General features: G+C 35.2%; 1 long non-coding RNA gene across 1 annotated transcript; it reads right to left on the reverse strand.

The window, feature by feature from the left end:
- Window positions 1–1,088: 1,088 nt before the first annotated feature.
- Window positions 1,089–42,325, reverse strand: LOC114677709 (uncharacterized). Its single transcript, XR_003729141.2, has 4 exons — window positions 42,113–42,325; window positions 16,890–17,011; window positions 15,826–16,005; window positions 1,089–1,284 (listed from the first exon to the last, which is right to left on the reverse strand). It is a non-coding gene; the product is annotated as an uncharacterized LOC114677709 (long non-coding RNA).
- Between the last annotated feature and the right edge of the window lie 29,764 nt (window positions 42,326–72,089).

Here is a 72,089-nt window from a genome sequence, read left to right on the forward strand (position 1 = left end):
GATTCTCCTGTCTCAGCCTTCCGAGTAGCTGAGATTACAGGCATGTGCCACCACGCCCGGCTAATTCTTATATTTTTAGTAAAGACGGGGTTTCACCATGTTGGCCAGGCTGATCTTGAACTCCTGACCTCAAGTGATCCTCCCTCCTTGGCCTCTCAAAGTGCTGGGATTACAGGCATGAGGCACCGTGCCCAGCCAGAAAACACATTCTTATAATGGTTTCAAATGCATCAGAGCAACCAAATAATTTACTTCTTTTTCCCAGGTGTTGAGTGTCATTCTTATACTATTTGTTATTTAAAAAATATTTCCAGTGATTCTGCAAGAAATGTGAAAAATAGGGATAGGGGTTTCTGAAAATAATAAAAAGGAGATACTTTATACTGGATCTGTCTTTGAATAAATGATATATTAAGGATTGGGAAATAGAAACATTAGTATTCAGGTATCATAGTAAACTCAGAGAGAAGTTTGACTAAATGAATAATAAGCATATGGAACATGTCACCAAGGAGACCAATTAAAAGTGTGATAAATCAAAAGTTCTGCCATCATTTCGAGTGCAATAGAAGTAAAGAGAGTAAGACAAGAGAACACAACTAGATGCTTGCTTTATTGACAAAGTTAAGCCATTATTTCTTTTCTTTATATAAAATATTCCAATTGATCTCTCTATTGGTGTAAAATGTTTAACAGCAACCTCACCTTTACATACATAATTTTTAAAATTAGCACTTTTCCTATCAGAATTCTATTTTAAAATACTAATTTTTGTATCTTTATTGTGTCATTATCTTTGCCAGTCATTTTGCTGACTATAAAAATTCTGAATTTTCTTAAACTTTGAAGATATATATCTTCTTTTTTGGTATTATTGTAATAGATGAATATGCAACCAATTCTATTTACTGGGATAATCTTTCACACGTGGTAGCTACAAGCATCTTTCTTCACTTCCTGTATATCTTCACCATTTCCTCAGATACTATTTAAATAACCAAAAATGCAATATTTGTAATTAAGGCATCCTTGACCTTTCTCTTAAAATGAAAACTTCTCCAGAGATATAATGTATACATAACCAGCTGTATCTTGTAATAAGATTTATTATATTACTTTCCAACAAGACTTAACAGAGAAACTAAAACCTGGGCCACGTTAACTTTTGATTAGTCAGAGGGAGCTGATATTGCAGAGTGCAGAGTTTTGCTCATCTCTAAAGATGTACAATCTCTGGGCAGGCAGAGAACTAGAAAGAAAGGATATAGGCCTCTGGAAACAGAACTGCATGGAAGAAAGATTAGGGATATCAGAATGGTTATGAAGAAAAATTTTTTAAAAAACTGATTTCATAATGCAAACTCTACATTTGGACTAGTCAATGTGTTTTACTATTTTAGTTTTATATATCATTAAATGTTTATAAATTTCTGTGAAAATAAACATGCAAATTAGCTCATCAAAATTTCGACTGTATGATTTTATTATTGATATTTTTAAAACACTTAGTAACAAACCACAAAATGGAACTGATATCTGCTCAATCACTCTACTAATAATGACTGAACATTGACTTTGCTCAGTGAACTGTGCTTGCACATAATTCGCAATACAGTAGCGAGTATGAATAATACTTCTTTAGTACTCTACAATGGATTATTACAGATACTTTCATACGTAGTCTAGTCTGATCTTATGGTGCTAAATGTTTTGATCTAGCTTTCAGTACTGAAGATAAATTTATTCATAAGATGGCAATTTAAAAGGAAAGAGAAGAAATACTGCATCGAAATGTTTTCAAGGAAATTGCATTTTAAAAACTATAAATGTACTTCATTTAGAAAGGATTTGTAACACATATACTTTGAAGAATTATGTGTCTACATGTTTTCTATTTTTCTTAATCTCTGAATGAAAAAAATTATGAAGTGATATATTTGAGTATTATGTTTCTTTGAAAAGGAATGATAGCTCATTGAAATGTTTTCTAAGTCATTTCATAGTTTCATATAAAATGTCAGCAGTGGATAAAATCTTTGAGTTCCTGCTAAGGTAAATTATTTTGCATTATGCTTAGTTTTCTATTTAACTCCATATAAAATTGAAACTGGATTCTTCTAGAAAATAATTGTAATGCTAAGATGTTATCAAAGTGCACAACAGATTGCATCACACTATAAATTATATTTTTAAAATTAGTATTTTCTGTTAATGTTATGACTAAAATACATCACAAACACAACAGTGAAAGATAGCCAGTTTGCTAAATATTGGAATACAAGCTTCTTTTGGTATATTTGTATATAAACCGTGCCTAAAATAGTCCCAATCACTTAATAAAGGTACTTAATAAATCTTTGTTAATTTAGAGGGAGAGAGAAGTTAGAACATTTACTATTTACATTTACCTATAGTGCCTTCGCCCTTCCTCTCAGTACCCTTCATCTCCTGGTTCATGCATCTTTCTCCAATTACTACTAAGGGGATCAGAGCTACTACAGAGTTTCTGGGATACATTTGAACCTGCACTGGCTTATGCTGGAAATCGTCAATGCCATACTTAAAATACTCATACTGCTTACAAAATGTTCTAGTTACATATTATTCTGCAATACCACCCTCAACTGTATGCTATATTGATAATTACCTAATGAGAATATAGATAACCTTCTATTTGATAATTAAGAATGGTCATTTCACAAGATATTTCTTTATAACCACAAAACAAGCAAACGATTAAAAAAAAAAAAGTCTCTTTTCCTACACTTAAGATGTCCAGGAAACCCAAGGAAAAATAAACTCTGTATTTTTATGTATTTTAAGAACTTAATGTTTTAATTTCTCATCAGGACATTTGACCCTGCCTATTAGTCTCTTTTCTCAATTTTTCTTTTATACTTCATTACCCTCTTCAAATCCCCATCTCTGGTGAACATTCTGCTAATTATTGAATGATAATTTACAATTCATGAATTTTCTCAAATTTTTATTCTCATAGAGAAATATGTGTTCTCCTTTTCAACTACACTCTCAGAAACAATAAAAAGCATAATAATACTCTTTACTGATCTGTTAATATATTCAAAGAATTGTGCTAAAAAGAGTCATTATCAATAATTATGTTACTTAATATCAGATAGATACTCACATTGGCATCTTTTTAAAAAAATAATGAAACTGAAGTTTCAAATGGTTAGGTAATATTGCAGAGGTTAATTAATATCCGCGTAGTTAATATGTAGCGAACAAGAATTTGCACCATCATCATTGGAGATCTCTCTGTTACCTAAATTGAAAGGGAATAAATATTATTTCTTTCCATCAGATTTAATTCTCAGCCTGTGCTATAGACACTTCCTCCATAATTATCCATTGGAGAAATAAATAGAAGAGAGTTAGAAGAGAATGTGGTCAATTGTTTTATTTCTTAATTTCTCAGCTTCTTTCATTATCTCTACTAATGGCCCTTGCTCTATTACACTTTATTTTTTAGTTATATTTAAGCTGTTTTTGTCTTCCACTATTTCATGCACACCCTTTACCTCCAAGTTACATATTTATATAGTTAACTTTATTTCCCTCTAGACTTAAACCTTTTTTGTGGGCAGACTCTTACCATTTCTTTTTTAATTTTATCTCCTGTGTCTTGAGTATCTGCTACAATTGATATAGTTGATCAATTGTATCATAGTTGATACTCAATAAATAGGTGTTTAATGAATACATCTCAGTGTCTCTGTCATAATCATTAAGAATTGTCTTCTTCAGGTTTTTTGGAAACTACATGGTAACTCTTTTGTTTCTTCATTCAACTGGTAAAGGCTAGTGACACCCAGAGTTTTTTCCTTAGTCATCTATCTTCACTCTATCATCTTCCTTTGGAAAATTTGTTCCATATTCAACACTGAATTTCTACTTGTAATATGCTAGTTATTTCTGATGAATCTCTCTTCTGCTCAGGCCTCTATTTTCTGCATTTGTCTTATATATTCAACTTCCATTTATACGTGAGTGTCCCATATGCATCAGGTATAAAATTAAGCTTCTCTTCCCCCATAACATACTTGTCCTATATTCACTGCTGGTGAAAGACACCAGTGATTACCTACTTTCTTAAGCTAGAAGCCTGTGAGTTATATAAAATAGATGTACTTTCTTGTTCACATATAACTTCTCTACACCAAAATGTAACAGACTTCCCCTTGCTTGCCATCACTGCTACCACTGTATTAACTTAGTACTTTATCTTTTCTTTCATGTATTAATAATTTTAACTAATATTCTCTATTTTTCTCAATGCATTATGTATGAATTTTCAAAAGTACAGTCCTGATTCTGCAATACTCTTATTTAAAATCCTTTGTGTTTTCCTTATTTTCAAAACAAAAATCCAAACTACTCTACATGTTATGTACAAAACATGCTTCATAAGATATACAAGTTTTTTACTTTATTCATAGTGAAATAAATATATAAACTATGTTAACCAAATCGAACAGTTTTTTTATGCATGTGTGCAGTTGAATGCTATCATAGCAATGAAAAATATGGGTTATTTCTTTTTCTCTCAATTGATATATTTATTCAACTCAGAAATTTTATGTAACTGTGAATTTCCTCATTTTTCTATTCTGTTAGTCAAAAACAGCACATCTAAAGTTGCAAATGAACTCTTCAATTTCAGAAATATTGTGAATATCATTTGGACCACAGCCTCTGTTCTGATTATTCTGTTAGAATTCCTTATCTGGATACATGGTTTTTAACTATATTTTCTATGTACATAAAAAATAGCCAGTGTCCTGCAGATAGAAAGTTTAAAGTCAGTTTTTAACCTGATGTTAAATTGATTTACCATCATTATTAGAAGTACATGGAGATAAAGAAATTAACAATCACATTCATTTTTGCTATGATGTTTTCTGTTCCTTTTTCCCCCAAATAGCAATGTTGTTGAGTAATTCGTTTAAGGATATCAAGATTTTTAAACGCTGTAAGTTTTATTTTTCTAACCTGGTTGTTTTAAGATTAGCTATATATAATTTATTCCTTGAATTTAGGGCACAAGTGTTCACTTTTCAGACTGTAGCAGCACAGTTTTTATTTCTGGCTTGCAATTTTGATATTAAACTTCATACTTCTAAAAATGATAAATAAATACCACACTTTAATGAAAAACCTGTCTTCAATGAAACTCTAGTTTCTAGTCTCCTGGTTAGTCAACCAGAAAAAAATAAAAACAACTTTTGCAAATGTTCTTTGCTCTAAAATACTTGACATTTTCTATTCCTATTCTTCTCTATTTTTTGTGTGTTGTTCTTCCTGCAATTTTTTGCATATTTTTTCTGGCAATTATTTGCAACTCTGGATTATTTTGATTCAAGATTTAATTTAGCTGGCATTTGTTGAAATTCTGCCAAGTAACATGTTGGTCATAAAGGGTAAGCACATGAGATAAGCACAGACTCTAGACTTCACTATTCACACACAAAAAATTGAGAAAGTCAGCATTTATTGAGCTCGTACTATTAGATAATACGCCTCTGATATTTATGACAGACATAACCTCTCACGTTGAAATGACTACCCTTAAGAGGTGTTATCACCTATTATTTATGAATAGGAAGAGCTCTAAACATTAGATGTGAGTCTTAAACAGTTGGGCCAAGATTTAAATGTACCACGATGTAATAGTATGCACACTATGTCTACTACAACATGGTGCTTCAAAAATTATTATTTTTTAGTATCAATACATGTTCAATCTTATAAATTTGTTTAATGTAAATTTTAGCTTTAGTTTCAATTGAGTATCACCAGACTCTGGATATTTTCAAGTATGTCTTCCTAATATGACCCAAACATGGCCTCTGTTGTTTTTTAAATACCTTTGACATAAAGTAAATTGAAGAATTTGTCTTTCTTGACATCAATACATCATACTCTGGATTGATGTAGCTTTACATTGTGTTTGAAAGATAGTATTAATACTCTTTGTCTCTTCTGAGAGTTTTGTGGGATTTCTTTTTAAACAAAATTGCTTTGATTATTCCAGGCCCTTTGTATTTTCACATGAATGTTAAAATCAGTTAGTTAATCCCTACTAAAACTTTTGTGGAAATTTCCATTGGAATCGTATTGAACCTATATACTAATTTAGGGAGAATTGACATTTCAATGATTAATATGTCTTCTGACTCATGAATATGGTAATCTCTCTCTGTCTATGTTTCCTTAATTATTTCAGCAATTTTTTTGTAGTTTCCAGCATATGTATATTTCACAATTTTTTTTTCAGATTTATCTCTATGTGTTTACCACTTGTTGATGCTATTGTAAATGGTATTTTTAAATTTTAGTTTCTTATTTTCATTGCTAATATATAGAAATGTAATAGATTATTTATATTTATGTGTTTCCTTTCATATATGCATTACTATTGTTCTATTAGATTTTAAGTAGATTCCAGCAAACATTTTAAAAAGACAATTATGCCTTGTGTGGATTAAAATAGTTTAATTCTTCCTTTCCAATTTGGACAATTTTTGTTTCATTTTTCTTTTTTATTGCACTGTTTAAGCCTCCAGTAAAATGTTTAACAGAAATGATTAGAGTAGACCTCCTTGTTTTGTTCCTGATTTAGGCAGAAAGCATCCAGTCTTCTACCATTAAATATGATGAGATATATAGATTTTCATAGATGGTACTTATCAGGTTGAGGAAGCTCCTTCCTATGCCTAGTTGTCTGAAAACTTTTATTAGGAATTCTAGATTTTGTCAAATGACTTTTTCCATAGCTATTGAGATGACGTTTTTCTAAATAATTTAATATGGTGAACTACAATGCATTTTTTGCATTCCTAAGTAAAACCCACTTTGTCACCATGTATTATTCATTTTGCATATTATTGTATTCTGATTGTTTTTGTTTTAGCTTTTTGCAACTTTCATCAGGCAGTATTTTGGTATGTAATTTTCTTGAAGTGTTTCTGTCTAGGTTTTTGTGTCAGGTTAATTCCTCACACATGATTCACTTGGAAAGTATTCCTTTCCACTTTTCTGGAAGAGTTTGTTTAGAATTTGTATTATTTTTCTCTCGAATATATTGTAGAAATCACTGGTGATGTAATTTGGACATAGAATTTTATTTGTTGGAAGGTTTGTTCCTACAAATGTAATTCCTTTATATATAGGACTCTACAATTTATTTCTTCTTGGGTAAGCTTTGGTAGTTGATGTCTTTCAAAAAACTGGTACATTTCATATAAATTGTTAAATATATCTGTATAAAGGTGTTCATAACATTCTCCTAATATTCTTTTAGTATCTAAAGAAACTGTACTAATATCACTTTTCCTAATAAATCTTTAATTAGGTTAAAGGTTTAAACCTTTAATCTGGTTAAAGGTTAAAATCAACTTCATTAATTATGCTAAAAAAAACTATTGATTTTGATTTTGACCTTTCTTCTTTTTTATTATAGGAATTCAGTGCTATAAAGTTTTTACCACTGTGGTATAAATTTTTCCTATATACTGCTTTTGCAATATATAATGTGTCTTTTCAAATGTCATCTTTTCCTTTTCATTTAGGTCAAAATACTTGTAATTTTCTTTCAGATTTCTCACTGGCTCATCAGTTATTTAGAAGTGATTGTTTATTTTGAAACTACTTAGGGGTTTCTCAGAAATCTTTCTGTCTTTAATATCAAATTTTATTCCATTGTGGCCAGAAAATGTACTTAGTAGACTTGAATCATTTTGGATTTATTAAAAGTTGTTAGTTATTATAGCTGATTTGTTAAAAGTTGCTAGCATATGATCAATCTTTGTAAAACTATTACATGCAGAAACTCTTCCCAAAAAATGACAAAGTATGAATACTTCCCAAATAATTCCCTGTATTCAACATCAGAAGAATGTGTATTCTGATTTTATTGGGTAGACTACTCTATACATTAAATTCAATCAAGTAAGTTGACCTAATTTCAATTAATATATATTGTTCAAGTCAACTACTGTATACCTGGGATGATTTTCTGACTATTCAATCAACTCTTATATAGAAAGTGGTATTAAAGTCTCCAGCTATCATCATTAATTTATCTATCTTGTCTTAAAATCCTATTAGACTTTATGTATTCTTAAGTTCTGTTATTTTGAAACCATTTTTAAATACATAAACATCTAAACTTTTAATACTTTATGCTTTTATTATTATGAGATGGACCACTTTACCCCTAGCCATATTCTTTGCTCTGAACTCTAATATTTAAAAAGAATCTTTAGCTTTCTTTTGATAGTATGACAGTCTTAGCATGGTATACATTTTTAAAATATTTATATCTTTACATTTAAAGTATTTTTCTTAAAGGTGGTATTTATTTTTTTTATGCTACTCTTCTCTTTTAATTTTTCTATTTGTACATTTTGACTTTTTAGATCATTTACATAAAATGTGACTATGGAAATTTTTAGGTTTAAAACTATCAGTTTGCTGTATACTTTGTATCTCCCACTTATTATTTATTCTATTTCTTTTGATTATTTTCTATTTCTCTGCCTTTTGGATTTATTTAATTTTGTGATTCCATTTTACCTTCTTTGTCAACATATTAGCTACAACTCTTTATTTTGATAGAATACATTTTTAACTTATTACTCTTTATCTTCAAATGATGTTATATTACCTCACTTATACTATAAGAACGGCAAATAATGGACTTCCCTTTTATCCCCAGCTGGGACTTGTTTGTTATTGTTACATCTACTTGATACACTTCACTTTCAATTTTGTTGCTATTATCTATATTTAAGTAGTCAACTATATTTTAAATGAATTTAAATAAAAATAGATGTATATTTTTTTCTCCACATATTCACATTTACATTTCCAGTACGTTCTTTTATTTGTACGGCTGATGAATTTGAAGTTTTCTGTAAGCATATTAAGAGTTACAGGTCACATACAGTCTCTGTTTTAGATTCTCTCTCTTTTTTTTCTTTATCATCCTTTAAAAGTATAAAAAGCAGGCTATCTCATGGCTATACAAAAAGAGGGTGCTAGGCAGATTGTGATACATGGTTTGCCAATCCCTGGCATAGATCTGTGTTTATATCAAGTATCACTTTTTCTTCTGCCTGAAAAATATAGCTTAACATTTAGATGGTGAGAGAATGCCAGTGATTAATTATTTCAATTTTTCATTGCCTTAAACTGTATTTATTATTCCCTTTTTAAACTCACTTTTCTTTTTTTTAATTTTTGAAGGATATTTTCATGGGCTATACAATTCTGGGTTGACAGTTTCTTTTTCTGCAGCACTCTAGATCTTTAAATATTTGTATCTACTCTCTTCTTGTTTGCATTGTTTCAAATGAGACAGCTGATGTAATCTTCATTTGTTTCCTCTGTACATAACATGTTTCTTTCCTTTGGATTTTTTAAAAGATTTTCTCTCATCACTAGTTTTGAAATATTTGATTATTATGTGTTTTGGTATAGTAGTCTTTCATTGGGATTTACTGAGCTTCTCAGATCATCAGGTATGTACCTTTCACCAAATTTGAAAGCTTTAGCCATTACTATGTCAGTTTTCTTTTGGACTCCTCTTTTTTAGGGACTCCAATTACAGGTTTATTAGGTAACTTGAAGTTGTACCACAGCTCACAGATGCTGTTCATTTTCTTCTCCTCGTTAATGTCTATGTGAAATTATAGATGATTTGTATTGCTATGCCTTCAAGTTTATTATTTTTTCAATTTCTACATAGTCATTAACCTATCAAGTTATTTTTCAAATTTGACATTGTAGTTTTTTCTTTAATAGTTCCATTTGAGTCTTTTTAAACGTTTTCTCTCTCTTTTTAAATGCATGGAAAACAGTTTTGTTAGTTTTTCTCCTCTCCTCATTATAGGTCACATTTTTCTGTTTCTTTGCATGCCTGCTAATTTTTTCATTGGATTCAAACATTTGAATTTTACTTTTTTTTTTTTTTTTTTTGAGACGGAGTCTCGCTCTGTCGCCTGGGCTGGAGTGCAGTGGCCGGATCTCAGCTCACTGCAAGCTCCGCCTCCCGGGTTCACACCATTCTCCTGCCTCAGCCTCCCAAGTAGCTGGGACTACAGGCGCCCGCTACCTCGCCCGGCTAGTTTTTTGTATTTTTTAGTAGAGACGGGGTTTCACCATGTTAGCCAGGATGATCTCGATCTCCTGACCTCGTGATCCGCCCGTCTCGGCCTCCCAAAGTGCTGGGATTACACGCTTGAGCCACCGCGCCCGTCCTGAATTTTACTTTTATGGAGGATGGAAATTTTTATGTTTCTATAAATATTATTTATTTATTTATTTTTGAGACGGTGTCTCGCTCTGTTGCCCAGGCTGGAGTGCAGTGGCAAGATCTTGGCTCACTGCAAGCTCCGCTTCCCGGGTTCACGCCATTCTCCTGCCTCAGCCTCCTGAGTAGCTGGGACTGCAGGCACCGGCCACCACGCCCGGCTAATTTTTTGTATTTTTAGTGGAGACGGGGTTTCACCGTGTTAGCCAGGATTGTCTCGATCTCCTGACCTCGTGATCTGCCCGTCTCGGCCTCCCGAAGTGCTGGGATTACAGGCGTGAGCCACCGCGCTGGGCCTATAAATATTCTTAAGCTTTGTTTTGTGATGAAGTTAACTACTTGGAAAGAGTTTTACCCCTTTTTGTCTTGCTTTTGAAGTTTGCTGGGTGGTTCTGGAGCAGTCCTCATTCTAGGGCTAATTGTTCTCCACTGCTGAAGCATTACTTTTCTGTATACTTTACCCAATGCCCTGTCAATTATGTTATTTTCCATCCTGTTTAGTGGGAACAGACACTACTCCACAAACTCTATGAGTGCTAGATATTCTTCTTCTAATCTTTCATGCTCTTCTCCTGGCCTTGGGTAGTTTCCTCCTACATATTGCTAGTCAAGACTCATGGAATATTTAAGGGTGATCCTCTATAGATCCCCAGAATTCTATTTCTGGATATCTCTTTAGTCTATGGTATGCTGTCCTAAAAATTCTAGTGTCTTTGTCATTCCTCAACCCTTAGCTTCATCTCTTTAACTCAAGGATTCCATAGTCTCCATCTGGTTCTCTCTCTATATACCAAGATCTGGAAACTCTCTCAAGGCAATACACTGGAGTAATTCTAGGACTTGCCTCATTATTTCTCATCTTTCAGAATCACTGTTATCTATTGCCTGATAATAACTCTCTCGGGTCACCATTTTATATATTTGGTTAGTTTTTATTTATTCCTATAGGAGGGTAAACCTGATCCTTGTTAATCCATCTGGTCAAAAGCATAAGTGGCCTTCAGCTGTTTTTAATCTATTCTACAATATGGTCAGAACTGAATTAAATATGACTATAGGGACCTGGAATTAAAGTAAATAGACAAGTAACATTTTAATTTTTTCTTGATATCTATTTTAGCTATAGATTTACACCAATTTGGACTTTATTTCTAAAGTTAAAGTGTTCTAATTGTAATTTGCTTTAAGTAGGGTAATCATGTTGTACATGATAAGTTTCAATTAGCCTAATTATTTATTTGAATTCCTTCCAAAGGCTCAAGACCATTTCCTAGTAGTCTTGAGCCTTTGGAAGGAATTAAAATAAATAATCTGGCTTTGAGTTTCCTAGATCTTACAGACTAAGTTCTCCCTTCCTGATTTTTGGGTCAAAACACTTTGCATTTTAACTGACCACTTTGTAATAAAAAATAAATACAACTAATTATTTGCAGGTCTCTTTTTCTATTTCCCTATGGCTCCAGTATAGTAAGTTTAAGGGACTTGGAGCCTGATCAGAGAAAAAGATATAATCGCCAAGTGGCAGAAACACACAATGAGCTTTATTTGGGTAACAGTTTAACAAGTTTGCATGCTTGGGAAGACCATTATAGCCTACGACCATCCAGAGGCTATGACACAGAAGGAGAAGAAGGCAAAGGAACTCCCACGGGATATGGTACTAGTTAGGGGGATTATGTGTCTGGGGGACATCAGTCAGCAACACAGCAGGGGGTCTCTGGGTCGGAGAGCACCAAAGGGCAGCAGCAGCTGAGGCTCCTTCTTAGCTACAGTGTTTATTTTATCAGTGGCTTATGGATGTTAAATGCAGTTTTGCATGATACACATAGAAGATAGCCTAAGTTGCTGTTTATAATCTGCTTTTTGGAGCTATGTGTAAAACCACAAACAGCTTTGGGTTTGATGCTGGAGGCCTTCTGAGCTAATTGGCCCCAGCTTACTATGAAGAAGTAAACAGCAGAGGGTCAATAACACAGAGGGTATCCTTATCTTATGTATATCACAACACATTCCTTGGTCTCGTATTGTTTTACAATCTAATTCTTGCATTTAGAGCCAGTGATGAAATATCTTTAAGATTCAGACTCTTAAAAGGATGTGAACTAGTATTTTAGAGGGAATTTGCAGCTTGTCTGACCATGTACTAAGGAAAAGCAAAGCAAACATCTCAGAAAAGACTTTAATTTGCTCAATCTCTTTGGGCAGTACAGTGCTATTATGGCCCCTTTGCTGCATGTTCCTGTCTATCCACATACTGCAAGATGTTTAACTGGAGTACAGACTCCTCATTTGGTAGCCAGTAAAAAATCTAGGACTATGGAATTATCTAACATAATGACCGCTAATGTATGGTAAGATTCAGTCAAGGGTTCTAGTCCTTGGGTCATTTAATTTGTGTGGCTAACACCTTACACATGGATAACCATATTTCTTTAATTGTGTTTGGTACGTTGTACATATGCTATTCTTATTGTCCCAGAAATGTGTGACCCTAAAGTGGTTAGTACTTTGAAGACTATTAGGAAAACTCGTTTGCAGCATTGGAGAGTTGTGGCTAGTGTGGTTTATAGAGGCAAGAACTTTGGAAGGAGGAGGCATGGTGGGCTTCCACTGCCGAGTAAAAAGGTAATGGAATTTTGATCCAAATCCAAGTGCAGGAAATAACGTCCAGGGTCTGATGAGGGAAAGCCATTTGATTGCCTTACAGGCCCACAAGACTTCCTCTATTCTGTGTCTCTATGAAGGGAAGTTTTTATAGTTTGGTGCAATTGCAGACAGTGTTGGTAAAGGTTAGGGTAAAATAAGCATGTATGGTATGAGCACTTGGGTCTACTAAATCGGTTATGGGCTCAATTTATCATTGTCCAGATATTTGCATGATATCAGTCTCTGTACATTATTGTTGGATGCGGAGAGTTATTGGAATAGGCTCATTATGATCAATGAAGTTTGCAGGGGAACTTGGACAGGGGAGAGTATTATTCTATGTTACTTAAAATCAGATTGGCAGAAGCAACCCCAGCATGTGGTTAAATATGCCATAGTACATGTTTCTGAGTCAATGACTATGTGCTCGTTTGGTTTGGTGGACAATTGCATGTCCCTCTTTGTTCAGATTGGTATATACCGGCGCTTGAATTGCCTGCCAACTGCCATTAGTAAATGTCATAAGCTATAAGCATGGGAGAAGCCTTGCAGGTGCTCTTGGTTATTTGAACAATCAACATTACACGTTAATATTTCCTGGTATTTTCACTTACTCTACTATTTTACAGGAACATGTATCATAAAAGAAATATGGGCCTTAAAACAGGGCCTATTGAGAGAACTTGGATGACAATGGCCTTCCAAGTGGTTAAAAATACTCACCACAGACCTAGTAATATTAAGTTCACAGTTTTATGGCATAAGTACATCATATTTAAATTCACAGCCAATAAGGAGACCACCTGGAGAGACATTGATATCTCTGCTGGTATATACACCCACAATAGACACAACCACAGTTGCTAGTTTGCACAGAAAAATGCAAACCAATTTGCATGGGAGCCCTGGCAGTACTGCCGACACCAAAGGAATATCACCGGATAATTTCATCTTTTTCTTGTCTCTTGTAGAAAATTCAACATGTAGAAATTCAACATGATGTAGAAATAATTGCCCCCCACCCCAGACCAGATAATATCATTTGGTTGATACCAAGGGTAAAATCTGATCTCCTGCTTCTTGCTGAAGATGACCTCCAACTTTAACCTCTACTATGTTGTTCTTCCTTCTTATGTGAAAAGTTCTTACCTTTGCTAGTGGTAACTACACATCCACTGCAGAATCATGTTAGTCTTGGTAATTTATACCCTATCACTGACAAGATATGACTGAAAACAGCATGCAATCTGTACACCAGGAAAATAACATGAGTCAGTATGGGGATAATGGAACCACACTGTTGACTATTTGGGTAGGTCAGTCCTAGTAACATCACCATGAACATTAACATTTAGGCTAGCACTCCTCCTCCTATTCTACCTCCAGTAGCAACACTCATTCCAGCTAAACCAGAGTCTTAGATATCACTTGTGACTCAATGACACCTTCTAAGTCCTATCAGCCAACTTCTACTTCAAATCAACAAAATAAAACACACTTTATTAACTAGTGCTAGCAAACAAACAGAACAGTGAATCACTGTCTATCAAGTCTTATTTATGGAATGTCCAGAAATTGTGTTCACACAATATTACAATAAAAATGCTCACACGTGCTACAATCAAAATGCTATAATTCATAGCCAATACCAACAAACACTACAGCATTAAAGCAATAACATTATAGCTTTTACTAATCCCTGCGATAGCAATAAAAGTAACCCTTGCCAAAAATATACACCCCTTGCTATGTACTAAATATTTGTGACCCCTCTAAAATTTACATGTTGAAATGTTAACCCCCACTGTGATGGTATTGGGAAATGGCACCTACAGTAGGTGATTACATTAAAAGGCCAGAACCTTCACAGACAGGATTAGTTTCCTTATAAAGAGAAGTCAGAGAGCTCTCTTGCCCCTTTTGCCCCATGAGGACACCATGAGAAGTTGACAATTTGCAACCTGGAAGAGGACCCTCACCAGAATCCGGCAATACTAGCATCCTGATCTCAGACTTCCTAACCTTTAGAACTGTGAGAGATAGATTTCTGTTGCTTATAAGCAGTGCATGGATTTTTTTTTTTTATAGCAGCTGTAGCTGACTAAGACACCTTTACAACTCTTCGTCTCTTTTCCTGCGAGTTGTGTGCCACATAAGGACTTTTGATAAATGACAGACCACATATTCGATGGTGGTACCATAAGATTAAAATAATATTTTTTATTGTACCTTTTCTATGTTTACGTGTGCTTAGATAAACAAATACACATGACTAATTACTGAAATTTACATTAGAGTTGAATATATCAAAGTCATTGCCCTGATTCTTCACTTTCAGGCACACAGAGTTTAATTATGGACTTACCTGCATTTCAAATACTTGGTTTCAACAAGATAGAGAACTAAGAAATAATTAAGAGAAAATGATAAAGTATCATTCTACTGAGGAAAATGTTAAGAACCATAATATATCTGAGTAAAAATAATAATAATCTGAAATTCAAATTAAAAGATCAAAAGTTACTTAGAAGGTTGCAGTGCCATACAAGGCATTGAGCGATGTTACATAGCAAACTGTGAATGAGATAATAATAGACAGCCAAATGGACAATTATTCCCTATGCTGCATATCAAAATGCATTGTGCTGCCAACTAGTAAGATCATGATCTCCATATATTAAAAATAAAAGCAGCATATGAGATACACTTGCTCTTAGTGGACTGTAAGGTATGGAATATCTAAGACACTGGTGAGTAAAAGCTAATATCACTTTTCTGGGTATCAGTGATATGCGGTTGGAACTCTGGGGAAGGGGTAAGGTGATAAACGTTAAGCTATTTACCTTCAAAATTCTATGAACTGATGACAATTGTGCTTCAAATCTCCTTTTCTGAGAAATTCTTCTTTGCTTCTTACTTTTTTCTGCATAGAGTCCCTGCTGCCTGATCATTTCCACTTTGCTTTTTCGAAAACACCAGTCCATGTTGTTCTAAGGAACAATTGAAGTTCTACCTTCTTTTGCCTGTAGAGATATTGATTATTCCTAAATTATGATTGTAGCTTTATTCCCATTTATATCTCCATTCTGTGAAAGGGTCACGTGTGCAAAGTGGCCCCCAAACACCATAGGAACCTAGAAACCAAAGAATGAGGCAGACATATCCAGTTTGTCAGTTAAAGATGTTTTAATGTGGGAACTTAGAGACAGAAGTGGGGCCTTGGGAGGCCACAAGGCAGGTAGATCTCTACACTGTCACTTCCGAGACGTATATTCCACAGGGAATATATTCCCTATGCTTATTCCATAGGCTTATATGCCATAGGGAAAAAAGGTACAGTGCTTCAGCAAGACGATTACAGACAACTCTCCAGAACTGGCAAGAATGTTATGCGTATCACAGCCTATAATTCGTGCAATAGCATCAAGACTGACATTTCTTACACTAAAGTCCTTAAAGTGTAAGAATTATAAGGATGGTAAATAAAGTAAGAATCAGGAGGCATTCATGGGACCAGAGTTAATCAGAAATCAACATGGCAGATCAAGATGGAGTCACTTTTATCTCCACAATCTCTTTAGCTTCAAGAATACGTAATATTTATGGGAAAATCATACACACTATTTAGAATCTGGAAAAAATGTTTAGTCCTGCTAAATCACTTACTACCTTTTTGAATTGGTGAAATCGTTTAACCTATGACACTTAGAATTTTTTGTCTATAAAAACAGAGATAATAAAGGCTTGCTTGTAAGATTATTACGTGTCTTGAATAAAGTTTCTGTGAAAATTACCAGGAACACTTTTAGTGTTAATTTTTCTCCTCTTTCACTTCTTAAAAAATAGTAACTTATGCTTGTATTAAAATATCGCATAAACCCCATAAATATAAATGCCTAATACATACCCATTTTTTAAAAATAACTTAGTGAAAATAAATTCAATGAATGAGGAAAAATAAGGACTTGCATCTGGCTTTTTCTTCTATGTAATCTTCATGCCGTTGAAGTGAAAGTATTTTCACATTGTCTGAAATACAATTTGATTAATTAAAGCAATATTTTTATACTGCAGATCATGATCTCTAAAATTAATGATATTAATTTTTTTTTATTTCACAGCTAATATTTACCATTATGCTAGTGATAAGATTGGATGCACAATGTTTTATTACTTGGCTCAGAACCAAAATTAGAGACAAAATCATGTGCATGGCTTCTTATGTGAATCATCTTGGCACGAAATTAACATCAATATGAGATGAAAGGCTGATGCAATTCCACAGACCATTGAATCAACAAGCTCTTTATTATTGAACCATCCTCAGTGATTCTACTGTGAATGATATGAAAAGTATCACAAAATTATTCCTAACTTCAAGTTCCTTTTCTTTTTGAAATAACAACTATTTATCTTGCAAAAACTGACTCATTTTTGCCATTTATCAAAAATATTAACAGTAGAAAAATAGTAACTGATTAATTTTTAAACCAAAGATAAAATAAGTATTAAGTGAAACTTACAAAGTCTGTTTCTGTTAAAGGATTTACACTACTATGTGATGGTAATTGAGAGTCAAACATGAATTCCCTGTTTATATTAGGAATCAGCATCATGTCAGACATAGAAATTTGGTATCATTATTTTATTTTTATGATCAAGTATTATTCTGATTCAACACCTTACCTTTAATTTGCAAGTTGATTGTTAACCTAAACTAAGAAACCTGTAAATGATCTCTTTCTATTTTATTTCATTGGGATAAAATTTATCTATAAAGAGCCATCAAGGAAAAAAAAAATTGAAACACTGTGTTCATAAAACAAGCAGTTTGCCCACACACATGACCTTTCAGGTATGCATCTTGGTCAGGTCTTTTCAAAATGGATCTAACACAGCTTGAGTTTATTGTAGTCGACTGCGGCTTAACTCTCCTTGCACTGATTCCTCACTCCTAGGCTATCAGAAGACCTCCCGTTATCTTCTAAATTTTGATTCTTTTGAACGAGTCAGACACCAGATTTTTACCTTCCAAAATCTGAGGGATACATATCAACACTGTTAAATATCTCTCACTCTCCTGGGATTTTATAATGGCACCAATCCTCCCATGGTCCTGGGTTTGGCATGTGGGAATTATCGTCCTTTTCCCCTCTCCAATGGCTGGGAGTAGAAAACACCATCATATTCTCTGTTACACAAATGTCTGTTTTCAAAGAACTCCTGACTTTAATCAAACCCTATCATGGCCCTCCAGCTTTCTCCCATACATAGGCTGGAAGTAGGGGATGGATTGGAGAGTCTAGAACATATTGTTGGCCACTTTTTAGAGTCTTAGCAGGATGCACCAGCATCACTCTTTTGAATGTGTGACTGTTTAACATCCATTATCATCAATACAGGGACATCAATTAAAACTCTAAGACAACAGGAAAAGTAAATTTAACTTAACTTTTTCCAAAATTCTATTACATTCTCACATTTTATCTACATAAGTATTTTTTGTTTTACAAGACAATACAATAGGGAAGTTAAATAATTCACCTAATAGCTCTCATCTAGAAGGAAGATTTTAAGAAATTCTAATGCAAATCTCTAAACTCCACTACTTTCCAAAAGATGGAATCTTCGTAAGCACATAGTTTATTGGCATAGTTAAGCTGAGGACCCTCCTCAAGTTTAGGGCAATAAGCCTGATTTCCAGTTGTAGTTACTGGAGAAAATGGGGCCATTACTGTACTATTAGGCCCATTAATGATTGGTCCTTGCAGAGAAAGAAGCTGAGTCCACAAGGTGAAGGACTTCTGGCCTTGTATTAATTGGGTAAAGTAAAGCAGTACCAATAATGCAGTACCTTATTGGGGGTGGGGAAGAAGCAGTTTGTTATTCTCACAGCATTTTAAGCAAGTGAATTATATTTCATGTGGTTTTTCAGAAATAGGAATACTTCACAGATTTTAACTTTCCCATTTCCTTGAGTATTACCATTGTCAAGGACAAAGATAGGCTGATATATGCACATTCCCCCTTAAAAGAAAAGAGTTTGGGAAAGCCTATTATCATTTGAAGGCAGGCTTTACCAAGGAAGTGGGACACTTCCACCAATTCCGTGGGTGAGCACTTACTATGGTTTAAACGTGTGTGTCTCCCTTCCAAATTCATATGCTCAAATCCTAACCTTTAAATGATAATGTTAGGAGATGGGACTTTTACAAAAATAACTGAATTATGAAAAAGAGCCCCAATGACTGGGATTTGTGTCCTTATAAAAGAGACTGTGGAGAACCAACTAGCCCCTTCCACCATGTAAGGAAACAGTAAAAAGACACCCTCTGTAAGGATCAGGACCCTCACCAGACACTGAATCTGCCAACACATTATGTTATACTTCCCAGCCTCCAGAACTGAGGAATATATACATGTTGTTTATAAGATACCCAGGTTATGGTATTTTGTTATAGCAGCCAAAATGGACTAAGTGAGAACTTAATAATGGGTTTACATTTAATGGAGAAAGAGGTGTATAATAGGGTATATCTGAGTAGTCAAGTACTTGACTACAATACTTGTATTATGGAAGAAGAGGAGACAAGTTATTTTGGGAAAGCAGTATTTGGCACTGACCTACACTAAGACCCAATTGCAAATGAACAAAACTAAGGAGATAGGCAGAAAATACAATAAAGTATGGAGAAAAGATACAACACACAAAGGCAATGGGTGTCCATAACGTAAAATACGGACAACAATGTTAGAACTAGAGAGGAGATGATATTTATAACACACATAATAGGCTTAAATATTTGAAAGCAAGGATAAATAAGGTTGGGTAAGTAGGAAAGATCCACCCTCAAGAGGTGTTGGAGGGCTTCAAGAAGAGGACATATGGAATCTGTGTGGTTTAGTGAAAAAAAAGAAAATCTAAAATAAAATTTGAACAAAGAATATGGAGAAGTGGATTCCAGCAATAGCATCATTTTTGTTGATAACATAGGTAAGTCAGTCTTTCCAAACCTCAATTTCCCCATCTATAAAATGAATATACTATATTCCAATATTATGAAGACTCTTCTCAGCTATAATGTTTTCAGCTATATAAAAAAGAATCTACATAGAAAAGGATATGTTTTGTTTGGAATAACAAGCTAGGACCATTATTTTAGGAAGTTTGGTTGTATAATAAAGCATTTGTCAAGGCAGAGAAAATAACAAAGTTGACACTAAAATTCTGTTCGCATTAAAGATAGACATAAAAAATTCTATAGTAGAATGATCAGAGCAAGATTTGAAAGGAATAACAAACTTCTGGAGCTGTGCTTCTTAATATGGAAGTCATTAGCAACATGGTGATTTTATAAAAATTGAAGAGCTTTATTGAAGTATAATTGACATCTAATAAATTTTATATGTTTTAAAGCATAAAATTTTGATGAATTTTGACACCACAATCAAGATAATGAATGTATGCATCACCAGCCCCCACCAAAATTTTCCTTCTGTTGCTTTATAAACCCTTCCTTCTACCCCTCATCATTACCTTCCATTCCCAAGCAAGTACTGAACTGTTTTCTGTCACTAAAGGTAAATTTGCATTATTTAGAATTTTATATAAATGAATCATATAATTTTTTCTTTACAAAATGTAGCAGTTTTTACTTGATACAACTATTTTGAGATTCATCTATGTTTTTGTGCATGTCAGTAGACCATTCCTTTATATGATTGAGCCACACTCCATCATATGAATGTACCATAGTTTGTTGAATGTATCATGTTTGTCCATCCACCTCTTGATGGACTTTTGTTTTTTCTTTCTTTCATTTTTTGGCTATTATAATGGACACAGCTATAAACATCTATGTACAAGTCTTATTTTTAAATCTGTTTTGTGTAAAAACTCAGTTGTATACTTGCTGGATTATACGGTAAGCAAATGTTTGGCTTCTTTAGAAACTACTAGGCATTTTTAAGTGGTGATATCATTTTTCAGTCTCAACACCAAAATATAGAACTTCCAGTTAATCCATACCTTTGTCAACACATGATATGTAAATCTGTTTAATTTCAGCCATTCTGATAGGTTTGTAGTGGTATCTCATTGTAATTTTAATTTTTTTCCCTCATAAATACTGATATTGAGCATCTTTCCCCGTTCTTGCTAGCCATCAGTTTATCTTCCTTAAAATGTCACCTTTATTGCAGCAATATTCACAATAGCAAAGACTTGGAACTAACCCAAATGTCCATCAGTGACAGACTGGATTAAGAAAATGTGGCACATATACACCATGGAATACTATGCAGCCATAAAAAAGGATGAGTTCGTGTCCTTTGTAGGGACATGGATGCAGCTGGAGACCATCATTCTCAGCAAACTATTGCAAGAACAGAAAACCAAACACCGCATGTTCTCACTCATAGATGGGAATTGAACAATGAGATCACTGAAACATGGGAAGGGGAATATAACATCGGGGCCTATTATGGTGAGGGGGGAGGGGGGAGGGATGGCATTGGGAGTTATAACTGATGTAAATGACGAGTTGATGGGTGCTGACGAGTTGATGGGTGCAGCACACCAACATGGCACATGTATACATATGTAACAACCTGCATGTTGTGCACATGCACCCTAGAACTTAAAGTATTAAAAAAAAAAAGTGTCTACCCAAATATTTTGCACACTTTAAAGTGGATTGTGTGTTCCATTGTTATGGGATTTTGAGGTTTTGTGAAATATTCTACATTTAAGCCTTTGCAGATGTGTAATTTGCACATCGGTTTTCCTGGTTTGCAGCCTCTTTTTCCATCCTCTTAAAACTGACTAAATAAGTCAAATTTGTAAATATGTTACCTTGTAGATCGTGGTTTTATTATCACATCTAAGAAATCACTGGCTAATTCAAAACCACAGAAGTTTTCTCTTATGTTTTTGTCTAGAGATTTTATAACCTTAAGTTTTACATTTAGGTCTACAATCCATTTTTATTTATTTTTTGCTCTTGGTGCTTGGTAATAGATCAAAAGTATACTTTTACATATGAATATGCAATTGTTCCAGTTCCATTTATTGAAAAGACTACCCTTTCGCCACTAAATTGCCTTTGTAACTTTGCCATAAATCAGTTGAGCATATATGTGTGGATTGGTTTCTCTACTCTTTGTTCTATTCCATTGACTTATTTGTCTGCCTTAATTACTATAGCTTTATGATAAGTGTTGAATTCACATAGTATAAGTCCTCCAATTTTACATCTGCATATAAATTTTAGAACCAGCTTCCCACATTTTTCAAAAACATAAACAAACACAACACTTACTACCAGGAGCTTTGGCATCTAAACAATATTGAATCTTATAATCTATGAACACAGTGTCTCTCTCCATTTATTTACATCTTTTTAATATTCTCAGCAATATTTTATACTTTTAATTATACAGGTCTTGCACATATTTTGTATTATTTATCACTAAATGTTTTATATTTTTGATACTACTCTATGGAGACATTGTAAATGGGTGTTTTCTAAGCAGAATGTGTACAGCAGTACTAAACAAGTAAAATGTACATGATACAACTTTTCTTCAATTTAGTCTTCTCAAGGATCTCTTCCATTTGTTACAAACGTATTTTTAAAAATATTAAAAGAATTTCTTGTAATAATTGCCAAAATAACTTGTCATTATTTTCAAGCCACCTGGGAGTTATGATTTACGTAAGAATGGCTCTAAAGACATCAATCCATTGTTCAGTGTTAGTGAAATTCTTTCACATCATGGCATAAGAGAAAGTAATCACGTTTGGATGGCATGCTACCATACAGGAGCAGACTTGGGAAGATTTATGGGATTGCAGAAAATAGATTCATTACATTTCTACTACATAATTGAAATAAAATAAAGTGGAAAATATTAGAAAATACATTAAATATTGAATTCCCATGACATTTCCAAATAAGAGCTTCTGTTTTCAAGGTAGTTTACAGCATTATTATTATTATTATTTTTTTTTTTGAGACAGCGTCTCACTCTGTTTTCAGGCTGGAGTGCAGTGGTGTGATCTCTGCTACTGCAACTTCCACCTTCCAGTTCAAGTGATTCTCCTGCCTCAACCTCCCGAGTAGCTAGGACTACAGGCACATGCCACCATGCCCAGCTAATGTTTGTATTTTTAGTAGAGATGGGGTCTCACCATGTTGGCCAGGATGGTCTCAATCTCTTGACCTTGTGATCCACCTGCCTCAGCCTCCCAAAGTGCTGGCATTACAGGAGTGAGCCACTGCGCCCGGCCTACAACACAGTATTTTATATCTAATAGCACTCTAGATATTTGCATCACAGTTGATGAATTATCTATAAATAATTATCTGCCTTTGTGTTAAGTTTCATTTTTTATGTGTACCTACTTCTGTATATTAACTATTAAAGAAATTTGATAGCTAGAGTACTAGAGCCATAAAGAGGGGAAGATTTCTGTAGCACTGAATCTATAAGTAGTTCTCTTTGTGTGGAAAATCAGAGGTGTATAAAATATAGCCAACTACAAAAAGGAAACATGAGCAATGACAGAGACCTATAGCAGATATATTTCAGAAGACCTCATCAGGGTACATTAACTGAGAAAGAACTATATTTTTAGCCACAGTAGTTTGGTTGCCTTAAACAAAAAAGAAAAAGAGCATGAGCAATATAAAGACAGCATGCAAATGACAGAATGCTCAAAAAAATGCACACTACTCAATGACCATTTTGTGAGGGCTTCTCTTTTTCTGACTTTCATTTGGGGTATAAAATATTTGTCTACTATTTTCAAGTACATTTGTCCAATTTAGCTAACTCTCCTCAAAGTGTTTGACTCAGTAATGAAACTAAGAGCTTATATAATAAAATTAAAAAGCAAGAGATTTATTAAAATGACTAAATTTATAGTGGAATAAACTATGTATATTTAAATAATGAGTTTATAAATTGTATTCAGGAAATGTCAGTGTACTTTTGTGTAAAATTTGTTGGTTCACTGGCGTTTTCTTTATTATTTTATGACAAACTATATCTCAACCAGCGGTATATATTTCATTTCTTCCTCCTGTTTTTATTTTTTAATAGGCTTTATTTTTTAGAGAAGTTTTAGGTTTATAGAAAAATTGAAGGAAGGAACAGAGACGTCCTCGTATACCTTCTACCACGGTATGTGCATAGCTCCTTAATCAACATCCTCCGCCAAAGAGGTACATTTGGTAGAATAGATAAACCTACATTGGTACATCATTATCATTCAAAGTCAGTGGTTTACATTAGGGTCCATTTTGGGGTTGCACATTCTATGGGTTTCGACAAATATATAATGAACCTGTGTACACTATTAAAGTACCATACGGAGTAGCTTCACTGCCCTAAAAATCATCTTTCTCTCCCCAAACTCCTGATATTTGTAGTTCTTTCAGATTGGCTTCTTTCACTTAGCAATATGCAGTTAAGATTCCTGAATGTCTTTTTATGGCTTGATAGCTCCTTTCTTTTTAATACTGAATGATATTCCATTGTCTGAAGGTACCAGTTTATCTGTCAAGTTTTGGCAATTATGAATAAAGCTACTATAAACATCCATTTTTAGAGGAATTTTCAATTCCTTTAGGTAAATACCAAGGAGGATGATCATACGGTAAGGTTACTGGGTCATATGATAAGGTTATATTTAGTTGTGTGAAAATCTGCCAAACTGTCTCCCAAAGTGGCTGTGCCATTTTGCTTGCCCACCAGCAAGGAATGAGAGTTTCTGTTGCTCTACATCCTCATTCATTCCAGCACTTCACCCTCATCTTAAAATGTGTCCATTTTCTTGAATCCAGAGACATTCTAAACCAATCTCCTCAAAGAAAACCCCCAGTCTATTGCTAGTCATGGCTTAAAAAATAGGAAGAGCAGCAAATTATAACATTGCTCAAAGAACTTTCCATTTCATCATCTCTCTAATTTTCTGAACTGTGACTCTAAAAATCAGTGTTTGCTTTTTAAATCTTGATAGATTAAACTTTCTTAAACTTAAGAACCCAGCTTTTTGCTTCAACTTCTCATGATTGCTTTTTTGTTTACTGTTGTTATGGTGATCACACATCAGATCACACACTACGATATACTCCTTTTAGTAATCTATATCAAAATCTCTACATAAGGAGAACTACAATCAACGTATTTCTAAGCTCTAACAGCCTTCTTGCAATATGTTATAACTATAGAGACTGTGATAAACACGGAGAATGTCTCCAGTAAAGATATCAACAATTTTAATGTGACAATATAGAAGTTGTTAGCTGCTACTAAATAAAAAGAAAACACATGCTATAAGCAAACACACCACATTGATTTTTGTAAGTTAAAAGTGCTAAAACATATTCTCAATATTTTTCATTAATTATGTGGTTAATTGGAACTTTAAGAAAAATTACATTGAAAAACTGTCTAGTTTCCTGAAAACGCTAATGTTAGAAACAAATAACTCAGGAAGGGAATTGTGTAGTTATGTCTGCATTAGACATCTCATCCCAGGGGCATTATAAACATGTTCAACAAGTACCATTTCTGTCATGCTAGTGTTACCTTTCACTGTAGTTGAGACATCTGACAAGCAAAGTCTCCATGCTAGACTACACAAACTCTCTAGACACCTTAGGCTTTCAATAATGTTAATCCTACTTGTTGAATTTCAAAAGAGTTTCAATAAATCAGAAAACCCAGCCGGGTTTTCCTTCTCCCTACACATTACACAAACAAGAATCACATTATTGTTTACTTAAAAAGGATTAGTGATTATGCCAGCTACCTTTATTTTGTTATTTTTGTTTGAAAAATATTTTTATTCTCAAATGAAGTAAATTTGAAAATTCTTATCTTAGCTCTAAGCTGAACAACATCACAACACAAATAATTCAACTTTTCATTTGTTTTGATTCAGTGCACATGACAATAGTCTGGAAAAATATGATTTGGTCACATTAGAGATTAAAATTGATGCTTTTTCTTTGATAAAATTTACAGTAATAGAACTTTGAATAATATCCATACAACACTTCTCTGACATCTTTCAGCTGATACACACTACCAATACCCTCATCCAGCTTACTATCACCTTTTGCTTGGATTAAGAAAATGGCAACATAATTAGTCTTCCTACAAATTTCCTCTAATCAATTTTCCATCCTAAGTATCTTTCTAAAATCCAAAACTAATTATGTCATGTTGGGGTCCGCGTGTTTCCTAAGCAAAGGAATGAACACACAAGACAACACAGGACAAGACAAACATGGCGGCCGCCCCAAGCAGCACGCTCTGTTTTATTTTATACACGCTTATGGAATTTTACTACGTCACAAGGCACAAGTTGTTTTATGACACAAGTTGTTTTTATGTCATGAGTTGTTTTTCTGACCTTTCCCTAACTTTCTGATTTCTCAAGATGCTTAAACATTGACCAGTTCCCAGTCTGCTGCTTGCGGCTGACTCCTGTGTTCTTCCTGTTTGCAGAGAAGAAACGTCCTGCTTTGTTTGCAAGAGCAGGACTTATCGAGAACATCTGGTTTGCGAGCACGTAGTCTTCTACAATGTCATTCTTCTCCTTGAAACCTCCAATAGCTCCACATTGCTTTTATAACTGAATTCTTTAAATCTGCTCCTGTGATCTTTATAATACAGCAACAAGTCCTCTTTTTGTTGTTAGAGTTGCCTCATTTCTTTCCAATATGAATTTACATAGAGCACATATTATTCCCTATGCTTGGACAAAGCTCTCCTCTCCTTCATTCAACATCATCTTTCTACTCATTCCCTAAAATCTCAGTTTAAATGGCCCATGATAAAGAAAATGTTTCCTAACCTTTGAGACTTTCAATTTCCCAATCATATGATTAAACAATTAATTAATCGCCAGGCGCGGTGGCTCACGCCTGTAATCCCAGCACTTTGGGAGGCCGAGGCGGGCGGATCACAAGGTCAGGAGATCGAGACCACGGTGAAACCCCGTCTCTACTAAAAATACAAAAAATTAGCCGGGCGCGGTGGCGGGCGCCTGTAGTCCCAGCTACTCAGGAGGCTGAGGCAGGAGAATGGCGTAAACCCAGGAGGCGGAGCTTGCAGTGAGCCGAGATCACGCCACTGCACTCCAGCCTGGGCGACAGAGCGAGACTCCGTCTCAAAAAAAAAAAAAAAAAACAAAAACAAAACAAAAAAAACAATTAATTAATTGCTAGTAATTTCAAATAACTGTTAATAACTGTAACAGTTATTAATATATAACAAGTTGTACATTTGGCTGGTTGATGTCCATCATCCATGCTAAAACTGTCTTTGAGGCCAGGTTTATATCTGTTTCATCATTGCACCATCTCTACCCTGCAGAGTAGAAGCTCAATAAATATTTCTTGAACCTAAAAATGTATACTGTGCACAAATCCAACCTACAGCCATGGCAATATCAGTACTAAACTAACTTGAAATTACCATTTTTAATGTTCCCAAAGAGTTCTGTCACAGTTCTGTAGTTAGCTGGCCCATAATGCTTAAGTACTAGTATTCAAGATATATGCCTTCCACTTCCACCACTATTTAAAAAATAATGCTTCAACAAAATGAGCAAGAGTGGCGTCAATGAGTGGAAAACTTTGAAACCTCTCTAATTTTGCAAAGCTACACAATCAAAATACTAAGCACCTTATCATTCGTTATATGTAATCTGTAATACATCTCATAATATTATGATTGAGGACCAGCAATGTAGATAATAAATGCTATGAAAAAAACTTGCAGAGTAAATCCTTTTTTCAAAATATTTAATAAAAACTATTACAGACTCTTTTTTCAAACACTTAAATTTTGCCCTGAATTCTTTATTGCTACTAGGTAAAAAGAGTAAATAAAAATGACGATATTGCAATTAGACTTCAAGTTTTATAAATTGAATTTTGTGTATAATTTTGGGAGGTGGCAAATAATACATGCCTTTTCTAAGAATCACTGTACTTAATATGTTAATACATAAGATTAAAGGTAAGAGGAAAGAAAGCTAGAAGGTTACAGAGTTCCTCACAAGACTCATAGCAGCAAAAATCAGTCCAAGGAAGGAAACAAACTACTTGAAGTAATCTAAGAAAAAAAAAACTAATATGGAGAACTGCGTGTTACCAAATTATTGGAAATGCTGAAGTTACCTTAGAATGATCCCATGATCATGAAAAACTGGCCTGCCAGAGATACCTCTGAGACCACTGAAGGCATCAGTTCATAGACACAAAACAATATCTTCAATCCGGGAAATAAAGAACATACATGGATATACCACTGACATTGCATAGACAACAAACCAAGACCAGAGAATGAACAATGGAATACTGTCACAGATAAAACTCAAAATTTCCTAACTCTGCTTACTAGCAGAAAGAGCCAAAAAGATGGGAAGATGGATTCTGCCTCTCTTCTACCCTTTTAATTGCAAGCAAGAACTTCTAAATAATATCTATTTTGCATTTTAAATCCTAAACATCCACTATAGCTATGAATGGGTGCATATGTTTTTAAGTCTACTGAATGGAGAAAATAGCTCTTCTGGAAAAGTGACTTCAAATATTAACAATGTAACCCTTTACAGGACACCTTACTTAAGTAACCAGGTGAGGATGACTATACTTCTATGCTGAAAGTACTATTATTCTTTAGAGGCTTTAGTTCTAAATGTGTGTGTGTATGTGTGTGTGTGTGTGTATGCGTGTGTGTTAGGTAAAGGAATAGTAGGTCTTACAAATTTCATTGTATTCACTACTTATCTGACATTCTCTTTTTAAAATGTCATTACTACATTACTATCAATGTTATTAATGTCTTATTTAAAGCTGTACTAATACCTATTATTCTTACCATTTGTAAAGGTCTGTTATCCACCAGGATGTACACACACAAACAAAAATACATATATTTTAATTATTTCCAATTTCATCTATCCCAACATTAACTAGTGATCCTTATTAATTTCATATAAAAGATGAGGAAACGGAGACAACAAGCAATTTTCCTGATGACACTCAGGAAAAAGTAAGAATTGGCCACACAGATTCAAAACTAAATCGATATATCCTTGTTAGGCTAAACCATCACATTCTTAAAACTCAACTAGTTTAACATATAATGTTGGTATAACTGATACCATATCTAATACTATTAAACATAACATGAAAGAAAATTGAGTCAAAGGATATGGAAAGAGATATTTGAGACCTTTATGTGTAATACCTAACTATTAAACTTTTCTAAAACTTTTCTGATACTGAACACAAAAAGGGCTTGTTAGGTTGTGAAGGTTGTTGCAAGTTAGCCTCATAAAATGAAGTGTCATCTGCAGACTAACAATATATACTCCAGAGCTAAAATATCTTTCTTGGAAAGGTAAAGCCAGAATAAAATGAAATGCAAAAATATTATCTAAAATGAGTATGAACAAATAAAGAGCTCTGTATTATTAAAAATATCACAACATTTACATGTGCAATTTAAGTTAAACATATTTAACTCCATGGTAAAATGTTTATTATAAAGTTTCAGAGAGAAGAGAAAAATGAACTGGGAATTAGCCCTAATTATTTCACTTAAAAATATGTATTAATATATTTCAGATATTGACTTAAGCACAAAGAGATAAAAAGTGGGCAAAAGTAGACATTGCGTCTACCTTCACAAATGTCATATTAGGAAGAAACTAAGATATTAATTAAATTATCACAAATAAATAGAAAATTATAATTACGGTAAATGTATAAACATAAAGTACACAATTGTGTGAGGCCATATAAAAGACACAGGACCTCATTTATCCATTTAAGAAGAGTTACTTCAAGACAGATATTTACTTAAAAATTTACTCAGCGAAGGTTTGGGAAAGCAGAAAAGAAACACCCGGTAAAAGAAATAATAAGGAATTCACAATAAAAATGTTAAGGTCCACCTTAACAATATAAAAAATTATTCCTCTATGTTTCTCTATGTGATACAAATAGTTCCTCAGTTGACGAATGGAGGGTGATTAAACACATACACACACATACCCTTAGATGATATGTATACAAATAGTAATACATATATCTGCACATATATATGCATTTAAAATGGAATAATACTCAAAACATGAATGTGGGTAAATTGTCATTATTGTTCTGTGCTTCCAGATTTCTGAGAAAATGCAACAGTGTTACCTGGTAGATATTTCAACGTTCAAGAAATTTGGAGGGAAAAAATTATGGCTCTGAAGTCTTAACAGTAAACAATGGCTCCGAAAAGTGGCCAAAGAGGATTTTAGTCTTATATATATACACAAACACACACTAAAAAATAAACATATATCACATATATAATTAATATGTGATATTAACTATATATGTGGCATATATTTATTTTATATATATATATTTTAAAAATTAATGTAATTAATTTAATAACTCAAAATAGACTGGAGTGCAGTGGCGCTGTCTCGGCTTACTGCATCCTCTGCCTCCTGGGTTCACGATTATCCTGCTTCACACCCCTAAGTAGCTGTGACTACAGGGTCACACCACGCCCAGCTACTTTATGTATTTCTAGTGGAGACACAGTTTTGCCATATGCCTGGGCTTGTGTTGAACTCCTGGACTCAAGTGACCCTCCTGCCTTGACCTCCCAAAGTGCTCAGATTAAAGGCATGAGCTGCTGCACGTGGACAGAGCTTAAAATTTTTAAAATATACACTTTATTGAAAAAAATATTGAGTAATGCTTGGAAAGATAAATTTGGCTGCCTATTAAATATTGATTACTTCATGCTTTAATAATTATTTTATGATGCACATGAAGTAATAAACGAAATTTCAACTTGTTAAAGTCAAATTACTAATTAATGAATTAATATTTTATATATTCCTATAAATGTTTGCCACACTCCCGTGTGTGATTGCCTCTGTTCACAGCCCAGGTTTAATGAAAGAATTCAAGACTTGTTTATAGGGCTATACAATTTTCAGTTTTATAAACTTCCACTTTTCCAGTGAATGCTTGCAACAGAAAAAATGTATGATAGAGACTTTGCAGCCTGAAACACATGCACAATTTTAGAACACCACTAACTTCTTGAGCAAATAATTTATTTTATCTCAGTTACAGTTTTGCATCTGAAAAACAGACATTCTAACACTAAACTCCAGAGTTGTTTGGGGGATAAAGAAGCTTTTAAATCACCTGCCATCCTTGAAGTGCTTACTAAATTTGCCACAATAGATGCAATATGGTGAAAAGATAATTCGATGGGGGATAATATGATTCTGATTTAAGTCCTAACAAAACAATCATTAGCTATTTGATTCTTATATATGACACCTTCTGAGAGCTCGTTTCTTATTTACTAAACTGAAAGAATAAAACTTGTCCTGCAGTTTTGTGAACATCAAAAGAAATAATATATGAGAAAAAGCAGCAAAACTAAGCTGATGCAGTCAATGCTTTGCACACATAGTTCTATGAAAGTTATTCCCACGCTGTTGTGTAAGTATGCATTGCTTACCCAAGGAAATAATCAAAAAGGAGTAGGTAGGCTAGGGCTACTTGATAACACTCCAGGTATTTCAGGACACAAATCACTTTCACTAATTTCTACTCCCTCACCTAACACACCTCATGACTTTATCCTTGCTTGCTTAAAATCACCCCCTACAGGAAGGAAAAAAGTGGCATCCAAAGAAACCCATGTAGTATTTGCATTGGGGTAAGTTTTTACTGGTTATTCACTGATATGAGAGTGCTACGTTCATTTGCTATTCTTATGATAGATCCTATTAATTTATCCACTACAAATGAGAATTTTCATTCTGACAAAAGGATGATGATAATTTCACTTTATTTGTATCAATTTTAAAGGCAAGTGGAATACATGTAAATGTGTTTTGCTTTTGAAAACGAAAGACATGAGTATAGTTGATATACTGCATAAAACAGTAAAGTGTTGTGTTTATATTATTTAGATACATCAATTTTTAAATGATATTTCAAATCTGTATGAAAACTGTAAGAGAAAATGGTGAAGAAAACAAGTGAAAATAACTGTATTGTTCTAAATTGTTGTAATTTAAATAAACATAATTTTTCTGATTTTTAAATATTTTATATACCCATTTAATGTAGCATATGATTAAATGATAACAGAACGCTTTGCTCCATCTTATTTCAAATTACTACTTTGATACATATACAAATGATTATTCATGCACACGTCACACACAATGTCAAATAACTGTCATTGTCATTATATGCAATATAATCTACTGGCAATGCTTGTCTATTTAAGACTACATTTTTTTTAAAAAAGCATACAGCTCTTGTTTCTCTTTCTCTGAAGGTTATAATGTTGCTTGAAATATGCCAGCAATTTTAACTTTGTGTTAAAAATACTCATGAAGAAAAGAAGAAAGCAGAAAAAAAGAAATTTGGAAGGCAAGAGATTTAACCAAAAAATAAACTATAAATTTCTGACTTCATTATATGTGCTAAAAATCCCTCTTGTGCATACTTTATACATTGAGATTTGTTAATATTCAGGATGCCTAAATGGAAGTAGATATGCATAGTAAAATTTAAGAATAGGATATTTATAAAAAAAGAATCCTCCAATGACTTGACACAGTTTCACATTTTGTCCTTGACCAAAATGAATGAACATCAGTTTTCCTGGGCATTATAATTGATTAATGCTAGATCAATTGCAGCAAGATACAGAATACATGAAGATGCCGTTTCAAATGGCATCAGGATAATTATTAGCAAAGTGTCCTTTTTAATAAATGGTCAATGATATCTATTACCTCATGTTTTGCTAGTATGACTTTTTAAAATATTATTTTATTAAAGATTAGGGAGAAAGTAAAAGACTGAAAAATTGAACCCAGGGGTTTGAAATAAATTTCCTATCTGTCAGAGCTAATACATGAAGAATCAAGTAAAATATGTTTACACTGCAATATAACTCAAATAAATTATTCTAGCTATCTGTTTTGTATTACTCATATGTACCCATGTGAATCTGATTTATTTCCATAAAATTTTAAGCCTAATTGTTAAAGCTACAGGTAAAATTTAATGCATAACTTTTACTGGATACCATATACATACATATATATCCCTTGTTAATAATGTTTTATTGGCCTCTGTGGAATAAATTTTAAATTTAATTAAGTAAAAAGATAAATACTGTCACATTGTAAAAATAAGTCCCAAACCTTCATAATTACTTATCTATTAAGAACCATAAAATCTGAAGACTCAACAAATATTTTCTGAGAATTTTTCTGTTTTTCTCATGATTCTTTTTGCTGAATATAACAAAAAAAAGCCTCCATAATTTCAGAATTTATTAAATGAATTATACCCTCTTGTAAATATCAAATATCAAAGTGATCAGAATATGAAGTCAGCATTATTTAGCTCAGCATTATGAAGAACATTCTTGGTTAACAGAGGGGAAGGAGCAAGTAAGTACAATAGGTGTGGAAAGTGAAGTGAGACAATTGAAGAGGAAAATGTTGAAGAAAACTTGGTGGAAACCTGAATGTTCTAGAGAAAAGATACTCGTCTATGATGTCAGAAATACTGACATATTGGCTATGACATAGCAATCTGGGATTTAATTCACTCATTCTAATGTACTTTATGCACTTAGGAGGGTAAAATTGCCTTCTTTCCAAAGATAGTAAATTAAATCTGGAATTGTATGCGGTTCGCTTGACATATACACAAGCTCAGTAATTTTTAGCTACTATTTGTATTCACAAAGAGAATAATATATGAGCTCATCCTAGAAAATGACTACCATTTCTTCAGATAGAGTATGGAGAATGCTAATTTCAGTTCAAAGAAAATACAAAATACAGATATAAATGAAAATGTAGTACACATGAGTAACATTAAATATTCTATAGTGGCTAAAAGCCATACAAACAGAGCAGTGGATGATAAGGCTGGAGAAGCAGACTTGGTCCTGATAATAAAAAATGTAAATTATTTGCACATAAATGTGGACTGGATTGTGTAAACAATGGGGACCCAGAATGAGCGATGGAGGTCTGAAGTAGGCAGTAATAGTGATAAGTTATACGTAAATTAATCTTCATTGTGATTAATCACAATCTGAACAATACTGCCAGATTATGATAGACCTATCTATCTTACACGTGGAATAAAGATGCAAAACAGTTCAGTCAGTGCCATGATACTTTCAGTGATATACACCCTCTTAGTAATTTTCTCTTAGTTTTTAAAACTATAAAATATTATAGACATAAAAACATCAGAGAAAATAATATAACTGAAACCCGTGTAAGTACCAAGTTGTAATACATGTAAACATATTGTTACCTTTACTTCATGCTTTTTAAAAAGCAACATATTATGTATACATTAGAAATTCCAGAGATTCACTTTAGGTATGATAACATGAAGAGCTCCACTGACACAATCCCCAGGGAAATTGGGAGAAATTATTTTCCAAAAATGAATCCAATCATTTAAACCTGGAATTGATCCTAAGAGCACCAAGTAAAAGAAGAAACACCTATTCAAGAAAATCTACAAAAATTGGTTAAGAAGGGTGATAATACAGAACTTGAACCTATACCAGTCCCTCCCTCCTCTCCAGCTCAGCGAAGCAGACACCTCTCCAGACTGCAGTAGCCAAAAACACAGGTCTCCCTCATCCTCCCACTCCCCACCCTAGCGCCCAGTTGGAGAATTTCCTTCTCCAGAGGATAAGGACTTTAGCATTTTTCATCCTACTCCCAGCTTCGGGATGCTGAGGTGATCAAGAGAAAGTTGGAGTGGCTTTACTAATAGATTTTAAAACAAAGGCAATAGATTTTAAAACAAAAAATGTTGCCAGAGTTAAAGAATATTTTATAATGATAAAGGGTCAGGATATCAAAAAGAAATAACAATGACAAATACGGGGGTTCCCTGACTTAAAATGGGGATATGTCCTGATAAACCCAAGATAAAACCCCATACTGTAGGTTTAAAATGCATTTAATACCTCGATGAACCCATAGTTAAGCTGAAAATTCACAGATCAAGTCACCATAAGTTGGGGACCCATCTGGATATAAGTAGCTAATGACCAAGTACAAAAGATGCATAAAGTCATAGTAATCATACAGTGTAGTATTGACATAAAGATAGACACATAGTTGAATGGAAGAGATTAGAGAGCCACATATACATGGACAACAGATTTCTACAAGGAGATTTAGTTGGGAAAGACAGTCTTCAAAAACTGTGAAAGAACTATTGAAATAACTTATACAAAGTAAAAAATTTTAAATTAACTTTTATCCAAACCTCACGTCATATACAATAATTAAGTCAAATGATGATATGCCTACATGTGAAATGTAAAATTTTGAAATTTCTAGACTAGGCAAAGATTGCTGGGATACAATACTGTAAGCCAAAAACAAATCTCTAATCCCCACAACTGACTGAATGGATGCCCCTCTCAGCCAAGAGGACTCCAAAGACTTGAAAAATTAGTTCAGGCCCTTACAGAAAGTGGGGAAGATTAGACAAGACTCATTGAAGCCTCCTCCCTTTGGAGTTTAGACACGGCTGCGCTGTCTATGGAGTAGCCACTCTCTCATTCCTTTCCTTTCTTAATAAACTTGCTTTCACTTTACTGTACAGGCTCGCCCTGAACTTTTCTTGAGCAACATCCAAGATCCCTCTCTCGAGATCTGCGTCGGAACCCCTTTCCTGTAACAATAGGCTGTAATTAAACTAAAGAACTTCTGCACAGAAAGATAAACTATCAAATGAGTAAACAGACAACCTATTGAGTGGGAGAAAATATTCACAAACTATGCATCCAACAAAGGCTTATTATCTAGATTATATAAGGAACTTAAATCAACAAGGAAAAAACAAAGTGGCAAAGAACATGAACAGACACTTCTCACAAGAAGACATACAAGCATCCACTAAACATACATCAATGTTCTTCATCACTAATCATCAGAGAAATGCAAATCGAAATCACAATGAGACAACTCTCACATGAGTCAGAATGGCTATTATTTTAAAAATACAGATAGCTATTATTTTAAAAAATAACATGGTGAGGCTGTGAAGAAAAGGAACACTTATGAACTGTTGGTGGCAATGTAAATTAATTCAGCCACTGTGGAAAGCAGTTTGGAGATTTCTTGAAGAACTGAGAGTTGAACTAACATTCACCTCAGCAATTCCACTACTGGGTATATATATCCAAAGAAAAAAAATTTTGACCAAAAATACATGTGTACTCATATGTTCATTGCAGCATTATTCACAATAGCAAACACATGGAATCAACCCAGGTACCCATCAAGAGTAGATCTGATAAAGAAAATGTGGTACATATGTACATATGTACCATCAGATATTATGTAGGCGTATAAAAGAAAGAAATCGTGATCTTTGCAGCAACATGGATGCAGCTGGAAACCATTATCATCAGCAAACTCATGTAGAAACAGAAAATCAAATACTACATGTTCTTGCTTGTAAGGGCAAACTACACACTGGATACAAATGGTCATAAAAATGAGAACAACAGAGATTGGAGAATGTAATAAGGGAGAGCGAGAGAGGGGGTTAAGTGTTGAAAAAAACTACCTGTTGGGTCCTATGCTCACTGCCTGTGTGACAGATTCATTTGTACTCCAAACCTCAGGATCATGCAATGTATCCTTGTAACACACCTGCATGTATTATTCCTGATTCTAAAATAAAAGTTGAAAAAAGTATTTTTAAACCTGAACATTTCAAATCCTGGCAAGGAAGTTGAGGAACTGGAACTTTCATATACTGCTGGGAGGCATGTAAAGTGTTACAACAGCTTTAGAAAACCATTTCGCAGTTTCATTAAAAGTTAAAAATATGCCTACTCTGATCCAGCCATCTCATTTGTACGCAAACATTTATACAACTTTATCATAGCCAAAACTTGAAACAACTGAACTTTCCGTCACCAGGTGAGTGAAAAAGCAAACTGTATTATGTACATTCAAAATATTCCTCAGCAATAAATAACAATCTTCTGTTGATATATATTACAGCATGAATGAGTCTCAACATAATTTTGTTGAGAGAAGCCAGATAATTAAGAAGAACATACAGTATGATTTAATTTACAAAAATATCTTGACAATGTGAAATAGTCCACAGTGATAGAAAGTAGATCAGTTACTGCTTAGGGGTTGGGATAGGGAAGAATGGAGTACAAAGAGGCACCGGGAAAGTTTGCCTGTAACGTACACATTCATTATCTTGATCATGGTGATGGTTTCCCAGGTATATACATATGTCAAATTTTATCAAGTTGTTTGTTTTAATTATGTGCAACCTGTTATATGCCAACTATATCTCAATGTCACCTTTAAAAAATACTTTAAAAATCAATATCCAAAGCTGCCTTAAAACACACACACACACACACACACACACACACACACCCCTTCACATGTCTGCTGCCCCTGAAATAACATTAGAGAGGAAATTGATAATTGAAAAAAAATTTATTCCATGTCCTAGCTTGTAGACCAAATTGTTGCTCGTGCTGTGACCTTTGAAATCTTCAATTACTTATTAGTAACTGAATTTTACCTCTGAGTTTCTTTACAGAGTTTGCCCAAGAACTCGTATCACTTTCCAAGCAAAAGGTCAGAATGTTCTGCCATGTAATACGGTTTTTCGTTATTTCCTTATAAACTATGACATTTTCAAAATGTCAGCATTGGAGAAAGCTTGAGTGCTCTTCCATTCTTTCTTCTTAATACATACTAGCAAACATACAACATGAAAAATATATGAAATAAGTATTTATTGTGATGTGTAATAAGTGGTGATAAATAAAAGTAGTAGAGAAGATTTTAAAAAGACGCTCTTACAGAATTTAAAGTCACATTGAAGTACCTTTCTAAGATACCTAAGAATATAAATATAAGAATATTAATAAATCACAGTTACATTAAAATATCTTCTAATTAATTTTTGTGGTGTCTGAATCCAAATAATAAACCAGTGAAATTAATGTGTAGTCTTAAAATGAAGAAAATAGGAGTTAATAAGATATACAGTATAAATTTGGAATAATTAAGAATAGATAATACTCCCAACATAGTAAAAATGGTTTTATATTTTTTTATTTTTATTTATTTTTATTTTTTTTGAGCTGGAGTGCAGTGGCCCGATCTCGGCTCACTGCAAGCTCCACCTCCCGGGTTCACACCAGTCTCCTGCCTCAGCCTCCTGAGTAGCTGGGACTACAGGCGCCGCCACCACGCCCGGCTAATTTTTTGTATTTTTAGTAGAGGCGGGGTTTCACCGTGGTCTCCATCTCCTGACCTTGTGATCCGCCCGCCTCGGCCTCCCAAAGTGCTGGGATTACAAGCGTGAGCCACCGCGCGCGGCCGTAAAAATGGTTTTAAATGCTTCTTTTAAAAAAACTGAAATTTCATTAGCTTAGTAGCTAACTAAAACTTTTTAACATACTCTATTGATTTTAAAGTACGCTATTCTGATTTTCATTCAGTACAGGGTTTAGAAGTCAAATTATTTTAATTAACTGCATATATACTCCAAAGACAACTAGTAGGATATACTACATACTTTTTCATTGGAACTGGCACTTACATTTTCTAAGACCTCTGGTTTCCAGTTGGCTATAACTCAGGATTTCCTATATTAAATCATGTTCAGTTTAATTTATTTATTATTAATACCGGATTTTTGGAAGCATATGATGAAAACAAAATCACATTTTATTATAATCAACAGCATTTTCATGCTGGCAGAGTAGGAGAACCTGTGCGAATTTGAAAAAGCTCCCTTTCCCACTTGTCATTTATTTCCCTTGGTATTATATCTATAGAAGTACTCATCAAAGGACACAGTTATTTTTAGAAAAAAGAAAAAAAGGCCTGACTTGGTTTTCAGAAAGTTGTAGTCTTCATTTTATTGCTTGTCTTTTCTTCTACCAATAACTTTTCTAATTAAGGCAATTGCTGTGATTGCCTATTGAATAAGTGGCAGCTAAAGATGAATTGATATTGCTGTTGGTTTTTTAATTTTAAAAATTAGATAGGGTGATTAGTATTTATATATTAATTATAATCATTGTAATTAGCTGTAAAAATGAGCACCCAGGACTCTACATTGTATTCATACAATAATATTACCTGAGCTACATGATGTAAAAAAAGACAAGACATGAAGAGAAAAACAGACTTCGCCTTCTATTAATTATTTATTACGATAGTTGATTCAACTGGGATTTCTAATTTTTATCATAATAGAGGAACTGGAAAAAGATATGTCTCCCTCTATAAACTGCTATGAAACTGGAAAAATTTGAGACAACAAAAATTAAAATGCAGGCATATAATTTTTGAAAAAGGAAAACATATGATTTTATACCTGTTTCTGGACTGGATTCCAGCCTGGGGGCACTTTTCACTGCACACTGAAGAGACAACGAATCCAAAAGAGACAACAATCTCACCACACTGCTGGTGCAAGTTTCAAGCTTGGACAAGAGGCGAGGATTTCAGGGTCTGAAAAGGAAAAAGCTGTGCATAGGAGCAATAGCAGACATTTGCATGGAATCTTTAAATAAAGGCTGGGCTGTAATATGCACAAGTAGACTCCATGAGCACTACCTGAGAATGGCTGCTGTGGGTTTGGAAGCCAAACATAGGTATGATAACTTTCTCAGTACAGATATATATAAAAAATTGGGAGGCTCTGGTAAACCTTGAGAGACTACAAAAGTAAGTGAGAGTAAGGGCAATTCTTAGGACAAAACTAAAATAGATCTGTCTTAATAAAAAATAAAATGGAGCCTGATAGAATCAAGAGGATGCTTCATAATCAAACTGCCTGCCATAACAAATCACCATAACTTTTACAGAAAAACAACATAATTCACATACTGCAAGTGTCACCCATGATGTCCAACATACAATAAAAACTTACAATCTATGTAAAGAAGTAGAAAAATATAGCCCATGATCAAGAAAAAAAAAAATTCAAAAGAGACACCAAGGTGAAAAGATGTTGGAATTAGCAGGGACAAGGTTTTTGTTTGTTTGTTTGTTTGTTTTTTAAGTTGCTAAAATATATCAAAGGACTGCAAGGCAGAAAATGGATAAAGTGAATGAAAAAGTGGGAAATCTTGAGAAATGGGAAGTTATGAAGAAATTGATGGAAATTCTGTAACTTAAAAGTACATGATCTGAAACGAAAAGTAGCCTGGATTGGAATAACAGCATTAAACACCTACAAAAGAAAAGACTGATGAACTTGGAGAAAAATTAATAAGCATTATTAAATCTAAATAATAAATAAAAATATTAAAACTTTATCAAAGACCTGAGATAGCTGAGGGGCAGTATGAAGTAATAATAAAATACATGACCAAAAAATGGGAAGGATAATAACTTTATTAAATTTCTTTACGTTGGCTGGGCACGGAGGCTCACTCCTGTAATCCCAGCACTTCGGGAGGCTAGGCAGACAGACAACCTGAGGTCAGGAGTTAGAAACCAGCCTGGCCAACATGGCAAAACCCCATGTCTACTGAAAATACAAAAAATAGCCAGGCGTAGTGGCGTGCGTCTGTAATCCCAGCTATTTGGGAGGCTGAGATAGGAGAATCATTTGAACTTGAGACGTAGGAGTTGAAGTGAGCTGAGATTGCGCCACTACACTCCAGCCTGGGTGAAAGAGTGAGACTCCATCTAAAAAAAAAAAAAAAAAAAAAAAAAAAAATTCTTTAAGTCACATTTTACACTAAATGGGGACACAATAACAACTTAAATAGATGTTAACAGTTTGAGGATATCTATTGCAATCTCTTGAAAAGCACATAAAAAATAATACAAGGGACATAGCTATAGGACAAATAAAGGAAAGTGAAATAATGCATTAATGTCAAAGTACTTTACTGATTCAAAAGAAAGCAAAAATAAAATAAAAAATAACACAAAAAAGAGATGAAATACAAAACAAGTAGCAAAATAATAGAAATCAGTCCAAACACATGAATAATTGAACTAAACACAAATGGACTATTCAAATTAAAAGGAAATTATTGTCATACTGGATTTAAAAAAAAACACACACAACTATTTCTGCCTTTAAAAATACACTTTAAAATAAAAGCACAGGCCAGGCATGGTGGCTCATGGGTGTAATCCCAGCACTATGGGGGGCCAAGGCGGGCGTATCACTTGAGGTCAGGAGTTCGGGACCAGCCTGGCCAACATTGTGAAACCCTGTCTCCACTAAAAATATAAAAGTTATCCAGGCCTCATGGTGCATGCCTGTAATCCCAGCTACTCCAGAGGCTGAGGCAGGAGAATTACTTGAACCGAGAGGCAGAGGTTGCAGTGAGCTGAGATTGCACAACTGCACTCCAGCCTGGGTGACAGAGTGAGACTCTGTCTCAAAAAAATAAATAAATAAAATAAAAAATAAAAGCCCAGATTCATTGAAATAAAAGAATGTAAAGCAATGTACCATCCTAATAGTAAGCATGAGAAAGCTTGTATGGCTATATTAAGATCAGGCAGCATAAACTTGAAAACAAAAGTTAATAGCAGGGACAGAGGGAAACATTTCATGATTGTGAAAAAAATCATTTATCAGGAAGTTGTAATAAGCATTCACATATATGTGTCTAATCACAGAGCTGCAAAATACACAAGGAAAACCTGGCCAAACTAAAGGAAGAAATAATTCACAATCATAGTTAGATATTTTAATACCTCTTAGTAGTTGAAATCAAAGTGACAAAATATGAGTAAGTATACAAATCTGAACAACCTAATTTGAGCTAATTGCTATTTACAAAATTTTATGTCCAACAAGATTGAGAGTTAAATGGTTCTATATCTGTCTTTTTAAATTAAATTTGTAAATAAATGCCTTAAAAACAACTTGAATTCCAGTTGATTTACTGGTAAATTATATCAAATTATAGCCAACATTAAGGATTTATAGCAAACATTTGAAGAAGAAATAATAGTGATATTAAAGATGTATTTACCTAATCTGTTCTACTTCACACATCACAATTTTCTCCCATTCAATTTCATACATAATCCTTTCTGACTTCTTCTTGATGTAAAAGGAAATCACAAAACATAAATGCAATTATATAGACATGTATCTTGTAGCATAAATTGGCTAGCTATTTCCCAACACTTATTTCATCTTGACACACTGTTAGATCTTCTTGACCAGGCCTCTTACCCATCAGACGTGATTGTTCTCAATAACGGAATGAAAATGAAATTGATGTGTGTCACCACTGGGCAAAAGTAATTGAGAGCATATGTATTTTCACCACAGTCTGAATTTCACTTCTCTGCTAGACAGATTTAGAAAACTGAGCCCTTAAAACGTGTGGAACCATAGGTACAAGAAGCCTGGATCCATGATACCTGCATGAAGCAGCCCTAACCGGAAAACACCTACTTCAATGAGGCATTAGTTTACTAATGACCAGTGACGTGAGTAAGAAATAAACCTTAATTATGGTAAGTTACTGAGATTTTAGGTTTGTTTTTATAGCAGTTAGTCCACCCTAACTAAAAACATCTTTAGTTTTTAAATCATCAAGCCAAACATTATAGCTAAACAGATACTTAAGAAATATAATATTTCATAATTATTAAATTGCAGTATGTTTACTCACTTAGTATGACCTTCAGCTATTTAGATCAACATTTGGCTTCAGCTTCGCTTATTTCTACTGGTTTCACTTCAGCTAAAACAAACTACTTTACTTGGCATTGGTAAATTCACAGAAATTCCCCTTTTATTATTCAGAAGCCATGTGATAGCTCTTCACAGAATCACTGATATCTTCTCTTTCATTTAGACTCAGGTTTTTCTATGCAGACAATAAACTTCTATTGAATCCTAAGCAGCTATGTCATCTTATAGTAACTATTGCTCTTAGAAGAGGAAGGTTACTTCTAAACACAGCTGATTTGATCACTAGTTGAAAGCATGTAAACTTGAAGTGATAGGAGACATACCTTCATCAATAGATTTATGTTAATTAAGAGTTAAATAATCAGATATAGTATAATACGGTAGACAAATACCCAGATCTTGCATTGTGAGAATTAACTTATAATTCTAGCTTTCCTATTAAAACTATTTCCTCAGGCAAGTCTTCCTAATATAAGAGTCTTAAGTTTTTTCACCACATGATAGCAGCTAGCAGATAATATTTATTGAGATCCAGTGCTAGGTAACAAATTAGCCCAAAACTTAGGGTTTAAAACAACAAACATTAATTATCGCAGAGTTTCCATGAAACAGGAGCCCATGCCTCACGGCACAGACCTGACAGAGAGAACAGCAGCTGCTGTGTAAAGGAAGCCTCATCTAGATCATTTTTTCCTGTCTCTTCTGCAAATTAAATCCTTCGATTTTTGGAGAAAGAAAACAAACATCTGTGATTTATTTCAGCAGTGTTTTGTAGTTCTCCTTGTAGAAATCTTTCATAAATCTAAAATAAAAGTTCAAATTATATATATATATATATATATATATTTTTTTTTTTTTTAATAAGGCAACAAAAACTGTCACCCATATTCCATCACTGAAAGCTCACTACATCTACAGGAAGTTAATAGGAAAATAAAATCTGCTCCTGGAACTGTGGCAGGCATACATGTTGGCCCAGTAGGTCTACTAACTAAGACTGAAACAGTGTTACTAAGAAGTCCCCACCTCTAATACTGGAACTTAATCAGAATGAAAGAGAGTGCCATCTGGCGAGGTAACCAGCTAACAAATTGGCTATGGCAGGGAATGTGGCAAGAATTTGGAGAGTATGCTGTCTGAGGTGAAGCAGAAAGGAAACTCCTAAAGTTGAGGATGGAACAGATATTGAGAAACTCCCACTGACAAAGCTTTTCTCACACTAAAAATAAGGTAATACTTGAGGTATCCGAGGCCTATGTACACTAAAGATAACAACAGCAACAACAAATCTCAAATCCAGTTCACTGTGTCACTAGGTTTACTTTTTCCCTTGGCCTTCACATTAAGGGTTCAGCTGAAGGAAAGGCAGGCCCATTTCCAGGTATAAAGCTGCTTATCTTGGCCTCCAATATCCTACACAAAATAGATTTCAATTAAAAAAAAAAAAGCAGTGTAAAGAAGGTAATCAAGAGGACAATAGCCAATATGATTCAGATGCTACAGTATCAAACAGTGATTTTAGGTAAACTACGATTGCTATGTTAAGTGCTCTGGTGGAGAGTATGCATAACCTGGTGGGTGATTTTAGCAGAGAGATGAAAGCTATAAGACATAATCAAATGAAAATGTGAGAAATAAAATATATATGAGAAAAATGCGCTTTTTTTTTTTTTTTTTTTTTTTTTTTTTTTTTTTTTTTTTTTGGAGAGAGAGTTTCATTATCGTTGTCTCCCAGATTGGAGTGCAATGGCGTGATGTTGGCTCATTGCAACCTCCGCCTCCTTGGTTCAAGCAATTCTCCTGCCTCAGCCTCCTAAGTAGCTGGGATTAGTGGCATGTACCACCAAGCCCAGCTAATTTTTGTATTATTAGTAGAGATGGAGTTTTACCATGTTGGCCAGGCTGGTCTTGAACTCCTGACCTCAGGTGATCCGCCCACCTCAGCCTCCCAGAGTGCTGGGATTACAGGCATAAGCCATCGTGTCCGGCTGACTTTGACAAGCTTATTATTGACTCAACACAGCCAAGAAAAGAATCTGTAAACTTGAAGGTGTATTGGAGATATATAGAGATAGATCAACAGAAATTATGCAAACTGAAACACAAAGAGAAAAAGGAGTTCCAGGAAGGGAGAATCTTAAGAGCAAACATTCTAAGAGTCAGGAAGTGAAAGCTACCAAGAGGAACAGCCTCACTTCTGTCCTATTCTAAGTACCCCAAATAGTCAAAATTTCTGCCCAGGTTCAAGAGAGAGAAGAGAGACACTCTACTTCTTGATGGGGAATAGCCAATGTTACATTGCATAACATATGTGCAATGGGAGTTATTGTTGCAGCCATCTTTGGAAAGTATAATCTGTCACATAAATATTTATTGGATTTCTAGCTTGTGAAATTGCTGGAAGCCTTAAGATACGTCGTCCCTGAATCTGCTAACCATCTGGAGTGGAGTTCAGCAACAAAAATTCAAATAGTATAATACAAGGTTGAATGTGCCAGATATCATAAGCAAAGAATATAGAACTATGGAGTTTCAAAAGAAAGTAATCAACATTTCAGTGGAAAGAAATTGAAAAATAATGCACGCAGTAGTTGGAATGTGAGATGAACCTTGAAGGTCAGATAAAATTTTTATAGGTGAGAAAACAAGAAGACACATAACAGTCAGTGAATATTCTAAGTTGTGGAAAGAGAGAAGCAAAAACAACAAAAAATGGAGAAGAAGAAACACACACATACACACACCCCTCTTTCGGCTTCTTTGTAGGAGACAAGAAAGAACATTGTATATACATGAAGCCAAAAAGGAGAAGTATGTGACTATTTTAGGGCAGTGGAAAGGATGCATTTATTTGAATGCAGGCAGTACATCAAGCAGTGATCTGGATGCCTTATATAAATTAACTGATATAAATCTTCATAGTCATCTGGTAGGTTTTAAAACAAATAAGAAAGGTGGGGCTTTCAGAGTTTCAAAACCTTGCTCAGGGAAAAATGAAGAGTCAATCCATATCCTATTCCAAAGCCCATATATTATACACTTCACCAAATGCTTCTTTTTAAACAAAGGTCTAGTATTTGATTTGGTATTTAGTGGCTATTCCTAGAAGGATGTGGACAAGAAGGTACAATGATTTTAACTGCACTTTGGAAACATTTGAGTGGCTTGAAGAAAGAACCGAGAGAAGGTAGGGATGCCATCCTGTGGTCACTATCATACTCCATTACAAGAAGGGTGAGACCTGAAATTATGTCCGGGCAAAGAAGTTAGAGAACAGGGAGCAGATTTAAAGGAACTTACACACTTAACATAAGACCCAACAACAGACAGTACAAAAGTGTATGAGATATGTAGAGAGTGGAGGGGTCAACAATTGGACAAAAGATTAGTACAGATTTAGTCAGGGAAGACACTTGAAGCTATATGTGCTCGCTGAGGTATTGATGAAGTTTTGTAAAAAATCAACTGTAAAAATAACCAACAACAACCAACATTACCAAAAGTGAAAATATAAGCATCACGGGAAAGGCATTTGCAGTAGTCTTGCATATTAAGAGACGACTGAAAATTCTCTGAAAGCTCTGTAAGTTTAATTACCAAAAATATATGAGAGGCAGGTGGGGTTTACGATTAACTTGGCATGCAGTTTTATTGTCTGCAAAGAGTTTTGGGTATTTATAAATGAGCCAGCTATAAACCTTCATAAACATTCTACTGTTTTCTCATCTAGGCAGTGACTTTTGATAACTGAAATATTAAAAAGTGAACTCATGTCAAAATCCCAGAGTTTTACTGGTCTATTTCTCTCAAAGAATGATCTAATATTTTTATGGTAGGTAGACAGTCATTTTTTAATGAAACACCACATCCACTTACTGACGAACAAAATAAATGGGATAACATTTCTCTCAGTTATATTAGCACAATTTCTTCCCTTGTGAACTATTGATTTATAAACTAATACTATGTTCCAATAGTAATTTTAATTAAAGTCAATATTATGTATTAGCTTAATTTTAATCTTAAAACTCCCTGAGAGGAAAAAAAGGCATAATATTCTATTCTATTATCTTCGCTAAATAATTGTGGAATGTGCTACCTAGATGAATTTGTTAACTTACACAAAGTTTTACAGTCATTGTAAAGTCAGCACAGATGTTAGAACCCAAGAATCCTGATACCCAGAATTGATACCACTTCTCCTGAATTAAAATACATATGTTGTCACTAATAAAACATACGATCAAAATTATTTCAGTGATATTCTATTTCATGCCTATGCCCAACATATTTACAGATCTTGAAGTGTTTTACCCCTGTGAAATACATACACTTCAAAAAACTACATATATGTGTGTGTATATATATATATATATCCCCACATAGATTCATTATGTATTTGTCAGTATTTCTATGCAATGAATTAATTCAGCATATATAAAACAAATCCTAATTATTTATACATTGTTCTTTAGGAAACCAAATGAAAGTTAAAAATTCAATGTCAAATTAAAGTTAAGATTACAAATGGGATCTAATTAAACTAAAGAGCTTCTACACAGCAAAAGAAACTATCATCAGAGTGAACAGGCAACCTAGAGAATGGAAGAAAAATTCTGCAATCTAATCCATCTGACTGAGTTCTAATATCCAGAATCTACAAGGAACTTAAATTTACAACAAACAAACAAACATCAACAACAAAAAAATCAAAAAGTGAGCGAAGGATATAAACAGACACTTCTCAAAAGAAGACATTTATGTGACCAGCAAACATAAAAAAGAAGCTCATCATTACTGGTCATTGGAGAAATGCAAATCAAAACCCCAATGAGATACCATCTCACGCCAGTTAGAATGGCGATCATTAAAAAGTCAGGAAACAACAGATGCTGGACAGGCTGTGGAGAAATAGGGGTGCTTTTCCACTGTTGCTGGGAATGTAAATTAGTTCAACAATTGTGAAAGACAGTGTGGCAGTTCCTAAAGGATCTAGAACTAGAAATACCATTTGACCCGGCAATCCCATTACTGGGTGTATACCCAAAGGATTATAGATCATTCTACTATAAAGACATATGCAGACGTGTGTTTCTTGCAGCATTATTCACAATAGCAAAGACTTGGAACCAACCCAAATGCCCGTCAGTGATAGACTGGATAAAGAAAATGTGACACATATACAGCATGAAATACTATGCGACCATACAAAAGAATGTGTTCACGTCCTTTGCAGGGACATGGATGAAGCTGGAAACTATCATTATCAGCTAACTAACAGGAACAGAAAACCAAAAACCGCATGTTCTCACTCATAAGTGGGAGTTGAGCAATGAGAACACATGGACACAGGGAGGGGAACATCACACACCAGGGCCTGTCAGGGGGTGAGTAGAAAGGGTGGGGAGAGCATTAGGGCAAATATCTAATGCATGAAGGGCTTAAAACCTAGATGATGGTTTGATAGGTGCAGCAAACCATGATGGCACATGTGTACCTATGTAACAAACCTGCATGTTCTGCACATGTATCCCAGAACTTAGAGTAAAATAAAAATAAACAAATTTAAAAAGTAAAAAAATAAAATTATGCCAATACTAGATATCCTGATTTGTACTATTCTAACCTAATTATGTCCAATTTTCTGGGGACTGGGGGAATGTTCATCTATTTGTAACACAAATAAGAGACTATGACTTTTGACTGACATCTTAAACTTCCTGATAGGATTCATTGAAAAAAAAACAGAGGATCAGTTCTGTGATAGTCTAGACAAAATTGCATCAAGTTAATGTAATTATGAGGAAACACCAAATAAATGCAAATAAAGGGACCTTTGACCAAATGGCCTCTAATCTTCTAAACAGTCAAGTAATGAATGTCAAAGAAAGACTTCTATTCTGAAGTAAGGAGACTACAGAAAGTCCAAATGAAATGCAATCTTCATTTGGATTGGATCCTGAACCAGAGAATTTTTCTTTCTCTTTCTATAAAGAAAAATAGTGAAACAATTGCAAAATTAGAATGCCTATATATTAGGTATTAATAGTGTATTAACATTACTTTTCTGATTTCGAAAATTTAACTGAAGTTATGGAATAGAATTTCTTGACTCTAGTAAATATGCATTAAATTATTATTTTTTTAAATTTATTTATTATTATTATACTTTAAGTTGTAGGGTACATGTACATAACGTGCAGGTTTGTTACATATGTATACTTGTGCCATGTTGGTGTGCTGCACCCATCAACTCGTCCTTTACATCAGGTATAACTCCCAATGCAATCCCTCCCCCTTCCCCCCTCCCCATGATAGGCCCCGGTGTGTGATGTTCTCCTTCCTGAGTCCAAGTGATCTCATTGTTCAGTTCCCACCTATGAGTGAGAACATGCGGTGTTTGGTTTTCTGTTCTTGTGATAGTTTGCTAAGAATGATGGTTTCCAGCTGCATCCATGTCCCTACAAAGGACACAAACTCATCCTTTTTGATGGCTGCATAGTATTCCATGGTGTATATGTGCCACATTTTCTTAATCCAGTCTGTCACTGATGGACATTTGGGTTGATTCCAAGTCTTTGCTATTGTGAATAGTGCTGCAATAAACATACGTGTGCATGTGTCTTTATAGCAGCATAATTTATAATCCTTTGGGTATATACCCAGTAATGGGATAGCTGGGTCATATGGTACATCTAGTTCTAGATCCTTGAGGAATTGCCATACTGTTTTCCATAATGGTTGAACTAGTTTACAATCCCACCAACAGTGTAAAAGTGTTCCTATTTCTCCACATCCTCTCCAGCACCTGTTGTTTCCTGACTTTTTAATGATTGCCATTCTAACTGGTGTGAGATGGTATCTCATTGTGGTTTTGATTTGCATTTCTCTGATGGCCAGTGATGATGAGCATTTTTTCATGTGTCTGTTGGCTGTATGAATGTCTTCTTTTGAGAAATGTCTGTTCATATCCTTTGCCCACTTTTTGATGGGGTTGTTTGATTTTTTCTTGTAAATTTGTTTGTAACTTGTAAATTTTTTGCAAAAATTTTCTCCCATTCTGTAGGTTGCCTGTTCACTCTGATGGTAGCTTCTTTTGCTGTGCAGAAGCTCTTTAGTTTAATGAGATCCCATTTGTCAATTTTGGCTTTTGCTGCTGTTGCTTTTGGTGTTTTAGACATGAAGTCTTTGCCCATGCCTATGTCCTGAATGGTACTACCTAGGTTTTCCTCTAGGATTTTTATGGTATTAGGTCTAACACTTAAGTTTCTAATCCATCTTGAATTAATTTTCATATAAGGAGTAAGGAAAGGATCCAGTTTCAGCTTTCTACTTATGGCTAGCCAATTTTCCCAGCACCATTTATTAAATAGGGAATCCTTTCCCCATTTCTTGTTTTTGTCAGGTTTGTCAAAGATCAGATGGCTGTAGATGTGTGGTATTATTTCTGAGGACTCTGTTCTGTTCCATTGGTCTATATCTCTATTTTGGTACCAGTACCATGCTGTTTTGGTTACTGTAGCCTTGTAGTATAGTTTGAAGTCAGGTAGCGTGATTCCTCCAGCTTTGTTCTTTTGACTTAGGATTGTCTTGGAGATGCAGGCTCTTTTTTGGTTCCATATGAACTTTAAAGCAGTTTTTTCCAATTCTGTGAAGAAACTCATTGGTAGCTTGATGGGGATGGCATTGAATCTGTAAATTACCTTGGGCAGTATGGCCATTTTCATGATATTGATTCTTCCTATCCATGAGCATGGTATGTTCTTCCATTTGTTTGTGTCCTCTTTGATTTCACTGAGCAGTGGTTTGTAGTTCTCCTTGAAGAGGTCCTTTACATCCCTTGCAAGTTGGATTCCTAGGTATTTTATTCTCTTTGAAGCAATTGTGAATGGAAGTTCATTCCTGATTTGGCTCTCTGTTTGTCTATTACTGGTGTATAAGAATGCTTGTGATTTTTGCACATTGATTTTGTATCCGGAGACTTTGCTGAAGTTGCTTATCAGCTTAAGGAGATTTTGGGCTGAGACAATGGGGTTCTCTAAATATACAATCATGTCATCTGCAAACAGGGACAATTTGACTTCTTCTTTTCCTAACTGAATACCCTTGATTTCTTTCTCTTGCCTAATTGCCCTAGCCAGAACTTCCAACACTATGTTGAATAGGAGTGGTGAGAGAGGGCATCCCTGTCTTGTGCCAGTTTTCAAAGGGAATTTTTCCAGTTTTTGCCCATTCAGTATGATATTGGCTGTGGGTTTGTCATAAATAGCTCTTATTATTTTGAGGTACGTTCCATCAATACCGAATTTATGGAGCGTTTTTAGCATGAAGGGCTGTTGAATTTTGTCAAAAGCCTTTTCTGCATCTATTGAGATAATCATGTGGTTCTTGTCTTTGGTTCTGTTTATATGCTGGATTATGTTTATTGATTTGCGAATGTTGAACCAGCCTTGCATCCCAGGGATGAAGCCCACTTGATCATGGTGGATAGGCTTTTTGATGTGTTGCTGAATCCGGTTTGTCAGTATTTTATTGAGGATTTTTGCATCGATGTTCATCAGGGATATTGGTCTAAAATTCTCTTTTTTTGTTGTATCTCTGCCAGGCTTTGGTATCAGGATGATGTTGGCCTCATAAAATGAGTTAGGGAGGATTCCCTCTTTTTCTATTGATTGGAATAGTTTCAGAAGGAATGGTACCAACTCCTCCTTGTACCTCTGGTAGAATTCAGCTGCGAATCCATCTGGTCCTGGACTTTTTTTGGTTGGTAGGCTATTAATTATTGCCTCAATTTCAGAGCCTGCTATTGGTGTCTTCAGGGATTCAACTTCTTCCTGGTTTAGTCTTGGAAGAGTGTAAGTGTCCAGGAAATTATCCATTCCTTCTAGATTTTCCAGTTTATTTGCATAGAGGTGTTTATAGTATTCTCTGATGGTAGTTTGTATTTCTGTGGGGTCGGTGGTGATATCCCCTTTATCATTTTTAATTGCGTCGATTTGATTTTTCTCTCTTTTCTTCTTTATTAGTCTTGCTAGTGGTCTGTCAATTTTGTTGATCTTTTCAAAAAACCAACTCCTGGATTCATTGATTTTTTGGAGGGTTTTTTGTGTCGCTATCTCCTTCAGTTCTGCTCTGATCTTAGTTATTTCTTGCCTTCTGCTAGCTTTCGAATGTGTTTGCTCTTGCTTCTCTAGTTCTTTTAATTGCGATGTTAGAGTGTCAATTTTAGATCTTTCCTGCTTTCTCTTGTGGGCATTTGGTGCTATAAATTTCCCTCTACACACTGCTTTAAATGTGTCCCAGAGATTCTGGTATGTTGTATCTTTGTTCTCATTGGTTTCAAAGAACATCTTTATTTCTGCCTTCATTTCGTTATGTACCCAGTAGTCATTCAGGAGCAGGTTGTTCAGTTTCCATGTAGTTGAGCGGTTTTGATTGAGTTTCTTAGTCCTGAGTTCTAGTTTGATTGCACTGTGGTCTGAGAGGCAGTTTGTTATAATTTCTGTTCTTGTACATTTGCTGAGGAGTGCTTTACTTCCAATTACATGGTCAATTTTGGAGTAAGTACGATGTGGTGCTGAGAAGAATGTATATTCTGTTGATTTGGGGTGGAGAGTTCTATAGATGTCTATTAGGTCTGCTTGCTGCAGAGATGAGTTCAATTCCTGGATATCCTTGTTAACTTTCTGTCTCGTTGATCTGTCTAATGTTGACAGTGGAGTGTTGAAGTCTCCCATTATTATTGTATGGGAGTCTAAGTTTCTTTGTAAGTCTCTAAGGACTTGCTTTATGAATCTGGGTGCTCCTGTATTGGGTGCATATATATTTAGGATAGTTAGCTCTTCCTGTTGAATTGATCCCTTTACCATTATGTAATGGCCTTCTTTGTCTCTTTTGATCTTTGATGGTTTAAAGTCTGTTTTATCAGAGACTAGTATTGCAACCCCCGCTTTTTTTTGTTCTCCATTTGCTTGGTAAATCTTCCTCCATCCCTTTATTTTGAGCCTATGTATGTCTCTGCGTGTGAGATAGGTCTCCTGAATACAGCAGACTGATGGGTCTTGACTCTTTATCCAGTTTGCCAGTCTGTGTCTTTTAATTGGAGCATTTTGTCCATTTACATTTAAGGTTAAGATTGTTATGTGTGAACTTGATCCTGCCATTATGATATTAACTGGTTATTTTGCTCGTTAGTTGATGCAGTTTCTTCCTAGCCTCGATGGTCTTTACACTTTGGCATGTTTTTGCAATGGCTGGTACCAGTTGTTCCCTTCCATGTTTAGTGCTTCCTTCAGGGTCTCTTGTAAGGCAGGCCTAGTAGTGACAAAATCTCTAAGCATTTGCTTATCTGTAAAGGATTTTATTTCTCCTTCACTTATGAAACTTAGTTTGGCTGGATATGAAATTTTGGGTTTAAAATTCTTTTCTTTAAGAATGTTGAATATTGGCCCCCACTCTCTTCTGGCTTGCAGAGTTTCTGCCGAGAGATCTGCTGTTAGTCTGATGGGCTTCCCTTTGTGGGTAACCCGACCTTTCTCTCTGGCTGCCCTTAAGATTTTTTCCTTCATTTCAACTTTGGTGAATCTGGCAATTATGTGTCTTGGAGTTGCACTTCTCGAGGAGTATCTTTGTGGCGTTCTCTGTATTTCCTGGATTTGAATGTTGGCCTGCCCTACTAGGTTGGGGAAGTTCTCCTGGATGATATCCTGAAGAGTGTTTTCCAACTTGGTTCCATTTTCCCCCTCACTTTCAGGCACCCCAATCAGACGTAGATTTGGTCTTTTTACATAATCCCATACTTCTTGCAGGCTTTGTTCATTTCTTTTTCTTCTTTTTTCTTTTGGTTTCTCTTCTCGCTTCATTTCATTCATTTGATCCTCAATCGCTGATACTCTTTCTTCCAGTTGATTGAGTCGGTTACTGAAGCTTGTGCATTTGTCACGTATTTCTCGTGTCATGGTTTTCATCTCTTTCATTTCGTTTAGGACCTTCTCTGCATTAATTACTTTAGCCATCAATTCTTCCACTTTTTTTTCAAGATTTTTAGTTTCTTTGCGCTGGGTACGTAATTCCTCCTTTAGCTCTGAGAAATTTGATGGACTGAAGCCTTCTTCTCTCATCTCATCAAAGTCATTCTCTGTCCAGCTTTGATCCGTTGCTGGCCATGAGCTGCGCTCCTTTGCCGGGGGAGATGTGCTCTTATTTTTTGAATTTCCAGCTTTTCTGCCCTGCTTTTTCCCCATCTTTGTGGTTTTATCTGCCTCTGGTCTTTGATGATGGTGATGTACTGATGGGGTTTTGGCATAGGTGTCCTTCCTGTTTGATAGTTTTCCTTCTAACAGTCAGGACCCTCAGCTGTAGGTCTGTTGGAGATTGCTTGGGGTCCACTCCAGACCCTGTTTGCCTGAGTATCAGCAGCAGAGGCTGCAGAAGATAGAATATTTCTGAACAGCGAGTGTACCTGTCTGATTCTTGCTTTGGAAGCTTCCTCTCAGGGGTGTACTCCACCCTGTGAGGTGTGGGGTGTCAGACTGCCCCTAGTGGGGGATGTCTCCCAGTTAGGCTACTCAGGGGTCAGGGACCCACTTGAGCAGGGAGTCTGACCCTTCTCAGATCTCAACCTCCGTGTTGGGAGATCCACTGCTCTCTTCAAAGCTGTCAGACAGAGTTGTTTGCGTCTGCAGAGGCTTCTGCTGCGTTTGTTATTGTTTACTGTGCCCTGTCCCCAGAGGTGGAGTCTACAGAGACAGGCAGGTTTCCTTGAGCTGCTGTGAGCTCCACCCAGTTCGAGCTTCCCAGCAGCTTTGTTTACCTACTTAAGCCCCAGCAATGGCAGGCTCCTCTCCCCCAGCCTCGCTGCTGCTTTGCCGGTAGATCACAGACTGCTGTGCTAGCAATGAGGGAGGCTCCGTGGGTGTGGGACCCTCCCGGCCAGGTGTGGGCTATGATCTCCTGGTGTGCCTGTTTGCTTAAAATGCAGTATTGGGGTGGGAGTTACCCGATTTTCCAGGTGTTGTGTGTCTCAGTTCCCCTGGCTAGGAAAAGGGATTCCCTTCCCCCTTGCGCTTCCCAGGTGAGGCAATGCCTCGCCCTGCTTCAGCTCTCGCTGGTCGGGCTACAGCAGCTGACCAGCACCGATCGTCCGGCACTCCCCAGTGAGATGAACCCAGTACCTCAGTTGAAAATGCAGAAATCACCGGTCTTCTGTGTCGCTTGCGCTGGGAGTTGGAGACTGGAGCTGTTCCTATTCGGCCATCTTGCTCCGCCCCCCCTCTGCATTAAATTATTTAGCAATATGTCATCAGCTTGACAACTTACACTTAAACATTACAGAAGAAAGTACACATGCACACACACGTACACACAAGTACTCACTTGGAGAGAGAATAGAAATAAAGAGAAAATAATAAAACAAATACAGTAAAATGCTAACTTTGGGAGAATATCTGTGATTTGCATGGGGATTCTTTGTATTATTTTTCAACTTTTCAGTAAGTCTGAGTTTTTTTCAAAATAAAATGTTAAAAAAGGAATATGAGTTCTTGTTATGCTCAAGGTTGAATTTTCTGAAGCCAAAAAAAATGAAACAACACACATTAAAAAGAGAAAAAGACTGTCCCAATCAAGGAAAAGTAGGTTCTACATAGGATAAAATATTACCATAATGTAGCCCCAAAAAGTGAATGCTGAATGGTTAGAAAGGGTAGAAATTGCTCACTGTAGAGGAGAAAGGGCATATGAAAGAGATTCGATTTGAAGTGGTTCATAAGTGATAGCCTTGATTAATTTGCATTTAGTTTCTAAATACTACTTTAAAGATTTATATTAATATTAATGGATATATAAGAATGAGGGTAAGTTGCAATCAGATTTTATTTCAAGTTAGATAAATTCTGCAAATTGCCAAGTATCTCTAGCCAAATGTAAAAGTATCACTGTTAGAATTTGTTGAATTATATATCTTGGCTCTTTAAGCACAAAACCATATAGAAATACTCAGAATTTTTAAATTAGTTACCTCTATAATTAGGAAGAAAGAAGTCCTTATTTGAACATCTTCAAAATAATCAACTTATAAATGAATAATATTCCTGTTACTGGTATATGTAATAACAGTGTGGCAGAGAGGGGTTCTCAGCAGCCCTTAATTTTCTGAAAACTCTAAGCTAGTCTCTAATTCTTAAAATAATCCCTTCCCCTTAACTTGAAATCTGTATTATCCCCTTCTTTACATTCCATAACCTTTTGTTTATACCTTTAATATAGGATATCACATCTCAGTATAAATAATCAGTTTCTTTTCTGCATTGAAATGTCTTAAAAAATGGGTACTGTTTCCTATTTTTCTATGTATTTCCAGAAGTCAGCAAATATTTTCTATGTTATATAGATTTACACTATTATAATAAAGTAGGCTAGAGAAAAAAAAATGTTAGTAAGAAAACCATAACGAAGAGAAAACATAATTACTGGTCATTAAGTGGAATTGGATCATTATTCAAAGCTTCATCCTCACTGGCTTCATGTTGAGCAGACTGAGGAGGAGGAGGAGAAACAAAAGTTGGTGTCTCTGTCTCAGAGGTGGCAGAGGCAGAAGAGGAAAGAAGCTGAAAGGGAAAACAGGAGAGGCAGGCACACTCCATGTAACTTGAAAACGTCGTAATTTCTGACATTTTGCTTTCACATTTCTCCAAAAATGTTTCTACACAGTACCCATCCTTACTGCATCATTTTGTTTTGTTTTGTTTTGTTTTGTTTCAGTGTTCATATCACAGAAGGGTTCATCTTGTAAAAGATGTCAAAAACAGTTGTGAATAATTGGAACCCTTCTGACAGATTATGTCATTTTTTTTTTCCTCTGGCACCTCTTCTTTCTCATCATCTGGCACTGACCTGAAAGCAGTCACCTCCACCGAGTCATCTTCTGTTAATTCCTCCATTGCAGTGTCTATCCGTTCTTAAATTTCTCCAAGATCCATATCTAGAAAGCCTTTAGCACTCCCGCCAACCCCCACACAGCTTTTTTTTTTTTTTTCCATTTCCTGCCATATCCACAATCTCTTTTATGTTCTGCTGGATTGGTTCTGTCCTAAATCCTGGGAAGTCATGGCCACATTTGAACATAGATTTTTCCTGCAGGAATTTATTATCTCAGGCTTGATGGCTTTCACAGCTCTTTCTCTAACAATGATGACTTCTTCATGATGTAACCCTTCCAGGCTTTCATAATGTTCTTTCTATTGAAGTTCTCTTCCATAGCATTGATAATTCTTTCCAAAAAGTACAGTGTGTAATGAGCCTTAATGGTACCATTGAACTTCTGATCTAGAGGCTGAATTAGAGGTGTGTTTGGGGTCAAGTAGACCACTTTGACACAAACTCGTGACGTTCTGGGTTGCTAGGGGCATTGTCCAACGTCAAAAGAACTTTAAAAGGCAACCCTTTACTGGCAAGGTCCATCCTGACTTAAGGGACAAAGTATCATTGAAACCAATGCAGAAAAAAAAAGGATTCTTATTGTTCAGGCCTTCTTGGTATGGAGACAAAACACTTTCAGCTTGTGTTTATCTTTCCCTTCAAGGTTCAGGGGTTAGCAGCTTTATATCCTGATCGTAAGCCCGACTACATTTTCACAAAATTGTGGAGTTAGCCTATATCCCTTCTTGCCTTAAATAGTGATACTTACTTCTCTTCCTTACTAATAAATGTCCTTGTGGCTTTTGCCCCCAGAACAGTCAACTATTGTCTGCTTTCGGAAGGATGCCCTTTCTCCTCTAAGATTTTCCTAATGGTTTCTGATAACTCTGCTGCCTCTTGGTCAGCAGAAGCTGCTTCTCCTGTTATCTTGACATATTTTAAGCCAAAGCCCTCTGGCTAGGCTTAAATTATCAAATCATCTAAATTTCTAAATTTATCAAATCATCCTTTGCTGGTGGTAAGTTCTGTAGATGTAGATCCTTCATCGTCCTTTTGCTTTAAGTTTTCATGTAATTACTTAACTTTTTCTCAAATTATATTAGAGTCTATAGGTATGCCTTTCTTATAGCAGTTTTGCACCCACATAAAAGCTGTATTTTCAGTATAAGATAAGAAGGCATTTTACAAAAAGTGCAAGATTTTTGTGCTTACTGGCATAGCTGCAGTGACAGCTTCATGAATTTCCTTTTCTTCTTTTACAATGGCCCTTATGCTGGATTTATTTATCTTGAAATGGCAGGCAGCTGCAGCTGTAGACCTCAATCTACAGTACATATCAAACAATTCAACTTTCTTTTGTAATGTCATGACTTTGCTTCTTTGAAGCACTTCTAGTCTCACTAGTGGCACTTTGTATGGGCCCTATAATGTTATTCAGGTTTTATAGGCACTAAACATGATGAAAAATATGCAAGACACACAAGAGACCACTTTTTGCTTGTGATCTGCAATTTACTGAGAGACAAACTTTTCACATGGAGATGATTGGTGTCACACAGTGTTTTATGGGATATTCACAACACTTTAGCTCACTGCAATAGCAACAGGGAGTAACTACAAAATTGTTAGCCATACGGTATATACTACAGTCAATTTTATACAGTTATAATTTAATATTGAATCTTTACATTTGTTTACATTTCTCTTGACTGGTGGTAAGTATCATCTTTAGGTATTCGCGTGTCTAAGTTTTGATCAACTTTAATTTTTAAAATATATTTGTGTATATTTTATGGTAGTAAATTATAGACTAGCATCCACATATATTTTGTGCATTCATGGCAGCTTTTTCTTAATATTTTTGACATTTCTGGGCTATGTAGTTCATCTGCTAGTTTTTTTAGTTTTTAAAAAATTCTTTAAAACATTTTCCAATATTTTTATTGAAAAAAAAAAAAAAGCATGTATTAGTGGACCAATGCAGTACGAGCTCATATTCTTCGAGGGCCAATTGCATGTTACTTCTGGGGAAGAAGCAGAGCAAGATGGTGGAATACAAGGCTCCCGTGATCATTATCCCAGCCCCCTACAAGGACAGCGCGTTAACAAGTATTCACAAGAAAAAACACCTTCATTGGAACCAAAAATCAGGTAAGCACCCATATTACCTGTCTGTAACTTCAAATGATTAAAAGAGGAATTAAAGGGATAGAAAACAAAACAAAAGTCCTGAATCACTGACACCACGCCTTCTCTACCCTGGCAGCAGGGAGTGGTGAGAGAGCATGCTGAGTATTGCAGGAGAAGAATTCAGCAATTGAGAGACATTGAACTCAGTGCTGTCCTGTTAGAGCACAAAGGAAGATAGAAGCAAACTCAGTTGATGCCCACCCATGGAGGGAACCAGCCCTAGCCAGAGGGGAATCAACCATCCCAGTGGTCCAAAATTGAGTTCCTGCAAACCGTGCCCCCAAGGGCTATAGCACTCTGTGTCTCCAACTACATTTGAAAGGCAATCTAGGGCATAAGGACTGCAACACTTATGGAAGTCCTAGCACTGAACCTTGCTCAGAGACAGTAGACTGGGTCAGCATGTGACATTCTGAGATACCACCTGGGGAAGCCAAAATAATGCTGGAATCACCCATCCCCTAACCCCAGGCTGCACAGCTCAACACGCCAACAGAGAGTTCTTCCTTCTGCTTAGGAGAGGAGAGGGAAGAGTGGAGAGTATTTTGTCTTGTATCTTGGAGAACAGCTCAGCCACAGCAGGATACGATACCTGTCAGAATCATGAGGCCCCTGTTCCAGGTCCTAGCTCCCAGATGAAATTTCTAGACATCCACTGAGCAGAAGGAAAGCCACTGCCTTGAAGGAAAGACCCAGTCATGCCAGCATTTATCACCTGTTAACTGAAGAGCTTTTGGTTCTTGAATAACCAGCAGAAATACGCAGGTACTACATCAAGAACCTTGGGTGAGCCTCAGAAAAGCTGGCTTCAGGTGAGACTCAGCACATTACTAGCTGTGGTTTAAGGGGAGGGTCTCCTTCTGCTTGAGAAAAGCAGAAGAAAAAGTAAAGGGGACTTCATCTTGCACCTTAGGTACCAGCATGTCCACAGGCAGGTAGAGCACCAAGTGGGCGCTTGGGTTCTCTGATTCCAAGACTTGATACTTGGATGACATTTCTGGACTTACACTGGGCCAGATGGGATCCCACTGCCATGAAGTCCCAGGCCAGGCAGCATTCACAAGAGACTTAAGAGACCTTGGGCCTTAGGAGAACATCAGCAGTAGTCTGGCAATACTCCTTGTGGCTTGTGGGGTGAGCCTCCTCTGCCTTTGGAAAAAGAAGAAAGGAGTAAGAAGAACTGCATCTTGTGATTTGAGTGTTGGCTCAGCCACAGTACAGGAAAGTACCAAGTAGACTTCTAAGGTTTTTAAATCTAGTCCTTGACTACCAGATGGCACTTCTGGAACCACCTAAGGCTTGGGGGATGTAAATTCGCTGAAGGGAAGGATGAAGGCTGGACTGGCTTTGCCACCTGCTGATTGTAGAGCCCCAGGACCTTAAGCAAACTTAGACAGTAGCCAGGGAGCAGTTACAGCAGGCCTTGCGTAAGGCCCAGTACTGTGCTGGCTTTACATCTCACCCAGTGCAGTCATAGTGGTGGCCACAGGGATGCTCATGTCACTCCACGTCTTGCTTTAAGTGGTTGAGAACAGAGAATGCAACTCTGTTTTGGAGAAAGTGAGAGAAGAGGACAAGAATCCCTGCCTAGCAATCCAGAAAATTCTTCTGGATCTTGTTCAAGACCATCAAGGCAGTACCTCTAAAGTCTACAAGAATCACAGTGTTACTGGACCTGGGGAGCCCCCTAAAGCAGATACAACTTAGATGACAACTCTCAAGCTCTTTCAAATATCTGGAAAGACTTCCCAAGAAGTATGGCTACAAAGAAGTCCAGACAGTGAAGACTGTAACATATACCTGACTCTTCAGTGCCCAGACACTGTAGGACATCTACCAGCATCAACACCATCCAGGAAGATAAGACCTCACCAAATGAACTAAATAAGGCACCAGATACTAATTCTGGAGAAACACATATATGTGACTTTTCAGATAGAGAATTCAAAATAGCTGTCTTGGGGAAATTCAAAGAAATTAAAGATAACATAGAGAAGGAATTTAGAATGCCACCAAAGAAATTTAACGAAGAAATTGAAATGATTAAAAATAAGCAGAAATTCTAGAGCTGAAAATGCAGTTAGCATACTGAAGAATGCATCATAGTGGCGGGGTATGACCCGCAGACCCAGGCTGCATGACAGATGAATAATGTACTCAGACACAGATATTCAGTGAAAGAGCAGGCCAGGGGGCTGGGCCACTCACAGAAAGAGTTGTGGCAGCTGCGCACTGACTAGCCGGCCTTGCCGTCATTTATTCAGCATAGATTTAATGACAAAGGCTTTTAGTCACAAACCTAAATTTGTGACTAAATTTGTGGGAAATTAATCTCTTCGCCCTCCCCTGGAGACAGCAGTCCTACAAATAATCAAAGGTTGGTCTTAGGACCACAGGAGTAAACAAGCTCTTTGGATAAACTCCCTTATATTCTTATATACCTACTTTAAGTTATTAACTCAAGGTAAGAGGATTAGACTGCCATAAGCCAAATCTTTTACTGAAGCTATGCGAACCTCCAGACCTTTTCTGTTTTTTGCATCAGGTTTTGTTGATTGAAGAATCCAGAAGTGTGCAGCAACATGTCAGTCAGGCATGGTGGTCACTGCTGGTATTCCAGCTTTGCATCCTAGAATTAGCGAATAGCATAAGACATACATGAGTATAATCAGCAACATTCTTTTCCAATCAAGGTGTGACCCTCAAGAGTGGGGTCCTGTCCGGGAGAGATGATCTTGCACACCCTTCCATAGGGCTGTTTGCTGGGTGTGTAGATCTATGGTGTGAAGGGATTCTAAAATTTTAGTTTTAAGTTGTTTCACGTCTGCTGTTAAATTGTCATGACAGGTTCCTCAAAGTTGTTGTTTCACCTAATCCCAACGATGTATTGATTGATTCCATGGCAGAAAAGTGACACAGATATGTTTATGCCCCCAGTCGCAGTTTAATTGCTGTCAGAATACCAGTGCATTTTGTCACTCCCCAACATATTCCAAGGTAGCATCAAGGGCCTGCAGATGTGCAAGAATGTCTTCATTTATACCCTGCTGTAAGAGAAGTTCATTACATACATTTCTGGCCAAATTATCTACAAAAGTAGCTGTTTGTACTGATTCAGTAATAGATGCTACAGCAGCACTAGCAGTTGCTAGGATGACTTTAGTGGAGACTATAAAAGCTAAAAGTGTGCCTATGAATCTTTTGCGTCTGATCTGGGATAGGGTACATTCTAAGGTGGTAAGAACAGAGGAACCTTGCCAATCACATGTCAAATTGACTGGTAGGAATGCCACGGATTGTCTTTTTAATACCATGACACTAATAATATTTAAATTAGATATATTGTAAATTAGTGATGCATGAGGTGAACCAAGCCTGTCCCTGCACCTGGGTCACAAATGTGGAGCTTTGGGGTGTAATGGAAATATTAGTTCCCATAAGGAAACATATGGATGGGTAGTGCAAATTAGGCACTGGTCAGTGTGATTATGAATAAAGGTTATAGTATAATTGTGACTGGAATTATGATATGTCCCATGCCAGGTGTTAAGAGAGGTGCTAAGATGTCCCAGACACCATAAAGTGTCTTGGGGTGGCAAGCACTTTACTTGGAGTCCGTGATACCCCATCCCTGCATTGGCCCAAATCATAGGGGAACAGGATGTGGCTACGAAACTGTGATTGATGCGATGATGGATGAAGACGTCAGTAAGGTCACCCTGCAAATAGCCATGGAGACTCCAGTTTAAGAGGTTATAATTGCCTACCTCAAGGCTACAGGCTTGTAGAAGAAACTGGGGATAGAAGGAACATATGCCAATATAAGAAAAGCCATAGCCATATACAACAGACCCACAGCTAGTATTATGCTGAAGGAGAAAACATGAAAGCCTTTCCTCTAAGATCTGAAACACAACAAGAATGCCCATTGTTACCACTGTTTTTCAACATGGTACTGGAAGTCTTAGCTTGAACAATTAGACAAGAGAAAGATAGAAAAGGCATCCAAATTGGAAAGGAAGAAACCAAATTATCCCTGTGTGAAGATAATATGAACTTACATTTGGAAAAACCTAAAGACTCCAACACAACAACAATTGGAACTGATAAACAAACCCAGTAAAGTTGCAGAACACAAAATCAACATGTAAAAATCAGTAGCATTTCTGTATGCCAAGAATGAACAATGTGAAAAAAAAAAAATTAAAGTAATCCCATTTACAATAGCCACACATAAAATTAAATACCTATGGATTAACTTAATGAGAGAAGTAAAAACTCTATAATGAAAACTATAAAACACTGATTGAAAAAATTGAAAAGGACAAAAAAGAATGGAAAATAACTCCATGTTCGTGAGTTGGAAGAATCAATATTATTAAAATGTCCATATTATCCAAAGCAATCTACAGATTCAATGCAATCTCTATCAAAATACCAATGACATTCTAGAAATAGAAAAAACAATCCTAATATTTTTATTGAACCACAAAAAAAAAATAATAACCAAAGCTATCCTAACCCAAAAAACACAGAACTGGAGGAATTACATTACTTGACTTCAAATTATACTACAGTGCTATGGTAAACAAAACAGCATGGTACTGCCACAAAAATACACACAGAGACCAATGAAAGGGAATAGATATCCCAGAAACAAATCCACAAACCTACAGTGAACTCATTTTTGACAAAGGTGTCAAGAACAAACACTGGGGAAAAGATAGTCTTTTCAATATATGATGCTAGGAAAACTCGATATCCATATGAAGAACAATGAAACTAGACCCCTATCTCTCACCATACATAAAAATCCAATCAAAATGGATTAAAGACTTAAACCTAAGGCCTCAAACTATAAAACTACGAAAAGAAAACATTGAGAGAATTCTTCAGGACATTGATCTGGGCAAAGACTTATTGAGAAATACCCCACAAGCACAGGCAACGAAAGCAAACATGGACAAGTGGGATCACATCAAGTTAAAAAGTTTCTGCACTGTAAAAGATACAGTCAACAAAATGAAGAGACTACCAACGAAATGGAAGAAAATATTTGCTAATTATCCACCTGGCAGGAAATAATAACCAGAATATATAAAGAGTTCAAAAAATATAGAAACATTCTAATAATTCAATCAAAATATGGGCAGAAGATTTGAATAGACATTTCTCAAAAGAAGACATACAAATGGCAAACAGGCATATGAAAAGGTGCTCAACATTGTTGATGATCAGAGAAATGCACATCAAAAGTACAATAGGATATCATCTCAACACAGTTAAAATGGCTTATATCCAAAGACAGGCAATAATAAATGCTGGCAAAGATGTGGAGAAAAGGGAATGCTCCTTGTACGCTGTTGATGTGAATGTAAATTAGTACAACCACTATGGAGAACAGTTTGGAGGTTCCTCAAAAAACTAAAACTTGAGATACCATATGATTCAGTCAGCCCACTATTGCATATATACCCAAAAGAAAGGGAATCATTACAACAAAGGTATATCTGCACTCCTACATTTGTTGAAGTACTGTTTACAATAGCAAATATTTGTAAGCAATCTAAGTGTCTATCAACAGATTAACGGATAAAGAAAATGCGGTACATATGCACAAGGGAGTACTATTAAGTCATAGAAAACAATGAGGTCTAGTCATTTGCAACAACTTGGATGAACTAGGAATCATTATGTTAACTGAAATAAGCCACACACAGAAAGACAAACATTACATGTTCTCACTTATTTGTGATATTTAAAAATCAAAACAGTTGAATTCATGGATTTACAGAGTAGAAGGATGGTTGCCATAGGCTAGGAAGAGCAGTGGGTGACTTGGGAGAAGTGAGGATGGTTAATGGGTACAAAAAAAAAAAAAAAATAGAACAAATAAGACCCACTACTTTATAGCAAAACAGGGTTATCATAGCCAATAACTTAATTGTACATTTTAAAATAACTTAAAAAGTGTAATTGAATTGGTTGTAACTCAAAGGATAAATGCCTGAGGGGATGGCTACCCCATTCTCCATGATGTGCTTATTTCACATTGAATGCCTGTATCAAAACATCTCGTGTACTCCATAGATAAATACACTTACTATGTACCCCCAAAAAATTAAAAATAAAATAACTGTATGTTATGTCTTTGGAATTTCTGTCTATAGTAACCCCAAAACAAGATAAATCCTGGAAACAAGATAAGTTAAAAATGATTAGCTTAGTTCAATATATTATCAGAATGTTTTGCTATATTCAACATGTTTTCAAAAAATACATTTAAAATGAATTTTTAAAAAGTTAAGATGCAATCATCAGTAATAATTTTTCTTTACTCATTTTATTTTAAAACAAATATCTGTTTTAAAGAATAATTATCAAGTTTAGACACATTACTCAAATTCAGTAAAATACTTATGTATGTATTCAAATATGCAAATACCAAGAAAAAATATTGCATATCTTATTTCACACTATTTTACTCTTTCAATTTTAAACACTTACTGAAAAATATCTCTAAAAGTTTATATGGAATGACAAAATTTAAAAGCATTATTTTTCAGCAACTAGTGTTTTTCAACCAGGGTTCCACTGGACCCTAGTTTCAGCAAGATGTCACTAGTGATTTCATTAGAGAATATGATCAAACAAAAACATATATTTACTTGCCACTTAATGCTAGTTCTCATAATGATAGACACTGACTGACTAGCCTATTTAGCAATTGTAGTAGAGGATATTAAGCTCCCATTTGGCTGCATATAAGCTGAGTCCATTTCTTGTTTTTGAGGCACAATGGAAGAGACTTGATAACTTATGAGTACTTTATTGTAAAGAGGAACCAATGAATCATGATGCTATTCCATCTTCAGTTAGCTCCCTTGAGTTTTCTTGCATACAGTTCACTTAATTACAGAAGAAAGCATGCTCTACTCCCGATATGGTTTGGCTCTGTGTCCCCACCTAAATCTCATCTTGAATTGTACTCCCATAATTCTCACGTGTTCTGAGAGGGACCCAATGGGAGATAATTGAATCATGGTGGTGGTTTCCTCCATACCGTTCTCGTGATAGTGAATAAGTCTCACACAATCTGATGGTTCTATAAGGGGTTTCTGCTTTCACTTCTTTCTCATTCTGTCTTGCCACCACCATGTAAGAAGTGCCTTTCACCTTCCTCCATGATGTAAGGTCTCCTCAGCCACGTGGAACTGCGAGTCCATTAAAACTATTATTCTTCCCAGTCTCAGGTATGCTTTTATCAGCAGCATGAAAATGGACCAATACAGCTCCTACAATAAAAAATCAGATGAAAATTTTAATCCTAAAGAAGGAATGTTTACATATTGTGATCCAGCTGCTGTGTCATTTTGCTGTTGTTCTGGGTGCTACAAATTATGATTGTGTAGAATAGAAGTACATTGTATTGTGAAGTTTCATATTTTTAATTTTCTCACTTGTTTGCCCTTCTGATTTATATTCATTAGAGTTTACATTTTACAAACAAGTCTGATGTTTCAATGTGCTTATTTTGAATATAATGTGTGAGATAGAAGAGAATTCTAGATCTAAGATGAAAAATAATTTTGGTAATATTAGTAATTAATAATTACAAATTTCAAGTTCTTTTACTACACCAGTGTAACAGAGGACATGAAACAAGCTTTCTGTTACAAGGAAAATCACATCTTACTGAGTCTTACGTGGGCTGCTGATCCATGTTGTCCTATTTTATTGTTTGTTGTTTGTTGCAAACAACTAGGATATGGAGCAATGATTCCAGCAAAGTTGTAAAGCAAGCTTATTAAAGGATCACAACATTTGAAGAGCAAAGTTGCTAAATATTTTAGCCAAACACTGAAATCTCAAAACAGAGTAAGGCTTTTTAAAACAATTAGATGATTAACAGATAAAGAAGGCAGTTATTTTGAAAAAGTTATTGCCTGAAAAGCCAAAGCACATAGTTGGTGAGAATCTAGAATGCCAGCAATCTAGATCAAGATGTGCTAGAAAAAAACCAGAAAAGATTCCACTTTCATAATATACAATTAGTCACATGATAGTATGTCACATGATGCTGAAAAGGCTTTGTGCAATAAACTGATAAACAATAGCTTCTGTTATCCAAGTTGACAACTTAACGAACTTTTACTAAGTATTGTCAAACTGCAACATTTTTAAGATTTGTAAATTATGGAGAAGTTTAAGAAACCTTTTCTGCTACAAAGAAAAATGCTATCTAAAAAAAGCAAAGGCCATTTTCTTTGCAATGCTAGTCTCTGATAAAACAGATTTTAAACCAACAAAGATCAAAAGAGACAAAGAAGGGCATTACATAATGGTAAAGGGATCAATGCAACAAGAAGAGTTAACTGTCCTCAATATACATGTACCAACAGAACAAAACAGAGGCCTCAGAAATAATGCCACACATCTATAACCATCTGATCTTTGACAACCTGACAAAAATAAGCAATGGGGAAAGGATTCCCTATTTAATAAATGGGGAAATTTATTAAATGTTGGGAAAACTGGCTAGCTATATGCAGAAAAATGAAACTGGACACTTTCCTTAAACTTGATACAAAAATTAACTCAAGGTGGATTAAAAACTTACACATAAGACCTAAAATCATAAAAGCTCTAGAAGAAAACCTAGGCAATACCATTCAGGACATAGCCATGGGCAGGGCTTCATGACTAAAACAACAAAAGCAATAACAACAAAAGCCAAAATCAACAAATGGGATCTAATTAAACTAAAGAGATTCTGCACAGCAAGAGAAACAATCATCGGAGTGAAGAGCCAACCTACAGAATGGGAGAACTTTTTTTGCAATCTATTCATCTGACAAAGGGCTAATATCCAGAATTTACAAAGAACTTAAACAATTTAACAAGAAAAAAAATCCCATCAAAAAGTGGGTGAAGGATATTATCAGAAACTCCTCAAAAGAAGACATTTTTGTGTACAAAAAAACATATGAAAAAAAGCTCATCATCTCTGATCATTAGAGAAATGCAAATCAAAACCACAATGATATACCATCTCAAGACAGTTGGAATGACAATCATTAAAAAGTCAGGAAATAACAGATGCTGGAGAGGATGTGGAAAAATAGGAAAGCTTTTACACTGTTGGTGGGAGTGTGAATTAGTTCAACCATTGTGGAAGACAATGTGGCGATTCCTCAAGGATCTAGAACCAGAAATACCATTTGATCCAGCAATCCGGGGTATATACCCAAAGGATTATAAATCATTCTTCTATAAATACACATGCACATGTATGTTTAATGCAGCAATATTCACAATAGCAAAGACTTGGAACCAACTGAAATGTCCATCAGCAATAAACTGGATAAAGAAAAAGTGGCACATATACACCATGGAATACTATGCAGCCATTATAAAGGGATGAGTTCATGTCCTTTTCAGGGATATGGATGAAGCTGGAAATCATCATTCTCAGCAAACTAACACAGGATCAGAAAAACAAACACTGCACAATGTCACTCATAAGTGAGAGGAGAACAATGAGAACACATGGACCCAGGGAGGGGAATATCACACACCGGGACCTGTTGGGCAGTGGGGGGCTATGAGGGATAGCATATACATAATGGAGCAATGTTATGTATGTAATGTAGCAATGTTGTCTACATTAGGAGCAATACCTAATGTAGACAACGGGTTGATGGGTGCAGCAAACCACCATGTCACATGTGTACCTATGTAACAAACCTGCAAGTTCTGCACATGTATCCAAGAACTTAAAATATAATTTTTTTAAAAAAAAAAAGCAAAGGATAAAACTTATTTAATGTTTTGTGTTTATGTCTGGAAACAAAGCTGTGTCTTAAAGAAACTGTGTGGATATCCTGGTGTCCAATAGTTAGACCACCTTGCATCCTATAGATGGTCAAAACTAATGGAAGAAAATGTATTTCTTCAGAAAATGCTGTGACATAAGTGAATATCTTCTATAAGAAAGACTCTGGAGTAAATATTTGAAAGAAAGAGTCAATTTAGATAGAGTAGCTGGGCTCAATGAGCTAAATAATCTAGCTAAGAAGAAGTACACTTACATAAGTCCCTTTTATGCAATTGTATGATTAATTTAAAAAATGATCTTCAAAATATATGGGATGACCAATATGATGATGAATGTTCACTAAGAAAGTTGGGAAAGTGAGATATAAATTGATTTCAGTCTCTACGGACAGATCTTAATTAGGGTGAGGCGACTGGATGGAAGTTTCCAGACACTGGTAAATAACGTGAGCAAATGTGGGAAATTTGTTTGCCTTTGGTATATTGGACAGCACATGAGTAGATGTTTTATAATTTCATTAAATAGTCAACAAATATATGGAGTTCTTATTATGCCTCACTTTGGTATGAGGGGTTGTGGATCCAAGAGAACAAAATGGATATAGTAGGTTTGGGATGTGAGTATTTGACTTAAGAGAAGTTTCAAAGTCTATATTCTTTATTACTAACACAAGTTTATTAGAACACTATCATGGTGGAGAAAGATGTTAAACAATTGCCTTGCAACTTCAAAATGCTAGTTTTTCCCAGAGAACAGGAAGGCTTAAATAGCCTTAGTAATCCAAATATTCATTTCATAGTTATAAAATTATGAAAAGTGTTGATATAACTAGAGCTTTATGCTTGTAATATTAGCAAAATTCCAGGGAAGCCTGAAAGTACTGAGGCCACACTTTCCATTCCACTCCCTGAACATGTATTCTGGATATTAGCCAATATGTGTACATTAAAGGGAATACAACTGAATCTTGTGCTTCTGTTTTTTGTTTTTTGTTTTTTTCCCATAAGTACATATGTTATCATTTGAGTCACACACACAGTTAAGAATACTAGTGAAAGATTCATTGACTGCTTTCTCCACTCAGGACTAATGGCCACAAGAGATGGCAAATGTTATAACTGGTTTATAATCTCTGAATATTCATATTATTTCTTGAATTCAATTTTATATAGGGAAGTGAAACATTTTATCTGTACTGTAAATCCATGTATACAAAATAAATTCAGGTGTATTTAACTACAGTAGGCCCACCTTGTCCTTGGGAAATATGTTCCAAGACTCCCAGTAGTTGCCTGAAACCACAAATAGTACTGAATCTTACACGGACTATGATTTTTCCTACATACACATATCTATAAAGAAGTTTAGTTTATAAACTGGGCACATTAAGAGATAAACAATAATAACTAATCATAAAATAGAACAATTATAATAATATACTGTAATAAAAGTTATGTAAATGTGACCCCTCTTTCTATCTGTTCTCTGCCTCTCTCTAAAAATATCTTATTGTGCTGTACTCACCTATTTTTATAATCAGTTCACCACCAGTAATTAAAACTCCAGAAAGCAAAACTTCTGAGAAGAAGGGCTACTGTATTCACAATTAGTTCCAGGGTCACTTATAGCAAATATTTTTCCAACATTTCCTTAACACTTAGTAGTAACTGTATACAAAAGAATATATTTTGTACTTGTTTAAAACTAAAAAAAATTAAGAGGCCCCATACAATAAAAATGTGTGAAAAACAAACAATTAAAGATGCTAATTCCGTTTTCATCACCTGGAAACATGAGTCATGTTTTAGTAAGTGCCCAGATATTAGACACATATACTATTATTTAAATATAAGTTAGAATATTCATTTTTGAACTCAATGTTTAATTATCACTATCTTAGATTATTTAAAGATAATCCATCATTGGTCATTTTTGTAAAATTGACTATATTTCTTATACATCCAAGAATTTCAGTTAAAAACAATAAAATGCATAACTTTACACATTAAAAAAAATAGACCCCTAATGAATTTGTTGGCAGGCACTACATTTCTAGGACTATACTGTTATTTCTTCTCAGCACATGGTTCCCTTGAAACCTGCCGTGCTCCTAAACTATGTCCCAGCCCCCTGATCAAAGTTGATCATTCCCGGGATAAACTTTAAACCAAGTTGTGCTAATAGGTTCCTTTACTGAGAGTTTTAGATCAACAAATTAGAGAGGGAAATCACTTTCTCCCTGTGTTAATGTGTTATAAAGTTTTACTACAGAGGCCAGGCACAGTGGCTCATGCCTGTAATCCCAGCGCTTCGGAGGCTGAGGTGGGAGAATCATGAAGTCAGGAGTTCGAGACCAGCCTAACCAACATGGTGAAACCCTGTCTTTCCTAAAAATACAAAAATTAACCCGGCATGGTGGTGCCTGCCTGTAATCCCAGCTACTCAGGAGGCTGAGGCAGGAGAATCGCTTGAATCAAGAGGCAGAGGTTGCAGTGCGCAGAGATCTCACCACTGCACTCCAGCCTAGGCAACAGAGTGAGATCCGTCTCAAATTAAAAAAAAAAAAAAAAGAAAGAAAGAAAGAAAGAAAGAAAGAAAGAAAGAAAGAAAGAAAGAAAGAAAGAAAGAAAGAAAATAAGGCTTACTTAGAGATCTATCAAAAGTGATCTTCCTGGCCATATTAAGAAAGTTAAGCTTTAGCAACCAAGAGTAAAGGATGTATACAGAACAAAGTAGATACAACAGGAGAGAGAAAGCATGAACTAACCGGCCAGCTCACAAAGCCTCTGTTCCTAATCCTAGTCAATTTCTCTCTAAGGCCCAGCTTCATCCTTGCTCTTGGATTTCCTGAGATATTATAGACATTTTCTCACTAACTCTCACAACTCTATGAGGTAGTTTTTAAAATATTAATTTAAAAATGTGGAATGGTGATTCATAGTATTTATGCAATTTTTCCCAAGATAAACCAGCTAGTAAAGAGCAGAATCCTAACTGGCTGGATCGCATTGAGTGCATCACCTGGTCATGTCGCCATTGAAGAGGGAGCAGACTCAGGATGCCTATGTCTTAGCTCATATTTGTAAGAAAACCATCTGATTGTGAAACAACAACTGGATACTCTGGGACTAAAGTAAAATGTTTACTTCTAAAAATTGCATATATATGTTACACACACACACACAAACGTATATATACACATACATACACATAGCTATAGATAGATATAGATTCCACAGCAAGTTAATAATCAGACTCTTCTAAAAAACAGGATATTAAAAACAAGATGATGGTGGCCAAATTGTAAGATAAATGCATGATGGAAGAAATACTTAAGGACGGGTAATGATATTTGTTT

The sequence above is a fragment of the Macaca mulatta genome, chromosome 1, assembly GCF_049350105.2.
Source record: "Macaca mulatta isolate MMU2019108-1 chromosome 1, T2T-MMU8v2.0, whole genome shotgun sequence".
In the NCBI taxonomy this organism is placed as follows: Eukaryota; Metazoa; Chordata; class Mammalia; order Primates; family Cercopithecidae; genus Macaca; species Macaca mulatta.